The sequence below is a fragment of the Taudactylus pleione genome, unplaced genomic scaffold, assembly GCF_031769625.1.
Source record: "Taudactylus pleione unplaced genomic scaffold, aTauple2 ptg000171l, whole genome shotgun sequence".
Taxonomy (NCBI): domain Eukaryota; kingdom Metazoa; phylum Chordata; class Amphibia; order Anura; family Myobatrachidae; genus Taudactylus; species Taudactylus pleione.
The window spans coordinates 294,634-352,795 of record NW_028284573.1 but is presented as its reverse complement, the minus strand read 5'-3'; the positions used below and the strand labels follow the sequence as shown (position 1 = coordinate 352,795).

General features: G+C 48.0%; 1 protein-coding gene across 1 annotated transcript; it reads left to right on the top strand.

The window, feature by feature from the left end:
- The first annotated feature begins 26,115 nt into the window (after positions 1 to 26,115).
- Positions 26,116 to 56,490, top strand: YY1 (YY1 transcription factor). The gene is made up of 5 exons (XM_088475383.1): positions 26,116 to 26,954; positions 44,474 to 44,636; positions 46,552 to 46,612; positions 53,719 to 53,877; positions 55,662 to 56,490. Exons 1-5 carry the CDS (start codon positions 26,366 to 26,368, stop codon positions 55,842 to 55,844), a joined length of 1,155 nt encoding a protein of 384 aa, XP_088331509.1. The 5' UTR covers positions 26,116 to 26,365; the 3' UTR covers positions 55,845 to 56,490.
- Positions 56,491 to 58,162: the final 1,672 nt, after the last annotated feature.

Below are 58,162 nucleotides of genomic sequence, written 5' to 3'. Positions count from 1 at the left end.
CCTGCTAGAGGATAGGGCACACCTAAAGGATGTTTGTTCTCATTCTGAGAACACTTGTGCTGAAGGCAATACATTCGTTCTCAGCAGGATAGAGACCACGTCACCCATTTATACAGATCTAGTATAGGGCATAATGTAGGTACGTGCTGAATATAGACCCGTACATCAGTGCCTTTAACCCCTTAATGTTAGTGCGGACGACCCGGTTCCATACACTTCAAAAGTGCTAAGGACAAGCCATACTCCTCCTCAGCATTGCCAGTGTCCCCCACCGGCAAATACTGCATCATCATGTCACATTTCATTATGAAGACCTACAAGTAGGCTGTTGCATTTTGCCATTTCGGAAAGGCAGATTAATGCCGAAGCTAGAACCGCAACGTATTTCTTGGGGCTGATTATAAACCATAAAAGAAAACCCCACAGTAATAATAACATGTGACCAATGGTCTGGGACGTTCAGTGCGCCACCTCTGAGTAAGGATGTATAGTGGTACGGTCACGTCACAAGAGGTCTCAATAGGAGATTCTGAGTGGGACTCAGCCGGGTCCTGGTCTGCGTCTATTGCCGGTCACATGTCTGCGACTTTATGCAACTGCCGCTGCCAAGTCCGTCCCTTGTATACTTCCGTGTCTGAATGGGCAAAGACTGAGATGCCCACCGTCAGTGACCGTATATACAGATGACTGCGTTTTTAGACTCGCCATCGAAAAGTGCCCCTGCATTAGGGCAGGTATAGTTTCTCTGTCTGAGTAGGGCCTCCTATGTGATTGAGTGTGTATGCAAACACTAAAAGCAACAAGCCCGCGGAGCTCCCATAACATGCCCATTAGACGGACCGTCCCCGTGTATTCGTCTGGTACCTTTTCAAAACATTTCGGAGACCCTGCCTTTCTGGAGCGCCTCAATCGCAACTCCTACTCTGCGCACACGCAATCTGGAAGCGTGCAGAGTTCTACACATGCGCAGAAGAAAAATAAAACTGCTCCACTGTTGGACATTGCCGCTATGCCCGACTCAGAATAAGGGCCAATGCATCCCATCTGGGTGCAATTGAATGACAGGTGGATCACCAGTTCCAGTAAAAATAAAAATCCAGCACCAAGATGATGATGAGTCACCAGTAGTTCGGGGTCCCCCCCCCCGAGATATTTTATCAAATAGACAGAGACGGATGTTCTCCACGGGATCCTCCAACTGGCTTCTTTCAGAGTTTCAGTGCTGGTCTTGGAAGTGATATATCAATAATACAGGTCCAAAAGTCCCAGAGTGACACCTGACCACTAACTGGGAGGATTAGGGTGCGGAGTAGGGAGGGTTAGTGTTAGGCTACAGAAAACGAGGGTTAGGGTTCGGTCGAGAACAGGGCAGGGATTGTCTGCATCGGGATGCCGCTGCTGGTCCATTGATACGCAGCATCGCAAGTGCTGCTATTTCATACCCAACCCCACAGGGACCTATGAGTTTTCACGGCCGCAATCGCAAAAAAATCCAGCAATCATCTGCAATTTTTTTTTCACCTGCCTCAGGTGGGTGAATAAAAAATCCCCTGTGACTGCCGGCTTTGTGTCTAATTGAATAGCCCCCAGGGGAACAATTAGATGCTGTGAATTACCAAAGCTAATTGAATTCTCCCCATAGTCTGTTTGGATACTGGATAAAAAAAAAAAGGCCAGATATTGATGTCGGAATGTGATCAGCCCAAAAAGTGCCAAAATAGGCTCAGAACAGGGGTGAGAAAGTCTCAATGATGAAATGGGCTAAAAACTTTGCTCTGAATTTTTTAAACTGGTAATTGTTGTTGTATTCTTTGTAACACAGAGAACTAAACACTTTTTTTTTCTTTTTATAATGGGCACATTTCACACAGAAACACAAAGATGAAATAAACTTTCATGATTCTTCCCATATTTAGTTTTGAACAATTAAAATCCCTTAGAAAAATGCACCATTCACTGGCATGTTCTCCCGACCATAACATGTGCACGGTGACGCGGTGTATATTACAGAATGCAGGTGCACGGTGACACGGTATATATTACAGAATGCAGGTGCACGGTGACGGAGTATATTACAGAATGCAGGTGCATGGTGTATATTACAGAATGCAGGTGCACGGTGAATATTACAGAATACAGGTGCGCGGTGACACGGTGTATATTACAGAATGCAGGTGCACGGTGACTAGGTGTATATTACAGAATGCAGGTGCGCGGTGACGCGGTGTATATTACAGAATGCAGGTACACGGTGCATATTACAGAATGCAGGTACACAGTGACACGGTGTATATTACAGAATGCAGGTGCACGGTGACATGGTGTATATTACAGAATGCAGGTGCACGGTGACATGGTGTATATTACAGAATGCAGGTGCACGGTGACATGGTGTATATTACAGAATACAGGTGCACGGTGACACGGTGTATATTACAGAATGCAGGTGCAAGGTGAATATTACAGAATGCAGGTGCACGGTGTATATTACAGAATGCAGGTGCACGGTGACATGGTGTATATTACAGAAAGCAGGTGCACGGTGACACGGTGTATATTACAGAATGCAGGTGCACGGTGACAAGGTGTATATTACAGAATGCAGGAGCACGGTGACACGGTATATATTAAAGAATGCAGGTGCACGGTGACACGGTATATATTACAGAATGCAGGTGCAAGGTGACACGGTGTATATTACAGAATGCAGGTGCACGGTGTATATTACAGAATGCAGGTGCACGGTGAATATTACAGAATACAGGTGCGCGGTGACACGATGCATATTACAGAATGCAGGTGCACGGTGACTAGGTGTATATTACAGAATGCAGGTGCACGGTGCCTAGGTGTATATTACAGAATGCAGGTGCGCGGTGACGCGGTGTATATTACAGAATGCAGGTACACGGTGCATATTACAGAATGCAGGTGCACGGTGACATGGTGTTTATAACAGAATGCAGGTGCACGGTGACGTGGTGTATATTACAGAATGCAGGTACACGGTGACACGGTGTATATTACAGAATGCAGGTGCACGGTGACACGGTGTATATTACAGAATGCAGGTGCACGGTGACACGGTGTATATTTCAGAATGCAGGAGCACGGTGACACGGTGTATTACAGAATACAGGTGCACGGTGACACGGTGTATATTACAGAATGCAGGTGCACGGTGACATGGTGTATATTACAGAAAGCAGGTGCACGGTGACACGGTGTATATTACAGAATGCAGGTGCACGGTGACAAGGTGTATATTACAGAATGCAGGAGCACGGTGACACGGTATATATTAAAGAATGCAGGTGCACGGTGACACGGTATATATTACAGAATGCAGGTGCAAGGTGACACGGTGTATATTACAGAATGCAGGTGCACGGTGTATATTACAGAATGCAGGTGCACGGTGAATATTACAGAATACAGGTGCGCGGTGACACGATGCATATTACAGAATGCAGGTGCACGGTGACTAGGTGTATATTACAGAATGCAGGTGCACGGTGCCTAGGTGTATATTACAGAATGCAGGTGCGCGGTGACGCGGTGTATATTACAGAATGCAGGTACACGGTGCATATTACAGAATGCAGGTGCACGGTGACATGGTGTTTATAACAGAATGCAGGTGCACGGTGACGTGGTGTATATTACAGAATGCAGGTACACGGTGACACGGTGTATATTACAGAATGCAGGTGCACGGTGACACGGTGTATATTACAGAATGCAGGTGCACGGTGACACAGTGTATATTTCAGAATGCAGGAACACGGTGACACGGTGTATTACAGAATACAGGTGCACGGTGACACGGTGTATATTACAGAATGCAGGTGCACTGCGACACGGTGTATATTAAAGAAAACAGGTGCATGGCGACACGGTGTATATTACAGAATGCAGGTGCATGGCGACACGGTGTATATTACAGAATGCAGGTGCACGGTGACACGGTGTATATTACAGAATGCAGGTGCACTGCGACACGGTGTATATTACAGAATACAGGTGCACGGCGACACGGTGTATATTACAGAATGCAGGTGCACGGCGACACGGTGTATATTACAGAATGCAGGTGCACGGTGACACGGTATATATTACAGAATGCAGGTGCACGGTGACACGGTATGTATTACAGAATGCAGGTGCACGGTGACACGGTATATAATACAGAATGCAGGTGCACGGTGACACGGTGTATATTACAGAATGCAGGTACACGGTGACACGGTGTATATTACAGAATGCAGGTGCACGGTGACACTATGTATATTACAGAATGCAGGTGCACGGTGCCAAGGTGTATATTACAGAATGCAGGTGCGCGGTGACGCGGTGTATATTATAGAATGCAGGTACACGGTGCATATTACAGAATGCAGGTACGCAGTGACACGGTGTATATTACAGAACGCAGGTGCACGGTGACATGGTGTATATTACAGAATGCAGGTGCACGGTGACATGGTGTATATTACAGAATGCAGGTACACGGTGACACGGTGTATATTACAGAATGCAGGTGCACGGTGACGCAGTGTATATTACAGAATGCAGGTGCACGGTGATGCGGTGTATATTACAGAATGCAGGTGCACGGTGACACGGTATATATTACAGAATGCAGGTGCACGGCGACACAGTGTATTACAGAATACAGGTGCACGGTGAGCACGGTGACATGGTGTATGTTACAGAATGCAGGTGCGCGGTGACACGGTGTATATTACAGAATGCAGGTGCACGGTGACACGGTATATATTACAGAATGCAGGTGTACGGTGATACGGTGGATATTACAGAATGCAGGTGCACGGTGACACTGTGTATATTACAGAATGCAGGTGCACGGTGACACTGTGTATATTACAGAATGCAGGTGCACGGTGACATGGTGTATATTACAGAATGCAGGTGCACGGTGACATGGTGTATATTACAGAATGCAGGTGCACGGTGACACGGTGAATATTACAGAATGCAGGTGCACGATGACACGGTGAAAATTACAGAATGCTGGTGCATGGTGGCACGGTGTATATTACAGAATGCAGGTGCACGGTGACACGGTGAATATTACAGAATGCAGGTGCACGCTGACATGGTGTATATTACAGAATGCAGGTGCACAGTGACACGGTGAATATTACAGAATGCAGGTGCATGGTGGCACGGTGTATATTACAGAATGCAGGTGCGCGGTGACACGGTGAATATTACAGAATGCAGGTGCGCGGTGACGCGGTGTATATTACAGAATGCAGGTACGCAGGGACACGGTGTATATTACAGAATGCAGGTGCACGGCGACACTGTGTATATTACAGAATGCAGGTGCACGGCGACACGGTGTGTATTAGAGAATGCAGGTGCACGGTGTATATTAGAGAATGCCGGTGCACGGTGACACAGTGTATATTACAGAATGCAGGTGCACGGTGTATATTACAGAATGCAGGTGCAGGGTGATACAGTGTATATTACAGAACGCAGGTGCACGGTGACACGATGTATATTACAGAATGCAGGTGCACGGTGACACAGTGTATATTACAGAATGCAGGTGCACGGTGATACTGTGTATATTACAGAATGCAGGTGCACGGTGATACTGTGTATATTACAGAATGCAGGTGCACGGTGATACTGTGTATATTACAGAAAGCAGGTGCACGGTGACACGGTGTATATTACACAATGCAGGTGCACGGTGACACGGTGTATATTACAGAATATAGGTGCACGGTGACACGCTGTATATTACAGAATGCAGGTGCACGGTGACACGGTGTATATTACAGAATGCAGGTGCACGGTGACACGGTGTATATTACAGAATGCAGGTGCACGGTGACACGGTGTATATTACAGAATGCAGGTGCAAGGAGACATGGTGTATATTACAGACAACAGATGCACGGTGACACGGTGTTAATTACAGAATACAGGTGCACGGTGACACGGTGTATATTACAGAATGCAGGTGCACGGTGACACTGTGTATATTACAGAATGCAGGTGCACGGTGACACGGTGTATATTACAGAATGCAGGTGTATATTACAGAATGAATGTGCAAGGTGTATATTACAGAATGCAGGTGCACGGTGACACGTTGTATATTACAGTCTGCAGGTGCACGGTGACACGGTGTATATTACAGAATGCAGGTGCACGGTGACACGGTGTATATTGCAGAATGCAGGTGCACGGTGACACGGTGTATATTACAGAATGCAGGTGCACGGTGACACGGTGTATATTACAGAATGGAGGTGCACGGTGACCAGGTGTATATTACAGAATGCAGGTGCACGGTGACCAGGTGTATATTACAGAATGCAGGGGCATGGTGGCACGGTGTATATTACAGAATGCAGGTGCACGGTGAATATTACAGAATGCAGGTGCGTGGTAACGCGGTGTATATTACAGAATGCAGGTACACGGTGACACGGTGTATATTACAGAATGCAGGTGCACGGTGACACGGTGTATATTACAGAATGCAGGTGCACGGTGACACGATGTATATTACAGAATGCAGGTGCACGGTGACATGGTCCATATTACAGAATGTAGGTGCACGGTGACGCGGTGTATATTACAGAATGCAGGTACGCGGTGACACGGTGTATATTACAGAATGCAGGTGCACGGTGACACGGTGTATATTACAGAATGGAGGTGCACGGTGACCAGGTGTATATTACAGAATGCAGGTGCACGGTGACCAGGTGTATATTACAGAATGCAGGGGCATGGTGGCACGGTGTATATTACAGAATGCAGGTGCACGGTGAATATTACAGAATGCAGGTGCGTGGTGACGCGGTGTATATTACAGAATGCAGGTACACGGTGACACGGTGTATATTACAGAATGCAGGTGCACGGTGACACGGTGTATATTACAGAATGCAGGTGCACGGTGACACGATGTATATTACAGAATGCAGGTGCACGGTGACATGGTCCATATTACAGAATGTAGGTGCACGGTGACGCGGTGTATATTACAGAATGCAGGTACGCGGTGACACGGTGTATATTACAGAATGCAGGTGCACGGAGACATTGTGTACATTACAGAATGCAGGTGCACGGCGACACGGTGTGTATTAGAGAATGCAGGTACACGGTGTGTATTAGAGAATGCAGGGGCACGGTGTATATTAGAGAATGCAGGTGCACGGTGACACAGTGTATATTACAGAATACAGGTGCACGGTGTATATTACAGAATGCAGGTGCAGGGTGATACAGTGTATATTACAGAATGCAGGTGCACGGAGACACGATGTATATTACAGAATGCAGGTGCACGGTGACACAGTGTATATTACAGAATGCAGGTGCACGGTGACACGCTGTATATTACAGAATGCAGGTGCATGGTGACACGGTGTATATCACAGAATGCAGGTGCACAGTGACACGGTGTATATTACAGAATGCAGGTGCACGGTGACACGGTGTATATTACAGAATGCAGGTGCACTGAGACATGGTGTATATTACAGACTACAGGTGCACGGTGACATGGTGTTAACTACAGAATACAGGTGCACGGTAACACGGTGTATATTACAGAATGCAGGTGCACGGTGACGCAGTGTATATTACAGAATACAGGTACACAGTGACACGGTGTATATTACAGAATGCAGGTGCACGGTGACACGGTGTATATTACAGAATGCAGGTGCACGGCGACACGGTGTGTATTACAGAATGCAGGTGCACGGTGACACAGTGTATATTACAGAATACAGGTGCACGGTGTATATTACAGAATGCAGGTGCAGGGTGATACAGTGTATATTACAGAATGCAGGTGCACGGTGATACGATGTATATTACAGAACGCAGGTGCAGGGTGATACAGTGTATATTACAGAATGCAGGTGCACGGTGACACGATGTATATTACAGAATGCAGGTGCACGGTGTATATTACAGAATGCAGATGCACGGTGACACGGTGTATATTGCAGAATGCAGGTGCACGGTGACACAGTGTATATTACAGAATGCAGGTGCACGGTGACACAGTGTATATTACAGAATGCAGGTGCAGGGTGATACAGTGTATATTACAGAATGCAGGTGCACGGTGACACGATGTATATTACAGAATGCAGGTGACACGATGTATATTACAGAATGCAGGTGCACGGCGACACGATGTATATTACAGAATGCAGGTGCACGGCGACACGGTGTATATTACAGAATGCAGGTACACAGTGACACGGTGTATATTATAGAATGCAGGTGACACGATGTATATTACAGAATACAGGTGACACGATGTATATTACAGAATGCAGGTGCACGGCGACACGATGTATATTACAGAATGCAGGTGCACGGCGACACAGTGTATATTACAGAATGCAGGTACACAGCGACACGGTGTATATTATAGAATGCAGGTGCACGGCGACACAGTGTATATTACAGAATGCAGGTGCATGGTGACACGATGTATATTACAGAATGCAGGTGCACGGTGATACTGTGTATATTACAGAATGCAGGTGCACGGTGACACGGTGTATATTACACAATGCAGGTGCACGCTGACACGGTGTATATTACAGAATGCAGGTGCACGGTGACACGCTGTATATTACAGAATGCAGGTGTACGGTGACACGGTGTATATTACAGAATGCAGGGGCACGGTGACACGGTGTATATTACAGAATTCAGGTGCACAGTGACACGGTGTATATTACAGAATGCAGGTGCACGGAGACATGGTGTATATTACAGACTAGAGGTGCACGGTGACACGGTGTTAATTACAGAATACAGGTGCACGGTGACACGGTGCATATTACAGAATGCAGGTGCACGGTGACACGGTGTATATTACAGAATGCAGGTGTATATTACAGAATGAATGTGCACGTTGTATATTACAGTCTGCAGGTGCACGGTGACACGGTGTGTATTACAGAATGCAGGTGCACGGTGACACGGTGTATATTGCAGAATGCAGGTGCACGGTGACACAGTGTATATTACAGAATACAGGTGCACGGTGACCAGGTGTATATTACAGAATGCAGGTGCATGGTGGCAAGGTGTATTTTACAGAATGCAGGTGCACGGTGAATATTACAGAATGCAGGTGCGTGGTGACGCGGTGTATATTACAGAATGCAGGTACACGGTGACACGGTGTATATTACAGAATGCAGGTGCACGGTGACACGGTGTATATTACAGAATGCAGGTGCACGGTGACACGATGTATATTACAGAATGCAGGTGCACGGTGACATGGTCCATATTACAGAATGTAGGTGCACGGTGACACGGTGTATATTACAGAATGCAGGTGCACGGTGACACAGTGTATATTACAGAATGCAGGTGCACGGTGACACGATGTATATTACAGAATGCAGGTGCACGGTGACGCGGTGTATATTACAGAATACAGGTACACAGTGACACGGTGTATATTACAGAATGCAGGTGCACGGTGACACAGTGTATATTACAGAATGCAGGTGCACGGTGACACAATGTATATTACAGAATGCAGGTGCACGGTGACATGGTCCATATTACAGAATGTAGGTGCACAGTGACACGGTGTATATTACAGAATGCAGGTGCACAGGGACACGGTGTATATTACAGAATGCAGGTGCACGGTGACACGATGTATATTACAGAATGCAGGTGCACGGTGACGCGGTGTATATTACAGAATACAGGTACACGGTGACACGGTGTATATTACAGAATGCAGGTGCACGGTGACACGGTGTATATTACAGAATGCAGGTGCACGGCGACACGGTGTGTATTACAGAATGCAGGTGCACGGTGACACAGTGTATATTACAGAATACAGGTGCACGGTGTATATTACAGAATGTAGGTGCAGGGTGATACAGTGTATATTACAGAATGCAGGTGCACGGTGACATGATGTATATTACAGAATGCAGGTGCAGGGTGATACAGTGTATATTACAGAATCCAGGTGCACGGTGACACGATGTATATTACAAAATGCAGGTGCACGGTGTATATTACAGAATGCAGATGCACAGTGACACGGTGTATATTGCAGAATGCAGGTGCACGGTGACACAGTGTATATTACAGAATGCAGGTGCACGGTGACACGGTGTATATTACAGAATGCAGGTGCAGGGTGATACAGTGTATATTACAGAATGCAGGTGCACGGTGACACGATGTATATTACAGAATGCAGGTGACACGATGTATATTACAGAATGCAGGTGCACGGCGACACGATGTATATTACAGAATGCAGGTGCACGGCGACACGGTGTATATTACAGAATGCAGGTACACAGTGACACGGTGTATATTACAGAATACAGGTGACACGATGTATATTACAGAATGCAGGTGCACGGCGACACGATGTATATTACAGAATGCAGGTGCACGGCGACACGATGTATATTACAGAATGCAGGTGCACGGTGACGCGGTGTATATTACAGAATACAGGTACACAGTGACAAGGTGTATATTACAGAATGCAGGTGCACGGTGACACGGTGTATATTACAGAATGCAGGTGCACGGTGACACAATGTATATTACAGAATGCAGGTGCACGGTGACATGGTCCATATTACAGAATGTAGGTGCACGGTGACACGGTGTATATTACAGAATGCAGGTGCACAGTGACACGGTGTATATTACAGAATGCAGGTGCACGGTGACACGATGTATATTACAGAATGCAGGTGCACGGTGACGCGGTGTATATTACAGAATACAGGTACACGGTGACACGGTGTATATTACAGAATGCAGGTGCATGGTGACACGGTGTATATTACAGAATGCAGGTGCACGGCGACACGGTGTGTATTACAGAATGCAGGTGCACGGTGACACAGTGTATATTACAGAATACAGGTGCACGGTGTATATTACAGAATGTAGGTGCAGGGTGATACAGTGTATATTACAGAATGCAGGTGCACGGTGACATGATGTATATTACAGAATGCAGGTGCAGGGTGATACAGTGTATATTACAGAATGCAGGTGCACGGTGACATGATGTATATTACAGAATGCAGGTGCAGGGTGATACAGTGTATATTACAGAATGCAGGTGCACGGTGACACGATGTATATTACAGAATGCAGGTGACACGATGTATATTACAGAATGCAGGTGCACGGCGACACGATGTATATTACAGAATGCAGGTGCACGGCGACACGGTGTATATTACAGAATGCAGGTACACAGTGACACGGTGTATATTACAGAATACAGGTGACACGATGTATATTACAGAATGCAGGTGCACGGCGACACGATGTATATTACAGAATGTAGGTGCACGGCGACACGGTGTATATTACAGAATGCAGGTGCACGGTGACACGATGTATATTACAGAATGCAGGTGCACGGTGACACGGTGTATATTACAGAATGCAGGTGCACGGTGACACGGTGTATATTACAGAATGCAGGTGCACGGCGACACGGTGTATATTACAGAATGCAGGTGCACGGTGACACGATGTATATTATAGAATGCAGGGGCGAGTTTACAATAAAAAACTTGCATGCATCTGTGAATGCACGCACCTGAGAAATGCGAGATCCAATTACAAATGTTAATTTGCCGTAGTTGTGGCGAAGTTGTGCGACTTTTACACAAAAAGTGCACTGTGAGAAGTCTATGAAAAAGTTGCGAAACCTACCTGGAACTCAAAAAAGTGACAACTGTGATAGCAGGATCATATAGAAGGTGTCAAACTGTGTAAAATCACTGACTTTTGCAAGCAGGTATTTTTCAGCAAATTAAAGTCTTTCCAGTAGTTTGGGGTAGAGAAAAATGTCTCTAGTAATTTTGTTTTTATACAAGTTTACAAAAAGTTGGAATCAACTTTGACATTTCATCTGCAAGTAAAAAAAACCCTCTAACCTCAATACAGCTCCACATACCTGTCCTACATCACATACACCTCCACATACCTTTCCCACATCACTTCCACCTCCACATACCTGTCCTACATCATTTACACCTCCACATACCTGTCCTACATCATTTACACCTCCACATACCTGTCCCATATCATTTACACCTCCACATACCTGTCCCATATCATTTACACCTCCACATACCTGTCCCCCTCATTTACACCTCCACATACCTGTCCCACATCATTTATACCTCCACTTACCTGTCCCCCATCATTTACACCTCCATATACCTGTCCCCCATCATTTACACCTCACCATACCTGTCCCCCATCATTTACACCTCCACTTACCTGTCCCCCATCATTTACACACCTACATACCTGTCCCCCATCATTTACACCCCTACATACCTGTCCCCCATCATTTACACCTCCACATACCTGTCCCACATCATTTACACCTCCCCATACCTGTCCCCCGTCAGTTACACCTCCCCGTACCTGTCCCCCGTCATTTACACCTCCACGTACCTGTCCCCCGTCATTTACACCTCCACGTACCTGTCCCCCGTCATTTACACCTCCACGTACCTGTCCCCCGTCATTTACACCTCCACGTACCTGCCCCCCGTCATTTACACCTCCACGTACCTTTCCCACGTCATTTACACCTCCACCTACCTGTCCCCCGTCATTTACACCTCCACATACCTGTCCCCCGTCATTTACACCTCCACATACCTGTCCCCCGTCATTTACACCTCCACTTACCTGTCCCCCGTCATTTACACCTCCACATACTGTCCCCCGTCATTTACACCCCCACATACCTGTCCCCCGTCATTTACACCTCCACAGACCTGTCCCCCGTCATTTACACCCCCACAGACCTGTCCCCCGTCATTTACACCCGCACATACCTGTCCCCCGTCATTTACATCCGCACATACCTGTCCCCCGTCATTTACACCCCCACCTATCTGTCCCCCACACATCCACAAACCTGTCCCCCATCATGTACACCTCCACATACCTGTCCCCCATCATGTACACCTCCACATACCTGTCCCCCATCATTTACACCCCCACATACCTGTCCCCCATCATTTACACCCCCACCTACCTGTCCCCCATCATTTACACCTCCACAGACATGTCCCCCATCATTTACACCTCCACATACCTGTCCCCCATCATTTACACCTCCACATACCTGTCCCCCATCATTTACACCTCCACTTACCTGTCCCCCATAATTTACACCTCCATATACCTGTCCCCCATCATTTACACCTCCATATGCCTGTCTCCAAGCATTTACACCTCCATATACCTGTCCCCCATCATTTACACCTCCATATACCTGTCCCCCATCATTTACACCTCACCATACCTGTCCCCAATCATTTACACCTCCACTTACCTGTCCCCCATCATAAACACCTCCATATACCTGTCCCCTTAATTTACACCTCCACATACCTGTCCTACATCACATACACCTCCACATACCTTTCCCACATCACTTACACCTCCACATACCTGTCACACATCATTTACACCTCCACATACCTGTCCCACATCAATACACCTCCACATACCTGTCCTACGTCACATACACCTCCACATACCTGCCCAACATCATTTACACCTCCACTTACCTGTCCCCCATTATTTACACCTCCACATACCTGTCCCCCATCATTTACACCTCCACATACCTGTCCCCCATCATTTACACCACCACATAATGTCCCCCATCATTTACACCTCCACATACTGTCCCCCATCATTTACACCCCCAACTACCTGTCCCCCATCATTTACACCCCCACAGACATGTCCCCCATCATTTACACCTCCACAGACATGTCTCCCATCATTTACACCTCCACATACCTGTCCCACATCATTTACACCTGCACATACCTGTCCCACATCATTTACACCTCCACATACCTGTCCCACATTATTTACACGTCCACATACCTGTCCCCCATCAATACACCTCCACATACCTGTCCCCATCACTCACACCTCCACATACCTGTCCCCCATCACTCACACCTCCGCATACCTGTCCCACATCATTTACACCTCTGCATACCTGTCCCACATCATTTACACCCCTACATACCTGTCCCCCATCATTTACACCCCTACATACTTGTCCCCCATCATTTACACCTCCACATACCTGTCCCACATCATTTACACCTCCCCGTACCTGTCCCCCGTCATTTACACCTCCCCGTAACTCTGCCCCGTCATTTACACCTCCACGTACCTGTGCCCCGTCATTTACACCTCCACGTACCTGTCCTCCGTCATTTACACCTCCACCTACCTGTCCTCCGTCATTTACACCTCCACATACTGTCCCCCGTCATTTACACCCCCACCTACCTGTCCCCCGTCATTTACACCTCCACAGACATGTCCCCCGTCATTTACACCTCCACAGACATGTCCCCCGTCATTTACACCCCCACCTACCTGTCCCCCGTCATTTACACCCGCACCTACCTGTCCCCCGTCATTTACACCCCCACCTATCTGTCCCCCGTCATGTACACCCCCACCTATCTGTACCCCGTCATGTACACCTCCACATACCTGTCCCCCGTCATGTACACCTCCACATACCTGTCCCCCGTCATTTACACCTCCACATACCTGTCCCCCGTCATTTACACCCCCACCTACCTGTCCATCGTCATTTACACCCCCACATACCTGTCCCCCGTCATTTACTCCTCCACAGACATGTCCCCGATCATTTACACCTCCACAGACCTGTCCCACATCATTTACACCTCCACATACCTGTCCCCCATCATTTACACCTCCACATACCTGTCCCCCATCATTTACACCTCCACTTACCTGTCCCCCATCATTTACACCTCCACATACCTGTCCCCCATCATTTACACCTCCACATACCTGTCCCCCATCATTTACACCTCCACTTACCTGTCCCCCATCATTTACACCTCCATATACCTGTCCCCATCATTTACACCTCCATATGCCTGTCCCCCATCATTTACACCTCCATATGCTTGTCCCCAAGCATTTACACCTCACCATACCTGTCCCCCATCATTTACACCTCCACTTACCTGTCCCCCATCATTTACACCTCCATATACCTGTCCCCTTAATTTACACCTCCACATACCTGTCCTACATCACATACACCTCCACATACCTTTCCCACATCACTTACACCTCCACATACCTGTCCCACATCATTTACACCTCCACATACCTGTCCCACATCAATACACCTCCACATACCTGTCTCACATCATTTACACCTCCACATACCTGTCCTACGTCACATACACCTCCACATACCTGCCCCACATCATTTACACCTCCTCATACCTGTCCCCCATAATTTACACCCCCACCTACCTGTCCCCCATCATTTACACCTCCACAGACATGTCCCCCATCATTTACACCTCCACATACCTGTCCCCCGTCATTTACACCTCCACTTACCTGTCCCCCGTCATTTACACCTCCACATACTGTCCCCCGTCTTTTACACCCCCACATACCTGTCCCCCGTCATTTACACCTCCACAGACCTGTCCCCCGTCATTTACACCCCCACAGACCTGTCCCCCGTCATTTACACCTCCACATACTGTCCCCCGACATTTACACCCCCACATACCTGTCCCCCGTCATTTACACCTCCACAGACCTGTCCCCCGTCATTTACACCCCCACAGACCTGTCCCCCGTCATTTACACCCGCACATACCTGTCCCCCGTCATTTACATCCGCACATACCTGTCCCCCGTCATTTACACCCCCACCTATCTGTCCCCCACACATCCACAAACCTGTCCCCCATCATGTACACCTCCACATACCTGTCCCCCATCATGTACACCTCCACATACCTGTCCCCCATCATTTACACCCCCACCTACCTGTCCCCCATCATTTACACCCCCACCTACCTGTCCCCCATCATTTACACCTCCACAGACATGTCCCCCATCATTTACACCTCCACATACCTGTCCCCCATCATTTACACCTCCACATACCTGTCCCCCATCATTTACACCTCCACTTACCTGTCCCCCATAATTTACACCTCCATATACCTGTCACCCATCATTTACACCTCCATATGCCTGTCTCCAAGCATTTACACCTCCATATACCTGTCCCCCATCATTTACACCTCCATATACCTGTCCCCCATCATTTACACCTCACCATACCTGTCCCCAATCATTTACACCTCCACTTACCTGTCCCCCATCATAAACACCTCCATATACCTGTCCCCTTAATTTACAACTCCACATACCTGTCCTACATCACATACACCTCCACATACCTTTCCCACATCACTTACACCACCACATACCTGTCCCACATCATTTACACCTCCACATACCTGTCCCACATCAATACACCTCCACATACCTGTCCTACGTCACATACACCTCCACATACCTGCCCAACATCATTTACACCTCCACTTACCTGTCCCCCATTATTTACACCTCCACATACCTGTCCCCCATCATTTACACCTCCACATACCTGTCCCCCATCATTTACACCACCACATAATGTCCCCCATCATTTACACCTCCACATACTGTCCCCCATCATTTACACCCCCAACTACTTGTCCCCCATCATTTACACCCCCACAGACATGTCCCCCATCATTTACACCTCCACAGACATGTCTCCCATCATTTACACCTCCACATACCTGTCCCACATCATTTACACCTGCACATACCTGTCCCACATCATTTACACCTCCACATACCTGTCCCACATTATTTACACGTCCACATACCTGTCCCCCATCAATACACCTCCACATACCTGTCCCCATCACTCACACCTCCACATACCTGTCCCCCATCACTCACACCTCCGCATACCTGTCCCACATCATTTACACCTCTGCATACCTGTCCCACATCATTTACACCCCTACATACCTGTCCCCCATCATTTACACCCCTACATACTTGTCCCCCATCATTTACACCTCCACATACCTGTCCCACATCATTTACACCTCCCCGTACCTGTCCCCCGTCATTTACACCTCCCCGTAACTGTGCCCCGTCATTTATACCTCCACGTACCTGTGCCCCGTCATTTACACCTCCACGTACCTGTCCTCCGTCATTTACACCTCCACCTACCTGTCCTCCGTCATTTACACCTCCACATACTGTCCCCCGTCATTTACACCCCCACCTACCTGTCCCCCGTCATTTACACCTCCACAGACATGTCCCCCGTCATTTACACCTCCACAGACCTGTCCCCCGTCATTTACACCCGCACCTACCTGTCCCCCGTCATTTACACCCCCACCTATCTGTCCCCCGTCATGTACACCCCCACCTATCTGTACCCCGTCATGTACACCTCCACATACCTGTCCCCCGTCATGTACACCTCCACATACCTGTCCCCCGTCATGTACACCTCCACATACCTGTCCCCCGTCATTTACACCCCCACCTACCTGTCCATCGTCATTTACACCCCCACATACCTGTCCCCCGTCATTTACTCCTCCACAGACATGTCCCCGATCATTTACACCTCCACAGACCTGTCCCACATCATTTACACCTCCACATACCTGTCCCCCATCATTTACACCTCCACATACCTGTCCCCCATCATTTACACCTCCACTTACCTGTCCCCCATCATTTACACCTCCACATACCTGTCCCCCATCATTTACACCTCCACTTACCTGTCCCCCATCATTTACACCTCCATATACCTGTCCCCATCATTTACACCTCCATATGCCTGTCCCCCATCATTTACACCTCCATATGCCTGTCCCCAAGCATTTACACCTCACCATACCTGTCCCCCATCATTTACACCTCCACTTACCTGTCCCCCATCATTTACACCTCCATATACCTGTCCCCTTAATTTACACCTCCACATACCTGTCCTACATCACATACACCTCCACATACCTTTCCCACATCACTTACACCTCCACATACCTGTCCCACATCATTTACACCTCCACATACCTGTCCCACATCAATACACCTCCACATACCTGTCTCACATCATTTACACCTCCACATACCTGTCCTACGTCACATACACCTCCACATACCTGCCCCACATCATTTACACCTCCTCATACCTGTCCCCCATAATTTACACCCCCACCTACCTGTCCCCCATCATTTACACCTCCACAGACATGTCCCCCATCATTTACACCTCCACATACCTGTCCCACATCATTTACACCTCCACATACCTGTCCCACATCATTTACACCTCCACATACCTGTCCCACATCATTTACACCTCCATATACCTGTCCCCCATCATTTACACCTCCATATACCTGTCCCCAAGCATTTACACCTCCATATACCTGTCCCCAAGCATTTACACCTCACCATACCTGTCCCCCATCATTTACACCTCACCATACCTGTCCCCCATCATTTACACCTCCACTTACCTGTCCCCCATCATTTACACCTCCATATACCTGTCCCCTTAATTTACACCTCCACATACCTGTCCTACATCACATACACCTCCACATACCTGTCCCACATAATTTACACCTCCACATACCTGTCCCACATCAATACACCTCCACATACCTGTCTCACATCATTTACACCTCCACATACCTGTCCTACGTCACATACACCTCCACATACCTGCCCCACATCATTTACACCTCCTCATACCTGTCCCCCATCATTTACACCTCCACATACCTCTCCCCAATCATTTACACCTCCGCATACCTGTCCCACATCATTTAAACCTCCACATACCTGTCCCACATAATTTACACCTCCACATACCTGTCCCACATCATTTACACCCCTACATACCTGGCCCCCATCATTTACACCCCTACATACTTGTCCCCCATCATTTACACCTCCACATACCTGTCCTACATCATTTACACCTCCACATACCTTTCCCACATCAGTTACACCTCCCCGTACCTGTCCCCCATCATTTACACCTCCACATACCTGTCCCATATCATTTACACCTCCACATACCTGTCCCCCATCATTTACACCTCCACATACCTGTCCCATATCATTTACACCTCCACATACCTGTCCCCCATCATTTACACCTCCACATACCTGTCCCCCATCATTTACACCTCCACATACCTGTCCCCCATCATTTACACCCCCACATACCTGTCCCCCATCATTTACACCCCCACATACCTGTCCCCCATCATGTACACCTCCACATACCTGTCCCCCATCATGTACACCTCCACATACCTGTCCCACATGATTTAACCCATTACTGAGATCTTTTACAAAATTCATCTGAATACAGACATGTCTTTATTGGCCCTATAATGAGCCTAATGCAGAGATGTACGGTATAGCGCATGTGCTGTGTCTGCGCCACAATATGCAAAAGCTGCAAGAGGCATTTTACCTATAAAGATGCCCATTGCCGGCTTCTCCGATCTGATGTCTGCATCCAAAGATGCAGCATCGGATCCACTGTGTGAACAGCCGACATCTGACTACCCTTCAGGTTAGAAAGAGGGTCGGGCTGCACATCCTAATATTAAACATAATCAAAGATGCTACCATGCTGAGACCTGTAGTTCTACAGCAAAAAATTCAAGGGACAACCAAGACTTTATTATTCATGTAATGTGAACATGCAGAAAAACCAGAAGTGTCCTCAGTCCGGACTACAGATAAATGGACTCCTTATTCAACACGTCCCACCTGGAGGACACAAGGTCTATGAATTAGGGGCAGAAAACATTACCACCAAAACCAAGTGCACACTATGGGCCTGATTCAGAGCCGGACGCAATTAGCGCTCGCTCGTCCAGAAAATAGGGGTGGCTATTCAAATGAACCGTTCGCTCTTTGCGGTCTGTTCCCGCCTCTAGGTCTGAACGAGCGAACAAAACTTGCAGTCGTTTTTTGGGAAACTACGCCCCCTGGCCGCTCGCATCCTACGTCATGTCCGCTATTTATTAGATTAATCAAGTACATCGACCAGCGTATGAACTGCTCGCTATTCTTGTGGTTGTTTTTTTGGTACCACAATTTTGCGAGCAGTTCTGGCTATTAAATAACCCAGTGATGTGGTCAATGACGCTGCGGTTTTAATTATGCACACCCATAAAACGCCCCCGTTTTGACCTTTAAGCACGCCTGCGTTCGGATCTCCACTCCCCGTTTTCAAGCTCCTTCCCCTGTTACCACCCACATACGCCTCTTTCTGTCACTCAAATTATCAGGCATTCGCTATTTTGCGAGCACATGAATTTCGGCCGCACTGACTGGTTCGCGCATGCGTATAACGATCCGTACGCATGCGCAGTTGGGCAAACATCGCTCGGAGCGAACGAGAGGCCACTTACGAGCGGCTCTGAATCAGGCCCTAATAAGCACTAAGCATTCTAATGATCAAAATATTTAAAATAAACTCCAACAATTAAACTGGGATTTAAAATATTTGATTGTCCAACAGAGGCGGGCGGTCAGGATGCAAGTGGCCGCCCAGTTTCTGAGCGACCGCTTGCATCCTCTGACCGCCTCTGAATGAGGCCCACAATTTTTTGAATGATTATCGTTAAACAATATCGTTTAAAAAATCGTTCACTTTCTGAGTCAAACGTTGAACAATTATCGTTCATTCGCGTTCACGTTTGTAGTTCAGTCAGACTTTTCAACTCAACGAATTTCATTAAGTTCAAAAATTGTTTGTAGTTCAAAAAAATTTCATTACACTTTAAAAAATCTGACAGATAATCGTTCATAAAATCATTGTGTGTGTGTGCAGCTTTAAGTCCTAGATAAATTATTTCATGTGTCAGTATTAGGGAAACCGGTTGCTTTTGCCTAATAAATTATTCCTTCTTTAAAACAATTGAGCAAACTCCCCGGAATTGCCCCGATGCCCGCACCGCACAGCTTATGACATTTCTGCCTCAGTATTTATACTTTGCAAATTCTATGAAGAGTACGTAGCAGTGTCTCAGCTACACCCGGAACATAATAATACTAGTATAAATCACATTACTTAACTTCACAAACAATATAAAGAAATTCAAGGGACAACCAAGACTTTATTATTCATGTAATATGAACATGCAGAAAAACCAGAAGTGTCCTCAGGGCCTGATTCAGAGCCGCTCGTAAGCGGCCACTCATTCGCTCCGAGCGATGTTCGCACATCTGTGCATGCGTATGGGTCGTAATGCGCATGCGCCAACCAGTCATTGCGGTCGGAAATTGAGCGCTCGCAAAATAGCGAGTGCCTGCTAATTTGAGTGACAGGAGGAGGCGTATGTGGGTGGTAACAGGGGAAGGTGCTTGAAAACGGGGAGTGGAGAGCCAAACGCAGGCGTGCCAAACGGGCGTTTTAAGGGTGTGCATAATTAACAAAGCAGCGTCATCGACCACGTCACTTGGTTGTTTCTTAGCCTGAACTGTTCACATGATTGCGGTAGGATAAACCTACCACAAGCACTGCGAGCAGTTCATACGCCTTTCGATGTACTCGATTAATCAAATAAATAGCGGAGATAACGTAGGGTGCGAGCGGCCAAGGGGCGTCTTTACAAAATAGCGAGCGCATGTTTCGTTCGCTCGCTCAGGCATAGAGGCGTCAACAGACCGCAAAGAGCAAGCGCTCAATTTAAATAGCCGGCCCCTTTTTCTGAACGAGCGAGCGCAAATAGCGTCCGGCTCTGAATCAGGCCCTCAGTCTGGACTACAGATAAATGGACTCCTTATTCAACACGTCGCACCTGGAGGACACAAGGTCTATGAATTAGGGGCAGAAAACATCACCACCAAAACCTTTGTAAGAGATGTGTTAAGCAGTGGGTGGGCCCGTGTGCTTACAGGCACGCAATCGGCGATTGTTGCGCACATGCATCGCAGTGCGAGTGTGCAAACTAGCCACTGCGCTCGGCACTGCGATCGCAGAATATACGCAGACCCATGGCAGAGTGACAGGATGTGCCATTTGGCAGTGATAGGGGGGGGGGTGGTCGGGTGAACGCAGGTGTGCCAGTGCATTTCAACGCCGTTGCATGGGCGTGTATAAATTAGCCACTGCGATACCAGACTCCATCTGAGGTCTCACAGCGTGCGCTGAAGTACGCAAATTCCTGAGTAATGTCTGGGCTTCCCTAACTGTCCGATGTTACCGATTGTTTCTCTAAACTATACGGATGTGAGCAAGTGGGCGTCCTTATGTCAGACTGCGATCGCTATGCGAATGCAAACATTTAAATAACGCTGATATTAGCAACGCAGTTGCGTGCATATAAGCAGAATAGCGATCCGTAGTGAATCAGGCCCTCTGGCTCAGTTCCAGTGGCTTCACCATTTCCTGTGCCAGCTCCTTGTTTTCCAAACACATCGGCGGTAACATGGCACTGCCACCTCCAGGGTCACAGGGGATCAGTCTGTGCTATGGGCCTGTGTGCACAGCCTGCACCCATTACAGATATGTCTCTGCTTTGTAATATAAAACAGTAAAATGGCATGCCAACGCTGAAAACAAGAACGTTCTCAGATGACAATGAATTAACAATGCCCATATTTATCAACGAGTGATAGTCTTGTTATCATTTGTCACTAATCTTAAATGCTGCTCCAACCAATCAGCTCCTGTCATTTTTCAAACACATGACAGTTGAGGGGCCTATCCATTAGCAGATAAATTGAACGACTGAACGATATATTGTTCAATTTACCTGTAAATGGATAGGCCCTGAACGATTATAGATGCGCACTCCCGCGGCCGATAAATTTTATCTTTCATCTCTCCAACATGTTGGTCAATTATTGCATATCGCTGCCAGATATTAGAAATATCTGGGAGTTTATATGCGGTAAACGACATTAACAGCAGCTAGAAAGCGCTGGAGAGAAAAAACTCCACTCCCCGAACGATGTCATGCAATATCGTTCATCTTTTGCAAAAGTCTGTCATCATCGTTCAGCACAGCCACCGGAGTTTTCAATAGACATTTTTTGTCTTTCATCGTTCAGAAAAACATTTGCTAATAGGCCCCTTACGGATCTGACTGGGTGGCGCACCATTTAAGATTATTAACCAGTCATAGGATAAGATTATCATTCGCTGATAAATCTGGGCCTCAGTTTTAGGGCTCAATCCTATTAGGTGCGAATTGCGAGTTTGTTTCTTGAAACTCGCACTCTTCGCAGCGAAGCACGCTCCTGAGAATGTTCCAATCCAATTAAAAATGCCTATTCGCACTACTCGCAGCGGAGGGGTGCGAATTGACTGCCAAATGAGATTTGCGAGAAATGCATGAAAATGTGGGGAGATCATCCTTTCATTAGCAGGACCATATAGAAGGCTGTTTGTGGGCAGTAGGAAGTTACTGCAGGTTTTTAAATGTTGTCAAATGGCTGTTTTTTTGGGGGTTTTTGAATGCAAGAAAATTATAATAAACTCAAGACGAATTAAACAAAAAATACAAAAAACAAGTAGGAAAAAGGGTGATTTTGGGGTACTTTGAGGGCACCTTGAAAAATGTAAATAAAATTATAAAAACAATTATTTTTCAACTAAAAAATTATTGTAATTACATTCGGAGTGCCTAAACTAACAAAAAAAAGTAGATTTTGGGGTAATTTGTGGACACAATTTTTTTTTTTACCCCAAAAAATGACATGTAATTATTATAGGACCAATTAAGCTTATTGGAAGGTTCAAAATGCCTAATTAGTCATTATGGGCGGTGTCCATGGGGTTCAGCACAGTGGACCTGATTCAGAGGCGCTCGCAAAAAGCAAGCGCTCGCTCTGAATCAGGGAGGGCGTTTGTTTTTTTTAGTTGCGACCTCTTGGCCGCTCGCATAGCTGTGGGTTACCACCCACAGCTTATGCGAGCGGCCAGGTGATGGTGGCGATGGTCAAGCCCATCGGGCTTGCGACGAGACCCTTGCGGACCCAGTGGACTTCCTGCACCCCCCCTGCGCCGCCTGAAAATAGCAACCCGCACCTAATAGGATTGACCCCATAGTATTGTCTGCAGATAGAATTCATTTTTTTACATAATGACACTGTGGCTGGCTATAAGGCCACTGTAGACGGCTATAAGAACACTGGCAGATCCCCTCTTTCCCTCTGTCATCTCAATGCATGCTGAGAGCTCGTGTCTGGAAGCCATACTAATTTTCCCTCCAGAGAGATTTTGAAAAAGAGATGACTTGCTAAAAATAAAAAACACTATGGGATCAATCCAATTAGGTGCCGTAAAAACGGTGGCAAGGGCATTGAACTTCGCCCCTCTCTCAGCCCGATCTCACACATTTTTGTACACAGCCCAAGTTATTTCCGCCGCGAGTAACTCACACCTAATTGGACTAAGCCCCGTGTAAGTGGGATTGCTGCTTTAAGTTGAAGTACATGTTCAGATCAGTGACAAATTTGGCCTCAGGCCCAGCCCGCACACATGCACCAAAAGAGTAGCTATGCCGTCATTATTCAGCCGCATTTACCAACACGGGCTGCCTGCATTAAGCTACATTAAAAATTATGCTTTTAACACGCATTTTATTTTTACGCAACTCAAATGCATGCCAACAAATGAGAAAATTCAAAAATCTTTGTGCCGAAAGAAACTGTACAGGTTATCGTTACTTGCGCTGCAATTTCTGAACACATCAATACAGGTGAAAACCTCCAACCAAATGCCTCTGAAAGATCAGGGTGTGGGAGCCTCGTTCACGTCATCGCATTCACCAGCATCGCAGAGACTGGTATCACAGCCATACCCGGCAGCACATCGCATGGCATCAAATGACATCGGTGAACGCGATTTGCCATTCCGGAACCCAAATCGCATTCATCTACACTGATCTACACTGCACGTTTTGTCTAGTACCTCATAGAGGTGCACAGGTAAAAAGATTCGGGGGATACTGTAATTCAGCAATTGACATCCACCATCAATGTTTAGCAAACATCAATGGTTTGGTTCCGATGTTTTCCGCTGATGGCAGAGTTCCGGTGATGGCATAGCGACACGTTTCTTTTCCTCAAACACTCACAATCCTGCCCTCTGCCTTAGCCCACTGCCATCATACGGCCGCCCCCCCGATTGTGCAATCCATAGATGGTATCCTGTCATAAATGGAAGGAGCCGATGGCGCCATCGACGGTGAACCATTCAACGCCCCATCCCTACCATCACAGCTCCAGAGCTGGTCCAAGAGGGGAGGGGCCCCGTGTCCAGTCTCCGACTTTGTCCTCTCCTCTCCCTAGCTGGCGCATATACGCAGACCTCCAGGAAAATTTACGCAGGTGCCATTTTCCCGGTCGATTTTTCTTCTGCGCATGCCCAAATCTTGGATAACGCGGTGATTACAGCGCATGTGGCAGGGAGGGAAGTATATACTGTGTGTGCAGTGTGTGCCCACCTTCACTGGACCGGTTCTAATCCCGACGCTGGAAGGCCGGCACCAGCGAAGAGCCCAACAGTGATTTTGGTAAATACTAACTAACCTAACCCCCCTTTAGGGGTGCCTAACTCCAACCTCACCACCAAGTGCCAAACCCTAGCCTCCCCTCGGGGGGTGCCTAATCCTAACCCCCCCCCCTTCCCCTAGACTAACCCTCCAGGGGAAGCCCCTACCCCTCCCGCAACTGTCCGCCCCCGGCTTACCTTTAGGTTAAAGGACAGGCGTCGAAATCTCGACACCAGTCATTAGACCCCTGCCGGGATTAGACAGTCGGGAAGCCGGCGGTCGGCATTTCCACCGTCAGCTTCCTGACTGCATCCCCCTGGACCCTTGTGTACCGCAACAACCTGCAAACCATGGCAAAGACGCCCATGGCTGGCGCGTCCTGTTGCGAATCGTGATGCATAGCCCCCTCCCCTGTCAGTAAATTGACTGACAGCTGCTTCCATGATGGCTTGCCAGAGCCACAGATCCATTCCTGTCAGCAGCCAGGGAGGAAGAAGTGTGAAGGAAGCACCAGCACCACCACCAGCACCATAGCAGCCAGCGACCACGTGACTCGCCAGGCCGGGCCCCACCCAACTCCTCCCTCTGCCCTGAGCCAGGATGCCGCCCGCCGCCTCCTCCTCCCCGCGCGGCCGTTGAAATGTCTGCTCTCGCGAGATGACGCCGGAGCGGAGAGCGGCGGCGGCGAGATTTGCTGGCCGGAGTCGGGATTTGCGTTGAACGAGGAGGAATAATAATAAATAAATAATAATAAATAAGGACCGGAGGCGGCGGCGGCGGCCCGCTGCACCGGGGGAGGGGGTGGGAGGAGGCGGACGGACGGTCGGTAGACGCCAGTCCCCCGCACCATGGCATCGGGCGACACGCTCTACATCGCCGCCGACGGCTCGGAGATGCCGGCCGAGCTGGTGGAGCTGCACGAGATCGAGGTGGAGTCCATCCCGGTGGAGACCATCGAGACCACGGTGGTGGGCGGCTGCGGGGAGGACGATGAGGACGACGAGGAGGAGGAGGACGACGACCCCCAGCACCCGCACCACCACCCGCACCACCACCAGCCCATGATCGCGCTGCAGCCGCTGGACCCGGACGACCCCAGCCACGTCCACCACCACCAGGAGGTGATCCTGGTGCAGACCCGGGAGGAGGTGGTGGGCGGCGACGACTCCGACCTGCGGGCGGACGACGGCTACGAGGACCAGATCCTCATCCCGGTGCCGGCCCCGGCCGGGGAGGACGAGTACATCGAGCAGACGCTGGTGACGGTGGCCGGGAAGAGCTCGGGCGGCAGCCGCGGCAGGAAGGGCGGCAGCGGGAAGCGCAGCGGCAAGAAGAGCTACCTGAGCGGGGCCGAGGCCGGCGCCAGGAAATGGGAGCAGAAGCAGGTGCAGATCAAGACCCTGGAGGGGGAGTTCTCCGTCACCATGTGGGCATCAGGTGAGACCCCCGGGGGGAAGCTGCGGGCGGGCGAGGCCGGGGCCCGGGGAGTGAGGCCGCGCTCCCAGCTGTCTGTCGCTGGGCGCCGCCATGTTCGTTCGATGCTCCTCCAGTATGGCGGCCCGAATAAACATGGCGGTGCGGGGCCGGGGGAAGATGGCGGCCGAACATGGCGGCGGCGGCTGGGGCGGGAGCGAGTGAGGGGGGTTAGAGGCTGCGGGCCCGGGGACTAGGCCGCAATGGCGCACTTGGGGGAGAAGCGGCGGGTGGGGGAGGGGCGGCTGCAACCGCCATGGCCGTGTCCCTCACACTCTCTCCCGCCTGGACCCCCAGTCTCTGCCCGCTGGCTGGGGTGATGCCGGGGGCCCAGCTGTGTATTGTGTGTGTCATACAGGGATGTGTAACAGCAGCTATTGCCGGGGGATGTATGTATGTGTGTGTGTGTGTATATGTGTATATATATATATATATCTCACACACACACACACACACACACACACACCTGGTCATTACAGCAGCGTCAGGGTACATTGTGTATTGGTGATGTGCAGTATATGCTGTCAGTGTGATCTATATGTATAAGTATATAGGACATGACATCTGGTTATTATAGCAATGTGTCCTGTTAGGCTGAGTTACTGTATATTGTGGACGTGCTGTGTGTGTATGTGTGTATATGTGTATATATACGCACAGGAGTGTCCTATTATGCCGGCCATACACCGATATTGAAACGTCACGATGTGTTGTACGATTTCCCTTGAAATTCTCCATATGATGTGTACGATTGATCGTTACGATCATACGATACGGATGCTAATGTGTATCACATTGTACACAATAGATCGCATGCTTACGGTTTTGCCGTAAGATCTACGATCCAGCTATAAGATGGCGGGGACGCACATTAGCATTGTAAATATACAAAATCAACACACGCTGTGCACAATTGATCGTTACGATTGATCAAAATCGTGCAATTAATCGCACCGTGTATGGGCTGCTTTAGGCTGTGTATTGGGGGATATACTCTGTCAGCATATAGGGGGCGATTCAAATGATTTTTTGGTCGTGATAATTAATGAGCGCCCAGTTTGCTATTCAATTGTTGTGATTAATTATCACCGTCTTTGCTGATTGAGACAAGGTTTAGCCGTGTAAAACGTCTAAACCTGTCTTAATTTCTGGTTAGGGCGCGCTATCTGCGGTTAGCGCGCCCTAACAAGGGTGTTTCAGACACTTTTCTGCTCTCACCCACCTGAGTGCGTGCAGAAATGCCTGCACCGGCGGCTATCGCGTCCTGACAGAGCAACAATTGAATTGCTCTGTCGGGCGTCTTAAAAAATAAAATAAAAAAAAATCCGCCAGCAGAATATTTGAATCACCCCCGTTGATTCTGTTATACATGTGTAATGATGACATCACATACTGTATAATACACCATTATAAATTGGTGTGGATATTATAATATTGGGGATACATGAATGACCTGTGTGCGACCTGTAGTCTTCTCTATATGGGCACAAGTGCGTCTTAATTTTAAGTAGGGTCAGGATTTGCAGACTGCTCCCATTGTATAGGGGGCACTGGTTGGGTACAGGGGGAGGCAGTAGGCGGTATTGCCTGAGCTGTGTATGTACAGAGGAATGGGGACTTGTGTAGGGCTTGAGGAAGGCTCCCATTGTATAGGGGGTACAGGGGGGGGGGGGGTCAGTAAGCTGGATTACCAGAGCTGTGTATAGTGTATGTACAGAAGGAATGGGAACTTATGTGTATGGCTTAAGAGAGTGCTCCCAATGTATAAAGGGCACTGGATGGGTACAGGGGGAGGCATCCGCTTACCTGAGCTGTGTATGGTGTCTGTACAGAGGGAATGGGGATTGTGTGTAGTTGGTTGTGTCTGTTACTGGTGGGTTGTGAAGCATAAGGTATGACTATAGAGGACGGAGGCATCCTCTGTAACGGTGTAGGCAGGAATATTAGTCGTGTTTCAGCATGTCACAATTTCTATATTAGTCAGGATTAGCACACATCAAAATGTAATAGTTTGTACTTGGATTGTTATGAATATAATTCTATTTTTAATGTGTATGTTGAGGGGACATTCTGGTCTCGTAGAACAGACCTGTTTATGGGGGCGATTCAATTCAGTGGGAGTTGAATAGTGCCGGGAAGTTGGCCCCGGAGCTATTAAATTTAGCAAGCTCTTTAGTCCGACACAAGTGGGAGAATGCCGGCTCTCGCAGCATAACCTAGGTTTAGTCGCAAGAACCGTCATTCTCCAACTAAAGTGCCGGCCGTGAGGCTGTTAATTTAGTCCGATTTTTCTCCTGAGGGAGCGAGAAGAAATTTATTTAGTCAACCTAACAGCACGCTGAATTGAATAGCTCTGGGAGCTCCCTACCGGCACTATCAACAGCACGTTGAATTGAATCGGCCCGTTTTTGCTGTTTATTGTTCATTCTTGTGGTTTTGTTCTTCTTACCGATCAATGGGGGCGATTAAATTCAGCGCAATGTGAATAGCACCGGAAAGGAGTTCCCTGAGCTATTCTATTGACTGCGCTGTTAAGTCAGACTACCAGAGTTCTGCTCGCACCCTCTTGAGGTGCAGGCAGAAATCCGACTTAAGTGCCAACCACGGTGCTGTATTCCAGCTTAGCGCAACGCTAACAGTGTCGCGGCTGGCACTTAAGTTGGAGAATGACTGTCACTGCGCCTAAACAGGTGCGGTAACCAGCATCTACCGACTAATTGCAGGACATGATGGGGACAATTGAATTATTTATGGGAACCCCTTCCAGGCGCTATTCACATCGCGCTGCATTGAGTGTCACTTTATTTGTCTATCTGTAGGAAGAAAGTGTTGCCCTATTTTATCAGCAAGTAGTGTAACAGATTTCTCTTTACTGGTCACATGGAGCCGGTATACACCTGTATAGCTAGAAGCGTTGTCATTTGGATAAACCATGCATTATATGAATTTCTATTCTAATCAACACTTGTAGATACCTTGGGGCTGTTGGGGAATAACTGGGTGGGAGCGGGGGCTGTCCGCATGTACGGTAAAGTTTTTAGCGAGGGTGTGTTAAGGAATTGTGAGCTATGTAGAGTTGTGCGTATGTGCAATGATCTTATACACCATAAATAGGGCTGTGCCACTGAACACTGATAATGGCAGCTTTGAAACAACGCATGTGGATAGTGACGCTCCGGTCGCTGAGACGCGTACGGGCGAGTAGTATGTATTCCCGTGCACATAATGCAGGAACAATACAGCCAACTTGCATTCACTCTCTATGCAGAAATAATGACTAATGTTGGTGCTGTAAGATTGTATTTGTGTTTTTGTAGGATTTGTGTCTCTAATACCCCCTTTCAGACATACAACCTGGGAAATTTCCTGCTCAGAGTCGGGAATTTCTCCTGTGCAAATTCCCGGGTATTTGGTCAAGACCCCCCTTTCACACTACAGTGTCTACCCGGGAAATTCCCAGGTAGACCCCTTTCAGACAAGAGCAGGGTTTTTCTGCTTACCTGCCTCTTCTCTGCCGTCTGCTCCTCCCAGCCTATCCCCTCTCTGGCTGATGATGATCATTCAGCAGCCAAAAGCCGGCCAATCGTAATGCAGTTTTTTTTTTTTATTATTATTATTATTATTATTTTTTTAACATTTATTTTAATTCCCTGGTGGTCCAGCGGGAGTGCGGGCGTCCCACTGTGGCACAGCCGGCCGGTGCTGGGGGTGGGGAGCAGCAGCGCTGAGCGTCCTAAAGGACGCTCCACGCTGTCAGCTCAAACAAAGCTGCAGCGCTGAGCATCATATAGGACACTCTGCGCTGTCAGTTCAAAGCAGCAGCGCTGAGCGTCCTATAGGACGCTCCGTGCTGTCAGCTGCGTGCAAAAGCTGCTTGATGCTGCCCGGGAGTAGTAAATTCTCGGGTAGCACCATTCAGACAGAAGCAGGGTAATTTCCCGGGACTTAAGTCCCGGGAAAAACCCTGGTTGATTGCAGGGGCGGCTACCTGGGAACATTTATTCTAGGGATACTGTAACAGTGATCACTCTAGGTCCGGCGCCTGGCAGGGCGCCAGACCTAGAGAAAGGCACTTCTGCCTGTGTCTGAAAAGGGGTGTGACTGATGAAAAGGAGGCGTGTCTTTGATGCGTTCCCATTTCGTCACTCTTGGGGGCGTGTCTGGGACTTATGGACATGCCGGGCGGCTCCATGCGCTGCGGTCAGTGTGAATGGATGACGGGCGCATGCTGCAATGCCATTTTCCCCACCCGCGGGACACTGCGGCCCACGGGAGGGGACAGAACCCTCAGGGTGCTTTCTACCCTTAAGAAATAGGGCAGGGTGTGGCGCCCTGCTGAAAAAGCCTAACGGGAACGCTACTGTAATGCCCCTTTTAGATTAAATGGTGGATCATACCTGGGATTTTGAACACTGGTCCAACCCGGCTGAGACCCCTTTCAGACAGGCAGCTTATTCCCAGGTCGGCCACGTTGGTGCACTCCCAGCGCTCGGAGATGAGATTATCTCCAAGTTCCTGCTCCTCCTATGCTGTACATGGGTCCTGGCTCGGATGACCTAGGTTACCCATTGACACTGAGCCGCAACCCGGTTATATCCAGGGTTCAACCCTTCTAACTACCTGAGTTGAAATGCTCGACCCAGGTTTTTTTTAATGGATCTTCTCAGACTAAGCAATATCCCAGGTTCATGTGCAATAACCTGGGATTTTGCTGCTAGTCTGAAAGTCCAGGTTAGGGCACCCCAAAACCAGGACTTATCTCCCAGTGCTGCTTTCCTCCTCAGGAAGGGGCGAGAGCAGAAATACCGGAGCTGGTGGCTGTTTGCGCCCTAATGGAGCTACACTTAGATTGTTCCGTCTGGCTCCCGGCACTGACCGCCACCCGAGAAAACATTTAAATCGCTCCCAGTAATAGGTGGACAATACTCTATTTGTAGAGACTTTCTGCCTTCGCTCTTCTAATAATGCTTATTTCCATATTGGATTGATTACACTCACATCTGTGAAGGTTTTAGTTGCTCCTCTGTATCACATAGTATTTTGGTTTAAAAAGTTTTCCTTTCTATGTAACTTGTTTGCAGAAGATGCATTTTTACTGCAAGTTTGTACTGTGGCAAGTGAGATTCAGGGAATGCCTGTGTACTGTGTTCTTTGGTTGCTGTTCCTCATGACACTACAAATTGGCACCTAAGGCAACTCCATCTGTACTTTTTGACGCTCCAACTGTGATTGCAAGATTAACACTCATTTGAAGAGTTCCGACAAAGTAAAATGGGACTATGCCTGGACATATCCAAAAGTAAGGCGTCATCAATTCAGTAATTTAAATATGTGAAGTAAACCAATGTTTTGAGGATGATGTTGTATATCTTTAGTTGCTAGTATCGTAGCTTTGGCCAGCAATAATTGCTGGGAACGTCATACAACAGACATCAGCTTGTACAATACAAATGGCTTTCCCAGCAGCAAGTGCTGCCATCTAGAGCCGGTTTCTGGTGCAACAGTGGACAATAAAACTGATTACAGAGCCTCCTTGCTTTTTTTATATTTTTTAACCACACTCTCAGCTAAGATTTGTCTAGCCTTATGCTGATTATTTAATGCATTTTTGCTCCCACAACTTTCGATGGTCTTTACCCAGGTTTTGACACATTGGCCCTGATTCAGAGCCATATCTGCTCCTTTATGCCAATGCCACGACCAATTCTCTTCATGCTCAGGCACCCACTTGCAGCGGCGTTAATGTGTTGTTGCGTCTTTACTTCCAGCATCAGCCAACAGTGTGCATTGCTTCTAATGTCTCCATCACTGTGTTACCACGGGAAACGGTCGGGAAGTTGATGGATGGAATCCCGACCGCCGGCTTCCTGACTGTATAATCCCGGCAAGGGTTAAATGACAGGCGTCGAAATCCAGACGCCTGTCATTTTCCCTACGCCTGGAGCCTTACACCCGGTTTACCGATCGTAGGTAAGCCGGGCGCGGACAAGAGGGGGAGGGTTTGGTTTAGGGTTCCCGGGGGGAACTTGGGGTTAGACAACCCCCCCCCCCTTCCTCGGGAGATTAGGTTTAGGTTAGGGACCCCCAGGGTGAGGTTAGGGATAGGTACCTCCCTGGGGGACTTGGGTTTAGGTGGCGGTGAAGGGAGGATTAGGGTTAGGCACTTGGGGAGGTTAAGCACCTCTAAGGGAGGGTTAGGGGGTAGAATAGCTTAGAGCATACTTACCTGGGGACGATCGGGATTTTCAGTGCTGCCGGGATGCCGCTGTCTGGATTTGAACCACCGGCCGTGTGGTAAATCCTACTGAATACGTTACCACAAACCTGAATGCTCAGAAACCTACTGGTGTTACACAAAGGTGCTCACACTTCCTGATGGTCACAGTGGCCCAGACAGGTCCAGGTGGATAAGTAGCGCCTAGTGGCCTTTAGATTTAGTTGTGCTCAAATTATTGTCCTCCTTAGTGAGTGCAGTCTCTTTGGAGTGTTGGGAATGGAAGCTGGACTGAAGGCTGTCTGTGTGACGTGACTATTTTGGAGACTCTAAAAAGACCCATTGTGGGGCATGGGAGATCGTCCGGTAATTGGAGGAAGAGTATTGGCCAGAAGAGGAGTAAAAGCCACATGCTTGGATAATGATGGGATTATACCAATGGGGCAATGGGTACCGATGTTGGTGTGGGCTGGTATGAGCACATTGGAGGGCATATTGCCAGTTGGAGCAGTACTAGTGTGGGAGGTGATGGAGAGAGTACACCTGGTCTCCATGTGTGATGAGCAGGTGCCAGAGTCTGTGGGAGAGGAGCGATGCAGTTTATTGCTCGGGGGAAGAGATTATTGGTTCATGTCAGCCAACTGTACAATGTAAATCTTTCATTTATTGTGTAACAAACGCTATGGGGGCCATTCAAGTGTTTTATAGGGCGCCTAAACTAATGGACACCCGACAGCAATTCAATTGTTGCTCCGTTCGGGTGCAAATAGCCGTGAGAGCAGATATTTGTGATAAGTCCTTGGTGTGAGCGGGCTAACCAAGACTTTAGACGTTTTACTTGGCTAGACCCGGTCTAATTGAGCTGGACATGTGCATTAATTAATGGGTGCCCAAAAACACTTGAATTGCTACATCGAGCGCCCATTAAGTAGCACGGTGAAAAAAAACAATTGAATCTCTTCCATCAAGCACGGAAATGAATGGTGCAAGTTATATTAGTTCCATGTAGCATACAAGTTAGGAAAACTGTAAAGGCCCCTACACACGGAACGACATTGATAACGATTTGACGCATCAGAACGACAAATCGGCAATATCGTTCCGTGTATGCACTATATCGTGCATTCCGCACCCTCCTGGAGTCGTCGGCCGCATCGCCTGATCTTTTGTACATGCAGAAAGATAGGCGATGTGGCTGACAATCCCATGTAGCGCTATGTGACGGGGGCTGGCATATCGATCTGTCGGTCCTGGGATCATGGGTCGCATCGGCGAGTACACATCATACAGTGTGTACCCACCTTAAGTCTAAAGCATATGTGCTCTGTCTTATATTACCGTTTCTTTCCACCATAAGGCTGAGTGGCCATGACACTTCTATGCTTACACATAGCGATCCCGCTAGGCTGATTTAGCGGGGCACTTCGCCCTGCCCTATTTCCAAAGGGCACAAAGCACACTGCCCTCCGGCGTGGCGTCCCGCTGAAACAGCCTGCGGGCTTAGTCCCCATCCATGGGTCGCAGTATCCCGAGAGTGAAGAAGACTGCGGTTTAGCGGGCACTGCCGGTGAATGGATGCCGGGCACATGCGCTCGGCATAAATTCACACTGATAGCAGCATTTGGGGGCAGACTGGCATGTCTGTAAGTGCTGGGCATGCCCCCAAAAGTGACGAAAAGTGGGTGCGTCTTGAAGACCAGCCCCCTTTTTCGGGCAGTTGTGCCCTATTTCTAGGTCCGGCGCCCTGCCCAGCGCCAGACCTAGGACTGGATGCATCAATGAGAAAAATGTGGTCAAACCCCCAAAATGTGGGTATGACCACATTTCTCATATGCACCAATCCTCGGTGTGAGATGCCCTCTGGGGCTTGGTTGTGGTGGGTAACTCCATCTTACTGATGGCATTACCCATAGAAGCCTGTGGGCTTCTCTCCACGGAATGCGGAGAGAGTGATCCAATCGGATCCCTCCAAGCACCCACCACGGCGCAGACGGACCCTGGGGGCTTCTGGGTCATAGACCCGGAAGCCCCTCCACCGCAAAGGGACGCTCTTACCGACAGAGCAGTCCTTTGCAGTGATCGTCATGCATACCGGCGTTACCAACGCCAGCATGCATGCGAAGATCGGCAGAATTCTTCGCGAGTGCGATGCGTCATGCATCCCACCCCTAGGGGCCTATGTATCAAAGTTTGATGAGAGAGAAAATTGTGAGAGAAAAAGTATTAACCAATCAGCACCTGTCATTTTTCAAACACAGCCTATAAAATGTAAGTTAGAAGCTGATTGGTTGGTGAGTTATAACTCACATCTAGCTTTGATACACTGGCCCACTAGAGTGAACACTATATACATAATGCACAATAGACAGGGCCTGGGTTTATATTGCAGATGTGTAGAGGTAAAACTAATCTCTTCCATTTGTCATTTCCTCCAAGGTAAAAGGAGGCACTTTATTTATTTTATTTATATTTAAAGTATAAAACTTGTTTCGCTCTTAAGAAATCAGTTTGCTGCCCTCACCAATTTTCAAACCTACGTTATTAGTAATCCCCATACATGGCCAGAGGGCCCCCTTCTTTCTATAGGAAGATGACGCACTTCAAAGGTGCTGCTTTTTGCGATTGTTACACAATTTGTTTAGGTCGGAGAAGGACAAGTGCAGGATTCTGTGGCGACTTTAACTTGTGCACTGGTGGTGGCGGCACAGTGGTGAAACTTGAGGCATCAATATTTATTGTCTCTTCTCCCTGGAACGCCGTTTCCCTAGACAACGCAGCAGAAATGCATATACCTTAGGACGTTATGGGGCAGTGACAGGACAATGGCAGTGTGGACTTTTACACAGATTCCACAGTGAGATGAGTTGATGGAGCCTCACCGGACAACTTCTATGTTAGGTATAGTGGTCTATTAGGCTGTACGAAGACCTATTCATTAATGAGCAAAGATGATCCAGCACCTCATTTAATTATTATTCGCTAAAACGCATTAAAGGGGTCCTCCACCTAAATAACCCCTGCAGTGCTGGTGGGCACTGTAGTGCCCATCGTCTTATCCCCCGCCCTGATGACCTTGTAACATGTACAGATCTCATGTCATTGTCAGGATGTTCCTGGAGCATACACAGACTAGGAGGGGAGAGTAAGCAGGAAATGGGAAACGTCCTCTAACAAGACTTTACATATAAAATGTGTCGCTCGTTATCCTGAGCACTTCTGTACGAGGCAGAGTAATGTTAGCACATTTGTGGCCTTGCTCTGCCAGCCGGTACATGACGGGGTCACTCCTACTGGGTTCAGGTCTTCCCTTTTGCCATCAGTAACCACCTGTTTATGTACCCCTCCTACTGTGGCCTGTATTCAATTCGAGGCGAAAAGTCGAGATCCGCAAAAAAGTATTGCCGATTGCGACTCTTCGCCAGGCGAAAGCTTATCTCCGTATTCAATTGCCAACGCTTTTCGCGTACGCAAAAACGCAATGCAGTGTAATAGGCATTGGGACAGCCCCCCCCCCCCCCCCCCCAAAGAATAACTGCGTTAAAAAAAAAAAAAAACCTTTGAAAAAGGGCAAAGTGTGGGTACAAACATAATGAGTAGCGAAATAGACTCTCGTGGGGTCTGCAGGCATGGGTGCGGTGGTTTTTTCATTGCAGGTGTTAGCTGAAGGTGCGTTTTTTACATTCTTTTAACTTCACTTAAGCAACTTATATATATGCTAGCACCCATTTTCAAAGACGCTAATTAGAGGCAATTGTGCGAACTTAATTACCCCAAACTGTTTCATTGGGGCTAATCGGGCACTACTACATTAATTCTCAGTGTTTTCTGTATCTTTTTGGGGGGTTCAGGCTGATTTCCCCGATTCTGACACCATTTTTCGCCTGTTCTGACATGGCGTATCTCCGTTTTTTGCGTCTTTTGGAATTGATTAGGGCGAATCGCGGGTACACGCACTAAGTTTCCGCGGCTAAAATACGCAATGTAGGCAAAGTCCGGCAGGCGAAAATGTATCGCGGGGGCGAAACTAATTGAATACGGGCCTGTGTCATTGTCACTAGTGGGTTCATACATCGGCACCTGGAACTGCTTGCTCCTAGCTATGTGTGGTCACGCTGCTGCAGTGCTTCCTGCGCGGGGACCACTATTTCCTCACTCGCCGCTTACTTTGGAACAGTCCATGTTGGTAGTGTGCAGAGAGCCAGTTCTGAGACACTGGGCTCAAACTCTGTAGAAGCATTCGGAGCTTCACTGGTAGTCACAGGGTACACGCAGATGCAGGTAGATGTTAGTTCCAGCAAAATATCCTAAAAAAAGACAATTATTCCCAATTGAAGGCATTGGGAATAACTAGCATAAAAGATCATCAGAAGTCAGATGTAACGAACCTCAAGAGGATATATAAACTAGGTTCTCAGAGGCTTTTATACAATAACTGCACACAATACAGCAGGTAGTTAGCCCAGGCCTCTTGCCTTTTTAAACCAGTTAAGATTGGCTCACATATCTGCAGGTTGTTTGTACACATATCCCCATAATCTCATCCATCTGGGGGCGCTGCTGACCATAGGGTGTATTGAGAGTATAGGTACAGTTATTTTAGCTGTTTAAAGTTCTCAGGTATAAAGCCCCTCCCTTCTAACCCATTCCTCATTTTAAAATTAAGTATTGAAGGAGTAGGCAGTACTGGTTAGTATCATTCCCAATTGTGAAGCCCAGTTTTCCTTAGTAGATAAGGGGCTTGGGTGTCATGGGTGTTAGATGTTCTGGTTAGAGCAGTTCGGCAAGTGTTGGATTTAAGAGATGTTGAGAACAAGGAAGATCTTTTAGGAGGTATGTTCAGAATTTACAGATTGAAGGAAAACAATCTTATCTCCTTCATCTTAATTATGTGATTTAATTGGGGAACTATCTTTAAATCCAGATAAGACATGACAAATATTCCATGTATGCGTTACCCCAAGGTGAGATTGCTAGCGGAGAGTGGTCGCCTAGGCTAGACGTTCCGGTAACTCGCTTATCCAAGGCCACCACACTTCCCATCCCAGGGTGGCCTCCTTAAAGGAGGGATCAGAAGACCGGAAGTGTGAGAGCATGGTAAAATCAGTTCATGTAGCCACAGGAACAGCTCTCAGGCCTAATATTTTATTTTAGACCAGATTCTTTAGGTGAGGCTGCATTGGATCTACTCTTACGGAGTTCAAATATTTCAGGGTCAGCTGTTGTGGTAAGGTGCATATTATTATGGTTGATATCTTGGAGCACAGATTCAGAAACAAATTTTTGGAAAGCTTTGGTCCCGAGTTAGATAAAAGAATTTCAGATTCCACAGGAGAGAACTGTTTTTGACCGGGAAACCTGTCCTGTTATAAGGCTACAGTTCAGGCCTCGTTCCAAGGTGGTTCTTTACAAGATAAGCTGACTTGGACAGGTAGGGAGAAGCCAGGAAAATGTGAGACGCCTAGACTCCAGGATAAAACCATATGACTGGAAGGGCATACACCCAGATGTCGCTGTGGTGGGTGCTTGTCTTTTGTCATCCAGGGATAAGTGGTGAAAGTCCCCTTCAGACCACTGGGGGTAACAATTAACATTAGAGAGAGGTTATATCCTAAGCCTCTCAGGTCCAACACTAATGGTGCATACACACGATCAGATTTTTCCTTCAGATATGAACGATAACGATTTAAAAGTCGTTCATATCTGAAGGAAAATCGTTCATATCTGACATGCCTGAACGATGGACGATCAACGATGTGCGTTCCCGATGGTCAGATAACGATATCTGACATCTGATGTGTTTGCAGTCAGACTTGGACGATTCCATTCATTTTAATGCAGTCAAAAATCGTTCAATCGTTCAAATCGTTCAAAACTTTGGTAAAATCGTTCAAATCATCGTTCAATCGTTCATCTGACAAATCTGACCGTGTGTACGCTCCATAAGAAGATGTTTTTCCACAAGATTGCCAAGAGAGTCTGGCTTTAGAGCAGTCATTCGTGTCTCTTCTAGCTCCAGGAGTAATTCCTGCACCAGAGAAGAATAAGACCCTGGAGTTTTGCTCCAATGTTTTCTAGTCCCTAAACCAGACGGTAGTTATCGAACAATCTTAAACTTGGTCTACACGCAAGGCATTATATAGACTTCTTCAAAATGGATCCATGAGATCAGTAATAAGCGTCATGGAGTAAACAAATTCTTGACATGCATAGACGTCAAGGATGTCTACATCCATGCGCCCATGAGGTAAGGACACCATTTCTTTTTACGGTTGAAGGGAGGGAAGGCGTTTTCAATTCAGGGCTCTTCCTTTTGACTGAGCTAAACTCTCTCCTATTTTTACAAAAGTCATTGCAGATATTGCCGGACTCATAAGATCCATGGGGAGGGGGGGGGTACAGATCGTTCCTTATTTTTACTATGTTCTTTCCAAAGCAGATTCAGATCAGTCCCTAAGGTTAGATTAATTTAACCCAGTCAGTTTCGATGGGCAATGGTGCACGCAAAAGTAATTGTTTCCATAAGTGTTCACTCGACCTAGAGAATGGGGATGTGGCCACGAGAAAAGTGGGCACATCTTTAAGACGCTTCCCCCCCCCCCCCCCCCCTTTTCATTACTTTTGGTGTGCCTGGCACTTACGAACATGCCGGGCTGTCCCCAAGCTCTACCTTCTATGTGAATAGATGCCGGGCGCATCTATTCACAGCGGGGACGCTATGCAGACTGACCGTTTTCGATCTTTATGATGATAAGAAGAGAGATTAGCAGGTATGAAAGCAGATTAGGTCCACAATTTATCAAGCCTGAGAGCTGGCTGTCCAATTCCACTAGACCAGTTGGGACCAGTGTGACATGGTTCTTCCGCAGAGCAGCTACGTCGGTGATCCTCTATTCATCCGTTTACTATAATCCACCGATTTTCATGAGTTTCCATTGGGGGGACACGGCTTCCTTTGATGGCACCTCAGCGCGACCGTTTCATTCACCTTGCCGTATTGGCCATCTTAGCCGTGTGACTCGATTACCCGGTTACAGAATTGGTCTCTTATTGGCCCCTTTCAGGGGAGAAATACAAATGTAAATCTGAAGAGCTCTGTTTCGTTAAAGAAATAGCTTATAGCATAGTACAATAACGCTGTATCTACGCGAAGATACATTTACCGAGTAGAAAAGTTCTACAGTATATAACAAGTAATATTAAACATCAAGCTTTATACACCGCTTTGCTAGATTGGACATTGGGCAGAGAACAAGCGTCGCATTTCACATTTTTATTCTTATGCCGCGTATCCACTAGGCGATTTAAATAAACGATTACGACATCGTAATTGTTCAATTGCGCACTATAATGTCGGAAACGACCAGCAATGTGCTCCCGCTGGTTGTTTCTGATATCAATCATCCCCTGAACATGCCAGTCATACTGCCGATAACTACAGATTGGGCTTGTTCGGGGGATGAGGGAGGGGTGCCTGCACTGAACGACATATTGTTTATTCAGTGTAGGCACTGCACATTATGAGGAACGAGTGTACGATTACAATGTTGTAATCGTACTGTCGTTCCTCTATCTGCTAGTGGATACGAACGTTTACACCCTGGAACAGAGTTTCCCAAACTCAGTACAGGTTTTAAGGATATTCATGTTTGAGCACAGGTGACTTAATCAGTACCTCAGTCATTTTGATGTAACCATCTGGACTCAAGCATGGATAGCCTTAAAACCTGGGCTGTAGTGGCAAAGTTTGGGAAGCTCTGCCCTAGAACATTAAGCAACAATAACATTTTGCTACTTTATTTTTTTATTCTACATTTTTCGGGGAGGGATTCAATTTTGGGCGCAGCGATAATGTTCGGCCAATGTAGCAATTCAGCTGTTTGGGCGCCCATTAATTATCGCGTTTTCGCACCCAATTAGACAGGTTTTAGCCACGTATAGCGGCTAAACACGCCACATGTCCTGGTTAAGGCGCCCAAACCATGGACTGTTTGCACATTTCTTCTCACCGCCTTAGGAGAGGGCAACCAGAAATGCTGGTGCCGGAAGCTGTTTGAATTGCTCGTTGGGCACCCTGCGCTGACAGCTGTCGGTTTTCAATAACTGAATCTCCCCCATCCTGTTGGTATATACCAGTCCTGTTATGTGCATTCATCACGTATCCTTTTTTCTTGGTTATATGTAAACTCTTGCTGCAGAAATGCATTCATATTACCGCATTACCATCAGCCTGGGCACCAGCAGTCGTTGGTGAGCGAACATATTTTCAATTCAATGTGTTAATAGTGGCGGGAAGGAGTTCCCTGAGCTATTCAATTCAGCGCGCTGTTAAGTCCAACTAAAGGCGCTTAAGTTAGAGAATGCTGGTCACCGTGCCTAAAGCTGGCTGTTTAGTTGTACTAACCGGCATTCTCCGACTAAAATGCCGGCCGCAAGGCCAAGCCAGAAAACATCTTTGCGGCCGGCTCTTTGGTCTGTTTTCTACTCGCACCCTTAGGAGGGTGCAAGAAGAAATTATTTAGTCGGGCTAACAGCGCAGTGAATTAAATAACTCCAGGAACACCTTCCCGGGGCTATTCCGCATCGTGCTGGATTGAATCTTCACCAATGTGATGTATTGCGCATATCGGCCATTTATGGTTGTGCAGGTATCGCACTTCCAAGGGAAAACTTTAGATGGACACGATGTGCAATTCCGGAATGTTTCATTGTATCCATGGCTTAGAATTGAATTCCCCCCATAGTTTGTCAGGGAGGTAATAGGAGTTCTCCAATCTAACCGGGCACAATATTTGAGATTTGCGGTTTCATGTACAGAGTACCTGTTGCGTTGGGCGTTCCACCCCCACCTACATTCCCATGGAAGAGAGCCCATAGAAGCATCTACCTGTGGTATGAGTGTGGACTGAGGCTGCCACAGGAGTGGACCTGTAGATATTTATCAGTAGTCTGCAGGACTCTTTGTACTACATAACATAGCAATCCTAAACATTTTTATCACTGGTCCTCTCGATGGGGGCAATTTCATTAGATGTGATGTAGAGGCGACGTAGAAGATGTGGTGTTGGCATGAGAATGCCTGCACCCTACAGCCATGGACAAAGTTTTGAGAATGACACAAGTATTGGTTTTCACAAAGTTTGCTGCTTCAGTGTGTTTAGACCTTTTTGTCAGATGTTGCTATGGTATACTGAAGTAAGATTACAGCATTTCATGTCAGGCTTTTATTGGCAATTACATTAAGTTTATGCAAAGAGCCAATATTTGCAGTGTTGACCCTTCTTTTTCGAGACCTCTGCAATTCTCCCTGGCATGCTGTCAATCAACTTCTGGGCCACGTACTGACTGATGGCTGCCCATTCTTGCCTAATCAATGCTTGGAGTTTGTCAGAATTTGTGGGTTTTGTTTGTCCGCCCGCCTCTTGAGGATTGACCACAAGTTCCCAATGGGATTAAGGTCTGGGGAGTTTCCTGGCCATGGACCCAGGAAACCCAAAATTTGGACCCAAAATTTCGATGTTTTGTTCCCTGAGCCACTTAGCTATCACTATTGCCTTATGGCAAGGTGCTCCATCATGCTGGAAAAGGCATTGTTCGTCACCAAACTGTTCTTGGGTGGTTGGGAGAAGTTGCTCTTGGAGGATGTTTTGGGACCATTCTTTATTCATGACTGTGTTCTTAGGCAAAGTTGTGAGTGATCCCACACATGAATGGTCTCGGGATGCTTTACTGTTGGCATGACACAGGACGAAGACTTTTGGAGGATGGCCTGGTGTCAAGAAGGGCAGTACAGAAGCCACTTCTCTCCAGGACACACATCAGGGACAGACTGATATCCTGCAAAAGGTACAGGGATTGGACTGCAGAGGACTGGGGTAAAGTTATTTTCTCTGATGAATCCCCTTTCAGATTGTTTGGGGCATCTGGAAAAAACGTTTGACCAGAGAAGGAAAGGTGAGCGCTACCATCAGTTCTCTGTCATACCAACAGTAAAGCATCCTGGGACCATTCATGGGTGGGGTCTCCACTTCAGCTGCCCAGATCTTAATCCCCCTGAGAACTTGTGATCAATCCTCAAGAGACGGGTGGACAAACAAAAACCCACTAATTCTGACACACTCCAAGCATTGATTAGACAAGAATGGGCGGCCATCAGTCAGTATGTGGCCCAGAAGTTGATTGACAGCATGCCAGGGCGAATTGCAGAGGTCTTGAAAATGAAGGGTCAACACTGCAAATATTCACTCTTTGCATAAACTTAATGTAATTGTCAATAAAAGCCTTTGACGCTTATGAAATGCTTGTAATGTTACCTCAGTATATCATAGTAACATCTGACACTTATGTAATGCTGTAATGTTACCTCAGTATATCATAGTAACATCTGACACTTACGTAATGCTGTAATGTTACCTCAGTATACCATAGTAACATCTGACACTTATGTAATGCTGTAATGTTACCTCAGTATACCATAGTAACATCTGACACTTATGTAATGCTGTAATATTTCCTCAGTATACCATAGTAACATCTGACACTTATGTAATGCTGTAATATTACCTCAGTATACCATAGTAACATCTGACACTTATGTAATGCTGTAATATTTCCTCAGTATACCATAGTAACATCTGACAAAAAGGTCTAACACTGAAGCAGCAAACTTTGTGAAAACCAATACTTGTCATTCTCAAAACTTTTGGCCATGGCTGTACATTGTGCACTTTGTCTCGCACCCCCGTATGAGTGCACAGGAATAGCATGACATGAGGCTACCGAATGTACTGGACATGTCCGCACTGCACGTAGCCTGTACCTCGCGCCAGAACATGTGATCTTTCGCTGCATGTAATTGAATAGACCTGTGTTAAATATTGTTTGTTTGCAGCTAGTTTAGGGGGCTGAATATGTCTTAAGTGGTACAAAATGCCTTTGTGGTTTTGTTGGCCTGTCAATAAACGGAATAATGTAATGAAATAAGGTTCTCTGTTTTATAAATGCAGCGGGTATGAAGGGAGAACATTTGGGTGGGGTTCACATTAGAATGTTTTTGGCCTGTACAGTTTACTGATAACCTCACAAGTGTAAGCTCTATAATCAGAAACCTTAGTGAGGTCACAGGCAGGGAGGCGCTGTGGGCGGCCTTATACACCACGTTTTGTGCTTATCATTGCTAAATGGCCCCTAAACCTTATTATCACGACACGACTCTTCCAAATGAACATTATTTGGGACTTGGAAATGACTCTTATTTGCTATAATCTTCCAGATGATAAGAAAGATATTGACCATGAAACGGTGGTAGAAGAGCAGATTATCGGTGAAAACTCCCCACCGGACTACTCTGAGTACATGACCGGAAAGAAACTGCCCCCCGGGGGTATTCCGGGCATCGACCTGTCTGATCCCAAGCAGCTGGCTGAGTTTGCAAGGTAATTGATTATAGGGAAAAGAAAGCTGTACAGACTGTCTGCCTTTTATTCAGGTTAATATTGTAGACTCTGTGCACTTCCTTTAGCCCTAGTAAAAGTGTGTTTAATGTCGATGGTACAAAAAATAATGTAAGCGAATAAACCTGTACACCTTCGCTTAGTGTAATTCTCAGTGTGGCCTGCAGAGAGCGCTCCTTACTATATAAGTGATTATGCTTTATTTAGTACATTGTACACTGCTGCAGTGAGGCTATGGGGACACCCGTTAAGGTTCTAGTCAAATCAATGACAATGCAAGGTCTAGTTTAATGTATATATGTGCGAGCTATTGGGTAGTTTTAAAACAGGGCTTGACAAATTTTTCTAAAACCTAGGAGCCAGGATGAAAGTGTAGGAGCTAGACCCTCCCTTCCCCCACTGCAGCATTACTGAGCACCTATGCCCCAGGCAACCACCCCCCATGGCCACACCACTAACTGGGTACCCCAGGTAAACCACCCTCCCATAGCCACATTATTGAGCAGCTAACCCGCCTCTCCAGGCAACCAACCCCCAGAAAGACCACCCCTCCGCAGCCAAAAACCCCTGGGCAAGCAAAGCCACCGCTGGCAGTGGGCGAACTAGAGGCTGGTGGGCCCAGATGCAAGAATATGCTTTGGTCCCCCCGTCTGCAGTGCCGCCAGTAGTGGTCCCCCCGTCTGCAGTGCCGCCAGTAGTGGTCCCCCCGTCTGCAGTGCCGCCAGTAGTGGTCCCCCCGTCTGCAGTGCCGCCAGTAGTGGTCCCCCCGTCTGCAGTGCCGCCAGTAGTGGTCCCCCCCCCCCCCTCTGCAGTGCCGCCAGTAGTGGTCCCCCCCCCCCTCTGCAGTGCCGCCAGTAGTGGTCCCCCCCCCCCCCTCTGCAGTGCCGCCAGTAGTGGTCCCCCCGTCCCCCCCCTCTACAGTGCCGCCAGTAGTGGTCGTCCGTCCCCCCCCCTCTGCAGTGCCGCCAGTAGTGGAAACCCCCCCCCCCTCTGCAGTGCCGCCAGTAGTGGTCCCCCCCTCTGCAGTGCCGCCAGTAGTGGCCCCCCCCCTCTGCAGTGCCGCCAGTAGTGGGCCACACCCCCCCCCCCCTCTGCAGTGCCGCCATTGGCTGCCACTCAAAACAAACACACAGCTGCCGTGCCGGCGCCAGCGGCTGTGCGTTTGTCAGTCACTGTGTAGCGACTACCAGCGGCCCGCATGGCGCTGCAGCCCAGGGGGCACATGGCACCCTGCCCCCCGGCCCAGCCCGCCACTGACTACAGGGCCCGGGGGTTGCTGAACCAAATCTGGTCGCCATGGCGACCTGGCCCCTGGGTTTTGTCGAGCCCTGGTTTAAACTATTCTAAGCAGGAAATTCAATGGGCGGCCGACAGAGCTATTCAATTGTTTTGCCGGCGGATGTGAGTGCAGCGCGGACCCCTATGCTCGTCACGCACAAATGCCTCAGGTTTAGAAGCGCAAAGTGGCTATACCTGTGCAAAGTCCTGGTTAGCGCTGCCCGAACACCTGACTTTTCACGGATTTCTGCTCGCCACCTCAAGTGGGCGCCCGCACAGAGCAACAATTGAATAGCTTTTTCCGCTGCCTATCACTAACTGGCGCCCAGACAACAATTGAATTCCCCATAAGTCAGAGACCTATCCGGAGACCTTTTTCTTTTTTTTTCCTGCAAGTCGCTCGCACTCCAAAGCCACAAAACCCAAAATACTATGAGCTGATACAACAGTCACAGCAGGGTAAGCCCTGGAATTCACCAAACTTCCCATAGACACCAAGCCCACAGGCTATATTCCCACCTACCTCCCAGATTCCCTGTCGCTTATTCGGAAGCGTTCTCTCTGCGGATTGGTTTCGCCCATTGATCACACTCCTTCATACTTTTTTCTTTTCTTAAAGAATGAAACCTAGAAAAATCAAAGAAGATGATGCACCGAGAACGATTGCCTGTCCTCACAAGGTGAGTGTATGGCACTGGCATGCCAATCTAGTATTCTTCTACCGTATGATATAAAGGTCACATCTCCCCTCTCCCATGAATAGTCTGTACGTCTGTTGGCTGAACCCATCGACACTGACTCCAATATGTCTCCTGTAATAGATGCACTGGGGCAGCTTTATATTGTTCTTGTGTGATCTCACGGGTAATTTAGGGTGGGTGCGGATAGGAGCATCAATGTTACAGCATAGGACATCACAAGGAGTTTGGGTATATCTCATGCATCTAGAACACAGGTTTTTAAACTCTGTCCTCAGGACCCCAAACAGTGCATGTTTTCCAGGTCTCCTCACAGAATTGCAAGTGAAATAATTAGCTCCACCTGTGGATCTTTTTAAAATGTGTCAGTGAGTAATGAGTACACCTGTGCACCTGCTGGGTGACCTGGAAAACGTTACCTGTGTGGGGTCCTCAGGACTGAGTTTGAGAACCACTGATCTAGAACCAAGTCAGGGTGTCAGAAGGATTGTGACTGCTATTAAATCAGACCGCTCATCAGCGAGAGCAGCAATTTGTTGCATAGAGAACATTCTGTACCTCTACCCATTTTACACCCCGATTCCAGCCTACATTCTAGTGATCCGCAACAGACCCGTGGTGCATGGAGGGGAGACTGTCTGAGACATGGTGCCATCAGTTGGTAGTTTCTTGCATATACTGTTACCCTGAACCCTCTGGTGGATGCCGGGAATGAAACACTTGATGGATGGGACATTATTATTAACATTTATTTATATGGCGCCACAAGTGTTCCGCAGCACCTTACAAAGTACATAGGCAAGGAAGCGAGCAAGCAACAAGTGACTTACAATGCAGGGCAAGGTTTATATACATTACTGCATTAGTGATCATAACACTCAAATAAGCAGCAGGGGCGCCAGCAACCAGGCGCTAGGTGCCCGAGTGAGGAGTAGATGACAGTATAAGGAGCAGCATGAGGTTAGAGGGCCCTGCACGTGAGAGCTTACATTCTAAATGGGCGGGGCAGACAAACAGGCGTGATACAGAGGGGGCAGACGGAGACTACAGCTGTGGCGGACTGGCTCTTATACAGAACTGTTCCCTAACATATTACACCAGGCTTCTTAGCCGCCCCACTATAGATTTATTATGGGCTTATCCCCGAAGTAGTCATGCCCGATATGCCACGCTGCAGGCAGAGATTTATGCCATTGCCTGTGGGTCACAGTTTTGGGCTACAAATAAGCAGAGACTTGATTATTTATTTCCCATACACCCCTGAGTGGGGTGAGCTGGGTATTCTGCCTTGGAACCAGTGAATGACCAGGGGCAGAAGGAGATTTTCTACTTCAGGGTCCATAGGGTATCCACAGGATACCTTGGGGTATAGGTGTGACATCAGTCATCGGGCACCAAAGAGTTAAGCTTTCAGCCTCCCAGGATGCACTAGGTCCCCCTCCTATACCCCGCCCCCGAGCCAAGGCATCTTAGTTTCGTTTGGTGCCCGGCCGTAGTCTGAGGCACCTGCTAGAGGGGGGCTTAGAAGAGCCCCTGAAGCTTTTTCTTCATGCATCTGTGGCTGCACATCTGGATGAACAGCATGGACAGTCAGTCCTGACGTCCATGCTGTCTTCCCTACACCCCGCCGGTACTGATCCGGGGATGCTGGTGGACATCTGGGGTCACAGCTACCGGTGACCCCAGATGTTCCGGACCATGGCCGGATTCAAGGGGGACAGAGGTAAGCAGCGGGGTCCCCGCTGATCACATGGTCCTAAGTCCCCAGGCAGGGGGGCTTCCTGGGGACTGGCTGCAGCGTGGAGCCAGGCGACCAACCTGCGCTTCCACTACCCCCTGGGACAGCGGACCGCAGCAGAGCGGTAGCGCTGCGGCGTCCCAGGGGTTAAATGCATGCCAGGGGAGTGCGCCTTCCCTGTCTCACAGCCGGCGCCTCCCCCGCTGCATACAGCCCTCTCTGCACTGTGCTGACTGGCCCTGTGTCAGCGCTCCTCCCCCAGGCCAGCCTTCTCTCTGCTCCTCGGTGGCCATCTTTTCTGAAGCATGGTGAACGCTGCTGGAAGCCTGCATTGGAAGCATCGTGGTCTGGGTCCCCCCGCATACCTCTCCTCCGCTGTAGTCAGGTCTGTGTATGCAGCGCTGTGTCCTACCAGGCCCTGTGTCTGTGTAGTTGAGTGATCAGCGCTGTTAGTGCAGGAATTGTTATTTCTCTGCATTGTATGTGACTGTGCTAGCGCTGCTGCCTGTAACTTTTTTTCTAAACTGTCAGCTTTATACTGTCCCTGTTTTTTCTGCTAAGCCCTTGCGGTGCGGTGCTGCAGGGTGGTCTCTCGCCTTTTAAATATATAATTGGTGAGAGGGGTCACATACGTGGTGCCATCATGTCTGAAAGTGATTTTCCCCTCCGGCTACAGTGTACTACATGTAAAGTACCGTTAGCGGAGGGGGAGGGTAGCGCGGAGGGCCTCTGCCGGCAGTGTTTGTCTATGGCGCGGCCTCTTACGGTTACTGCATCGGTACAGGAGCCGCCCTGGGCTTGTTTCGCTCAAGCGCTTACAGCCTTAGTGGGCCAGTTAGCTCCGCAGCCCGCGTTTACACCGATGGGTTTGTCCCAGCAGTCAGTGGTGTCGTCACCCATGCAGGGTTTCCCACGACAATTGGTGGTACCCCACAGTCTCCCTATTTCGCCGCTCCCAGTTTCTCAGGAGCCAGCGTGGGTTAACTCCCTGACGAGTTCTGTACAGCACTTGTCGGATGTGTTGCAAGGGGAGTCTGTGATGCGGCCGCATAAACGGCCGTTGGCGTCTCTGTCGGCTCCTTATGAGGATGACGAGGGGACGTCTGATGATGGGGAGATTCTGGATCCTTACGATCAGGAACCTCTCCATGCTAAGGACGCTGATGCTAAGTCCAAAGTATATATTCCTGGACTTATTCGGGCGGTCCGCACAGCCTTGGTGATTGAGGACGAAGTTCCCCCAGCGGCTAAATCTAAGTATGCCTTTTTCAAAGATGTGAAGGGCGATGCCACAGTCTTTCCTCTTTCGGGTCAGTTGGTGGACCATTTAGAGGAGGCGTGGAAACAGCCTGGCAAAAGATACCAGCCGCAGAGACGCCTGGCGGTGGCTTATCCGTTCGCGGATAATTATTTTGCAAAGTGGGAATCCCCTCCACAGGTGGATTCTCACGTGACCCGTCTTGTCCGTAGTGCCACATTGCCGATGCCATCCATGTCCTCCCTTAAGGATGCTACGGACCGCAAGGTGGAGACCTGCCTGAAGTCCGCTTATTCCCTTGCGGGGGGGGCAGCACGGCCGGCTATGGCCATTTGCTGGGTTGCCAGAGCGATGGAGCGCTGGGTGGATTCATTAGAGGCTTCTTTTGATTCCGACTGTCCGGCCAAACAGGCGGAGTTGATTGGCAATCTCCGTGATTCGGCCACCTACATCAACGAGGCGGCCCTAGACATTAGTACTCTGGTGTCTAGGATTTCTTCAGCAGTGGTAGCTGCTCGTCGCACCTTGTGGCTGCGATCCTGGAAGGCGGACGCAGATTCCAAAAAGGGTCTGGAGGCGTTGCCGTTTACCGGAGAAGTTCTCTTCGGTCCGGATCTGGATAAGATTGTGGCCATGCTGGCGGCAGCCAAATCGGCTTGTCTCCCGTCGGCCGCTGCTCCTTCTGGTTCTGGACCATCGTCCTTTCGGTCATCTAGGGCTCAGGGCAGGCCCAAACCACAGTCGTTTCCTCGACAGGCTGGCCCTAAGAAATCGGTCAAGCCCCGGAAGCAGGCATGGAGTACCAGACGTCCGGCCCCCAAGCCAGATGACAAGCCTGCGGCCTGACTGTCCGGGCCTCCCTTTGGGGGATCCCAGGGTGGGAGGCCGCCTGCTGCAGTTCGCCCAGTGTTGGTCGACCACTACGACAGACACTTGGGTTCTGGAGGTGGTCTCCCACGGGTACGCCCTCTCCTTCCGGCACAGACACCCGGCTCGATTCTTCACCACGGGTCTACCATCAGACCGGAACAAGGCTACGGAGCTGCGGAAGGTATTGCACACTATGCTCCAGGCTGGAGTTATAGTGCCTGTTCCATTCTCCCAGAGGGGCCAGGGTTTCTATTCAAATCTTTTTTTGGTACAGAAACCCAATGGGTCGTATCATCTGATTCTCAACCTCAAAGCACTCAACAGGTCTTTGCGGGTACCGAAGTTTCGGATGGAGACCCTACGGTCCATCATTCTGGCGCTGGAACCTGGGGACTACATGGTGTCATTGGACATACAGGACGCTTACCTGCATGTCCCTATTCTTTTGCGCCATCAACAGTTCCTCAGGTTTGCAATCCGCAGCGACCACTTCCAGTTTCGGGCGTTACCTTTTGGCCTGGCGACAGCACCACGGGTTTTCACCAAGGTGATGGCGGCTTCTCTGCGGCTGCAGGGAGTCCGCATGTTGCCGTACTTGGACGACCTGTTATTGGTGGCAGCATCTCCGGAGCTCCTGTTACGCCACTTGGACCTGACCATTGCACTGCTGCAACGGCACGGCTGGCTAATCAACTGGCAGAAGTCCACTCTAATCCCGTCTCGGAGGATTCTGCATCTTGGAGCCTTATTGGACTCGGAACAGCAAAGGATCTTCGTGACGGAGGACAAGATCTCTGCTTTACAGTCAAGGGTGCGCAGTTGTCTGCACAGCCGCTGGGTGTCCCTACACTCGGCGATGAGGTTACTGGGCTCCATGGTGTCGGTGTTCGGCATGGTGGAATACGCCCAGTTTCACTCCAGACCTCTGCAGCACCTGATCCTGTCCAAGTGGAACGGGCTGCCTCAGTCTCTGAAGTCCCAGACGATTGTGCTCACCCCGGAGGTTCGCCTGTCCCTTGCTTGGTGGTTACGGACGACCCACCTCAACAAGGGTCGTCCGTTCTGGGTTCCAAATTGGGTCCTGTTGACAACGGACGCCAGTCTTCGGGGCTGGGGAGCGGTTTTGGGTCCACACTTGTTCCAGGGCAGGTGGACGCCGACAGAAGCGGAGCTTCCCATAAATATCTTGGAAATCCGTGCGGTCTTCAATGCTCTCCAGCAGGCACATCGGTTTCTCCAGGGCCACCCGGTACAGGTCCAGTCGGACAACGCTACCACCGTGGCCTACATAAACAGGCATGGAAGAACCCGCAGTCGGGCGGCTCTCGTAGAGGTGTCTCGGATCCTGGTTTGGGCGGAGCGCAATCTTCCGGCCATATCAGCGGTCTTCATCCCGGGAGTGCTAAATTGGGAGGCGGACTTTCTAAGTCGCCAGGACGTTCATCCGGGGAAATGGTCCCTGCACCCGGACGTTTTTCAACTGCTGGTGGACAGGTGGTGTCTTCCAGAGATCGACCTCATGGCGTCCCGGCACAACAACAAGTTGCCGGTGTACGGGTCTCGCACAAGAGACGAAGGGGCGTCTCTGGTGGATGCTCTGTCCGTCCGGTGGACGTTCCGGTTCGCATACCTGTTCCCTCCGGTCTCCCTTCTTCTACGGGTAATCCGGAAATTCAAACAGGAAGGAGGGACGCTCCTGTTGATAGCTCCCGCGTGGCCCAGATGGCACTGGTTCTTAGACCTTCAGGGTCTGTCCGTGGTCAGTCATCTGCGGTTGCCGCTACGACCGGACCTTCTGTCTCAGGGTCCTTGTCTTCACCCGGACCTGACTCGGCTGTCTTTGACGGCGTGGCTGTTGAGACGGCCATGCTGAGGTCCCGGGGGTTTTCCAGCTCTGTGGTGCGTACCATGTTGCGAGCTCGGAAACCGTCTTCCGCGAGGATATACCATCGCGTGTGGCATACGTTCTTCCAGTGATGTAGACCGAGAGGTTATGCACCGTGGGAGTTTCGTCTGTCTCGGATTCTCGCCTTCCTACAAGCGGGACTAGATCATGGGCTTCGCCTTGCTGCTTTGAAGGTACAGGTTTCGGCCCTGTCTGTTTGGTTTCACCGTAGGATTACTACAATCCCGGATGTGCGCACCTTTATGCAAGGTGTTGTCCGCATTCAGCCGCTCTTTGTTCCACCTGTGGCGCCTTGGGATTTGGCTGTGGTCCTGAGGGCTCTCCAAGGACCACCGTTTGAACCACTGGGCTCAGTGGATCTTAAATGGCTAACAGCTAAGGAAGGCTCATTCCACTAGGTCTGTGGGTCCTTCGTGGGCAGCTCGACGTGGTGCCTCTGCAGTCCAGATCTGCAAGGCTGCTACGTGGTCCTCTGTCCATACCTTCGTGAGGTATTACAGGTTTGACACCTTCGCCTCTCAGGATGCTTCCTTCGGGCGGCGGATTCTCCTTTCTGCACAGGAGCGTCCCCACCCTTAAAGGATACTGCTTTGGGACATCCCCAAGGTATCCTGTGGATACCCTATGGACCCTGAAGTAGAAAATATGAGATATGGTAAGAACTTACCCTTGTTATCTCTATTTCTACGAAGTCCATAGGGTTCCACAGGACTCCCGCCCTGTCGCACCTGTGCTGCAGATGGGCTTTGCTCTGGTCACCGGTTTTCCGTCTCCCTCTGGTGAGAATGTGATTCTTGTATGTGTCCAGATCTTTGTTCTCTCTCTTCCTTCTCCTCCTCCGGCCTATGGCTTGGTAACTAACTGAGATGCCTTGGCTCGGGGGCGGGGTATAGGAGGGGGACCCTAGTGCATCCTGGGAGGCTGAAAGCTTAACTCTTTGGTGCCCTGCGACTGACGTCACACCTATACCCCAAGGCATCCTGTGGAACTTTGTAGAAATAGAGATAACAAGGGTAAGTTCTTACCATATCTCATATTATCGTTGTCTATTAGTGCAGCGGCCTGGAAGATCGTCATACAACTGGATACACCAGTCACCTCATGAAGGGTAATAATAGTACCTTGGCCAAATTCCCTCAAATGGAGGTTTACATGCACCGATGGGAAATGACTGGTTGTCCTATAGCTTATGGCCAGTGCTTGGCTAGACTTTCAGGGTGTAGCACCATTCTCCCGTTAGCTGGTTTTCACTAACATTTACAAATGTGGGCAAAACCCATAAACTATAGCAAATGCCTGTTTTGTTTGTTTTTCAGGGATGCACTAAGATGTTCAGGGATAACTCTGCAATGAGGAAACACTTACACACACACGGTCCACGCGTACACGTCTGTGCAGAATGTGGAAAAGCCTTTGTTGAAAGCTCAAAACTTAAGCGACATCAGCTGGTTCATACTGGCGAGAAGCCATTTCAGGTATTTATCAGTCCCGCCGTACTCCAAGGTGCACATCTCCGCCCCGCTCTTATACCTCACTTTTTAATTCAGGCGTATTACCTATCGGCGTCATTCTGTGCCTGCACGTTGGGGGAGTAATGTTACTTATTGCTGTTTTTTAAAAATGTGAAAACTTCTGTTTTGATGGGTTTATTCCACTCTTATCAGCTGAGCTTTATTTCTCTCTGAATAAAAATACATGAAACTACTTTCCAATGTATCTTTTAGTAATGACGCCAAGTGACTTTTGCCCACTAATAGATCTGTATAGATGCGGCCAGGGTTGCATAAAATTGGATTTAAAATAAAAAACGGATTTATTTGATTTAAATCAGTTTGTTTTGTTTGTTTTTTTATTTAAATGGGATTTTTTTTAAAAAAAAAATTTTTTTTTTAAAGTAAATGTTTTACATTTTAAAATGTTTATTTAAAAAAAAAATTACCAAAAAAAAAAAAATCGATTAAATCCGTATTTGATTTTTTTATTTTTTATTTATATTTTTTATCCAATTTTCTGCAACCATGGATGCAGCGCATGGGAGGAATCACAGATGGGATACGGGAGGGACCACAGACAGGGTCGGATGACCATAAATTCCCCACCTGCCATCATTTCATTACTAATGGAAATAAATCTAAACAAAAATATAATTTGATGACAACTGTTCATGTCCCTGAAAGTGTTTCTTCCATTATGATCATAGCGACATTTAGAGCATTTTATAAAGGAGAGTTGAAGTGTAATACAGCTATATCCTTTACAGAAGGAGGAATGGTCTTAAAGTAGTCCTTCCACTGGTCTTAAATCTAAGAAACTACAATTTATTTGTTTTGTAGATTAGCGTATTGGTGGAGCAGCCATTTATTTCCCACCATGTATCTTTCTCCCTCATGACATGATTTGGTTTCTGGGTTATAAGCCGCGCTGCTAACAAAACGCTTGTGATGGTTAATTCGTGTGGTCACTGTACCTACCATGTTCACACTATGGCGCAGTGGTCTTTAGCATTTGTTTAGTGGGGGGGGGAGTAACACAGGCTTGCGTGATGGCTTGCTATCTCTGTGCAAAGTGGTATCGCCACATTAATTTGTGGCGGTACTTTCTTTTAGTGTTGTGTTCAGGCTTGGGTTCTGTAGGGAGCTAAACAATCGCTCTTATGGAGGTTAATTCGCTTTAACGTGAAGGTTTTGGCCTGGGATACCACATAAATATTGCGCTTTACGTGGCTAAAACCTGGTGGCGCTATAATGGCTGCCCAAAACGATTAAATTGCTCTGTCGGGCATCCAATGAATTTCTGCCAGCAAAAAAAAAAAGCAATTCAATTCTCCCCATGGTGTCGGAGGTTTCTGCTCCCTATGGTTTTATGGCCCCTATTATGATCCAGCATTGGCTGCCTTTACCTGACCATCAATTGCCTGAGAACGTGAGTGGAGAAACACTTAGTGTAGGTCTACTTGGCATCACCTTGTCGTCTACCTTCCTGTTCTGCTCCGAGATATCTCACTGTCCCACTGGCAGCGGGTTTTCCATGTAGCGTAGAGTGGAGACCTGTTATGGCTTTGTGTAGTTTACACACTCGCCCACTGTCATTGACCATACAGTGACTTGATGGTGGGGTCAAATGCAATGGATTAAATGTGCGTAAATCTGTGACCGGTCCATTTTTATACAACCTTTTAGCTATATGTGGCACATTTGATGTTACGATAAAGGCGTGTAATCGCTTCTTGTACTGTTTTTTTTTTTTTTTTGTGTTCCAGTGCACATTTGAAGGCTGTGGAAAGCGATTCTCATTGGACTTCAATTTGCGTACTCACGTGCGGATTCACACCGGAGATCGGCCCTACGTTTGTCCCTTCGATGGCTGTAATAAGAAATTTGCTCAGTCGACCAATCTGAAATCTCATATTTTAACACACGCTAAAGCCAAAAACAACCAGTAACAATACAGAGATGGAAAGACGTCTTACCCTAAGTGGCATCTTTACAGGTGTATGAGGAAAAATACGCCCGCCCTTTGTACATGGTTTCCAGGAATTCATTTTAAAAGAAGCCTACTCCTCTAAGAGACTGTTTTCATAAAGTACTGTAGTAAGCTATTGAGAGGAAACAACTTTACTATTCAGTGCTTAAGATGCTCTTTTACCCCGTTATCCAGTTTTCAAGTGTTTTTTGTTAAGTGTACACCCCCCCTTCCCCTACGCCAGCAACACCCTGCAGGAGAGACCGGTCCCTCGTCTCACATCAAGACTTCCTGCCACCATATCCGAGCTCTGACGTCTCCACACTTATACATAAACGCTCACCTCTTCTGGAATAATTTTTTAATTTTATTTTTTATTTCGTATTTTCCAAGTGTGCATATTGTACACTATTTTGGGGGGGGGGGATATGCTTAGTAATGCTACGTGATTAATTTTGGAGGTTGATAACTTTTTTGCTTGCAGTAGATTTTCTTTAAAAGAATGGACAGTTACTGTACTAAATGCATACTTCAAAAGTATTTTTCCTGTAAGAAAAAAAAAAAAGACCGAAAAAACAAAACAAAAAAAAATTGGAAAAAGAGAAAAAAAAAAAATCTTTATAATAGGTTTTGTTTGCTATCTTTATTTTGGTTGTAATTTTTTTTTTTTTTTTTATGTTATCACACTTTGTATAATTGTACCGTATATAGCTGTAATGAAATCATGTAGCACCAAAAAGTAGATGTGATTTAAGGTAGTGTTTATGAAATCCATTTTAGTCACTGTTTTTTTGTTTTTTTTTTTGTTTTAAGGGGGGGGGGAGGGGGTCTACTGCCAGATACAGATGTTCATTGTTTTTATTTGCTTAGGTCATCTGCAAAAATTGGTGCTCCGTTTGTAGAATGTAATTTATAGACCCTGTTTTTAATTGCTCGCCTCCGTGTCCAGCGGAGACGGCCAATAAATTGTCACGAAATAAGACATGACCTGTGGTAACAGAAGCGGCCTGGACAAGCCAGTAACCTCCCCTCACAGCTCCCAAAAGCCACCTAACGTGATGGATTCCGACAATTCAGCCTTTTCCTGATAACCCGGCTTTTAAAGTTCTATCATTCAGTTGGGTTTTTGTTTCAAAATTGATAATTCCTCTATTTAAGTGTCCAAGTTCCCCGGCCCTTGCCTGCAATTCACACTATAGTAGTTGTTAATGACAATGTCCGTATGTATCACAAACTTCTGTCTATCCACTGTACAATCAGTATGACGGTATGCGAGGGGCTGCTAGCAGTGGATGATGGGGTTCTAGATCCCAACCAATTTGTGTGTTGGGGTTTGTTGTTTTTTTTTTGGGGGGGGGGGGGGGGGGTTGTTTGTTATGAGTTCCAGGGAGCAGCAGCTGCATGACGACCTATCTCTTCTCTCCTCACATCCTAAGTTTTACCGAACATATCTCTTCGTTTTGGAGAGCGGTTTATCCAGCATGCGACCCGCTGCCTGGGTACTTGGTTTGTTCTGCAATGTTGGTCGTAAAAGTTTCCTACCTGTGTGACTTGGACACCAGGCTTACTTTTTGTATTTTAATACTGTAAATACATTTATTTCCCAAAATAATTTCAGTTTGTATATATATTATTATTTTTTTTTATTATTTTCTTTAGCGTTTGCCAGCGGTGAGTTCCTCACTAGTTTGTGTCGTCCTGCTATTCCGTTGCTGTTTTGCTGATACTTTATGGTCTGTTGGCTTTTGCAGAGCTGGGAATTTTATTGAACCTGGTTAATGATGTTTTCTGCCCAATCACACAAGCTGCATAAACTTTAACCATTGGTTTATTTTATCATATGAGTCAAGTTTCAATTAATCATGACATTAGTGTGTAGAATACTGTTTTTTTTTTTTTGCACTGATGTGTTGTGGGTAGCGCATAGAAGCAGTGGTCACATTAAGCTTTGTACAAGCGCACGACACCAGGGGCTTCTCCTGTGCTAAGTGGAGGGGACACTTGCGTCCAACCTCAAAACCCTACTTTAGGTGGATTATTGCTCTCACCTCAGGAGGGTTTGAGCAGAAATCTGCAATAAGTGCAGCCTTGGAGCAATTTAATAGTTTCCAGTCACTTTAGGGCTATTTCACCAATGCTAGTTTTCACGGGCTGCCAAAAAAAAAAAAATGGCAATGATTTTGTGCCATGTGTGATGGTTTTTTTTTTCTTCTTCTTCTTCCAATCTTTAACATTAAAACCGTGGACGTCAGCCATCCATGTCAGAGGATATTTCCGGCTGTAACACGGTGACCGTGC

Bases quoted from the DNA above. Each gene is read 5' to 3' on its own strand.
- YY1 (XM_088475383.1), top strand. From the start codon at position 26,366: ATGGCATCGGGCGACACGCTCTACATCGCCGCCGACGGCTCGGAGATG. The intron at 46,613-53,718 runs GTGAGTGTATGG...TTTGTTTTTCAG, and splicing joins CGATTGCCTGTCCTCACAAG to GGATGCACTAAGATGTTCAG. The intron at 53,878-55,661 runs GTATTTATCAGT...TTTGTGTTCCAG, and splicing joins CTGGCGAGAAGCCATTTCAG to TGCACATTTGAAGGCTGTGG.